Raw genomic sequence first — 60,948 nt, 5'->3', positions numbered from 1 at the left:
ATATACTGTATGATCAGAGGGGTATACACAAACATGCAGGGATGAAGCTTTTCCTCTTTTTCAGATAAGGGTGTAGATGTGTAATATGTGTCAAAGATGGACTAATGTATGTCAAGTACTTCTGTGTGTAGTTGTTATAGCCTAATATGAATTGGCCTACTGTATTCATACTATAACAACAAAGAAGTCATTGACATGCAGAATACACAATTGAATAAGAGGTCATTGTTGTCACTTGCCAGTAAAATGTTAGGCAGACCTACATGCTTTCAATGACTTTCGCTGAAAGTGGGTCAGTGGGCCTAGTGCCATATTTAAATCAAGTAGACTGGTAGGCCTAGGCTTCCCTTTTTTCTGACCACACAGATATCAGATCGACAAGAAAAATGTAAACACTTTATATGTAAACAAAGTCAATCTCAGATGTTGTTTTCTTTCTCACGGCCCGAGGGCGGGTACCCTTTGCGCGTCATCATCAAGCATGCGCGCATGCTGACAGTACAGACAACATGGCATAACGAAGGAAGCAAGCGTACGACGAAAAAAAGAAGCGGAGGAAGACACAAAAGAAAAAGTTTACTTAAGAGTCTGAAAAGTGTGTAGCAACGTTTATAATGGACCCTCGTTTAAAGTTAGTTTCGCGGTTTCGATAGGGGACTTTTCACCCTGGAGCGCGTCTCTATAAACGTATTGGTGCAGAGAGGAGTGAATGTTGATACAGGTAAGACCATTTACCTAAGCTAAATGTTAGCTCGCTATTTTAGTTCATTAGTTGGCGAACAAGCTGCTAACATTACTCATTAGCTAGGAGGTAGCCTGTTGTTTTGACTGGAACAAAACTGTACATTAATCTGGCAACGCAACAAGTACCTCCGGTACGCCTTTTCAAGTAGGACTCGAACTCGTTTAAACTATTTTGAGCATGGCTATGAAAAGGAGCTGGCATAAAAGTTCTCAGTTTCGTCTGTGTGCTAGCTTCTGATGTACAGTAGCCTACATTTAGCCCAGGCTACTGCTAGTTGTCAGGAACGCAGCAAAGAAGACTGCACTTTTGTTTTGGCAAGCTGCCCACACTTTGAAGCGCATTAAATGGATTGTTTAAATAACCGAGCAGCGTTCAGTGCAGTACATTATTTGAACGTTTCCAATTGAGTGTCACGAGTCTGTTACAAAGTTTGCCTTTGTTCGAAGAACTTGCTACAATGTTATGTTGCAATTTGCCACGCTTACTTTACGTTCCACAAACCTTGTCTGGCTTTCTACTTTGTATCCAGTAGGCAGGGAAACCAGTTTAGGTGATCAGCTGGGAGTGTTTGCCATTCAGGCTGAGGCTCGGCCGTATTGTGCAAGTGTTTGTCACATGTGAATTGCATCAATATTGAATTTAAAGCTGGGTAAACACTACCTATGGATATTTGTGCATGTTTGTGCAGCAGAAGGAAAACCGCACAGATAACCGTTATGAAATTACCACTATTTAAAAACCACATGGAAATTGGAGAGATTTTTACATCACTAGTTAGAGGACAATCTGCAGAAAAATCCAATACATTTTGGAATGGTGCATTTTCATACAGTGGTCACAAAAAAACGGTTGCACGTCCTGTTTTAATGAACACCGCTCAGAAACCACACGGAATCTAGGAATAATGTGTATGTCACTGGTTAGAGGACAAATTGTAGAAGACCGCTAGCTACATTCTGAAGTGTTGCATTTTGATTCAAGTGTGTCCAAGGTTCAACACTAACTTTTGACACGTTTCAGTTGGTGGCACCAGCACACATGGTCGCACCAATTTTTGTATATACTTACAAATAATAATTGATGTTAACCTGGCCTGTGTCCCATAATGTACCTGCATTTCATACTAAACCAGGCTAAAAATGACTAGCATTCTTTTAAATTGGCATGCCATTGTGTTCTTACAGTGATTAGGGTTGGGCAGTATTCAGATTTTCACATTGTCATACAGTAAATCCTGGGGTGCCAGGACTGGTTTAGTACACAAGCCCCCCCCCCCCCCCAGAAATTAGCATAAGTCAGAGCAAATGTCCATGGTGAAATTGAATGAATTGCAGAGACAGGCAATCCAGCTCATAAAGTTATACATGTATACACTGAATTAAAATATAAACATGTATTAGTCACATGTTTCATGAGTTGAAATAAAATATTCTAGAAATGTTCCATATGCACAAAAAGCTTATTTCGCTCAAATTTTGAGCAGAAATTTGTTTGCAACCCTGTTAGTTTTGATCCTTTGCCAAGATCAAGAAACTGATTAAACAGCTTGATCATTTTACAGGCAACTCTAAAATGTGCAATGCCACAGATGTCTCAAGTTTTGAGGGAGCGTGCAATTGGTATGCTCACTGCAGGAATGTCCACCAGAGTTGTTGTAAAAAAATACAATGTTAATTTCTCTACCATGAGCCACCTCCAACGTAATTTAGAGAATTTGGCAGTATGTCCAACCGGCCCACACATTTTCTTTTTAACGTAGGTTGTGAAATCAATAGATTAGGGCTATATTTAAATTAACTTATTTCCTTATCAACTGCATCTTTAAAGTTGTTGCATGTTGAGTTTATATTTTTGTTCAGTGTAGGTAGGAGCTACCGAATGTCGTCATTTTTGTTGAGTTTGGACATTTCAAAAGTGGATATGAACGAGAGGCATTGTGCAAATTAAGCTTTGACATGCTTTTCTGAAGGAAGAGCATTACTGGCTCTCCAGCAGCATGTCTACACACCGTGTCTGTGTGGAGTCTGAAGTCACTAGGGCAACGGGCCTGCCTGCTTTTCTCAGAGAAGATGGGGGAGGATCATATGAGCCAGAGGCGAACCCCCCCCCCCCCCCCCCCCCACACACACACACACAAAACCCCACAAGGAAATCAAGTCAGTGGCAGCTGTACAAATAACTCCGCCAAAGGGCTTTGACTTCACAAACATGTTAGAAATTGAACACAATATGATGCCCTGTCACCTTATTCGGTTAGCCGCTTACTTAGTGTTTTTTAAATGCAGATTTTTTTGTTGTAATTTCTGCTTGCCATCAAACAAATTTTGTGCTTCAGATGTGCTTCTAAACTCAGATGAGAATTCACAAATGGGCGTTCTATCAGCAGACAGCGCTCTGACTGTTGTGTAGCTACTTTTCAATGTACTTTTCTCAGTGTAGCCAGCCTATTTTTCTCCAGTAAAATGCTAGAAACTTTAAGCAAAACATTAGCAAATGTAGCTGGCTACGTTCTTTCTATGATAGGCCTAAACATTAGAAATATGATGGACATGCATCACTTTTGAAAAAAATACTTTTTTCATTGTAAGTTCATTTACTCTGGCTGCTAGCCAAATAGCGTTGAGCTTCTGTTATCTGATATAACTGAAGCTATTTTTGGCCAAATGTGATACTCAAATGTATTTTCTGTGAAGGATAACTATAGTTGCATGTTGCTGGTCACTCTATTGAAGCAAAAAAAACACTGACTTTCAATATAAACCGAGACCCCAGTCAATACACAGCTGGACCTGCTTTCTCTCGTTGTGCTATTTACAAACACACGACACGCTCAACTGTTCATGGGAACTACTTAAGCTTCATAATGTAACATAATGTGACAGTTGAAATAAAGCAGATTGCATTCTTCATCTCCCTAACACATTGCACAAGTTGACTGCAGGTATTTACTTAAATAGCTACAAAATTTCAGAAATACTGTAGTTTCAATGGTAATGGAAAAACTATCCTGTGACTACTTCTAAATCCTTGGTATACTGCCCCAACCTAATTCGGATAGATTTACTGTAACAGCAAAGAAAATAAACTGTTTAATTCAGATGCACATCAGCCAGCCAGTTTGGCGAGCAGTGTTTCTGGATTTTTCTAAACAAATGGCCACTGGATTGATGCAAATAATCATTATTCTGCAAGGTGGCATAAGCTACTTTGTCGTTTCCTTTTAATTTCCTTTCCGTCTACTTGAAGACAGCCTAACTATCATTAACATCGCTAATAGCTACACAAAATGGTAGATATACAAGCCCACAGGGCTTGACGTTCAGGTAAATTCACCAGTGGCACACCGGGCCAGTGCCAACTGAAAGCTACTGCCCCGAATGGAGGGGAGAAAAACAAAATACTGGCCTGACAGGAAAGCAAATGATGCGTGCATAACTTCAATAACAGGAGTTTTTCTTTCATTTGCAGGATGAACAAGTAGCCTATACATCGTTAATACAGACATTGTTGATTCAAATTCAAGGACTTTCAAATAGTTTTTCAAGCACTCAATTGTAATTTAAGGACCAATGTTTTATATTGTATTGTTGTAATAGCCTATAGAGAAGAGAACTCCCCCAAAATGTATGCAAAAAAAATCTGCATCAACACTTTAAGAATAATGCTCTTAATAGGCCTACCCAATGGCATTCACATTTTTACATTTGAAAATGTCAATGTGTGCATTGCCTGACTAAATAGACAGCATGCTCCATACACAAACACACTCATGAGGTCCTGTCTGTGGTAGCAAGTCAGTCTCATCAATTTAAGATGTTATTGTAACATTAAAGAAAGCAAGAAAGCGACCAAAGGACGGGCGTCCTTTGTTATGCAACGCTTTGTATTGAAAACCAAGTTGAAGACAACATTTCAATATTGTTTTGCTCATAATATAACCTCACATGGGTCTTACCGCAACAAAATTTCAACTGCGAGAAACAAACTAAAGCACCCACATCTCTCAAGCAGATCAGAAATGAAATTGCAGAATATTTATATTGTAGCAGTAGAACTTATAAATCGGCTACCATGACTTCAATGATTTTTCTAGAACCATAACTGAATTGCGCATTCCAAATATTCAAACAAAACTTGGAACTTTTTAGATACCTGGTTTGCATACCTATTCTTGCCTTAGCATTTACTGGTAGACGTCATAATTTGGAACATCTTTCCTACTCCTACCGGTGATTTGGTCTCCGGTAAGCTGCTCCACACAACATCGAGCTGTTTGAGAGCTGCACGCTTTCTCTGCCTGACAGATTATCTGTTGCCCCCCCTACTCAACTGGCAGACCGCGGACCAGATCCGGACCCTGAATGGGGTCAATAGGAAAAATGAAATGCAAAACTTTTTATGCGGGGGGAACTTGGTTGGAATAACCAGTACATGGTTGGTGAACTTTTTGAAGGCCTTTTGAATGGGGGATGTTGATTTTGGGAGGCATCTGAAATAGACCGCCTCGAATTATCTGTGCCATTTGAGAAAGAAAATGATTGCTGCATTCTAAGTCCTGTGACCCCCCTCCCCCAGAGTGTGCATGATAAGATCAACAGAACAAAACCATGATATTGATCTTGATGGCTATACACCGAAATTCAATGTGGTTGGAAAACGTCAACTTGTGCATTTTTTTGTTTTATTTAACTAGGCAAGTCAGTTTTAATTAAATTAAGAACAAATTCTTATTTACAATGATTGCTTACAAGGGAACAGTGGGTTAACTGCCTTGTTCAGGGGCAGAATGGCAGAATTTTACCTTGTCAGCACGGGGATTCGATCCAGCAACCTTTGGTTACTGGCCCAACGCTCCAACCACTAGGCTACCTGCTACCCCAATTTGTGTAACATATGTTAATTAGATATGGCAAAAATAATTCATCTTAATTTAAGATGATAGTAAATGAAGCGAACTCACAATTTTTTCATTATTTGAACCATTTAGAGATGTAAAAGATGTTCCTAAGCACAATTTAACCAGGTGCTCTAGACTAAAGTGTCCATAGGATCTATGCAGCAGACTGAACATTTGGCATCCCTACCAGTAGCGCGCTTCCCATTCGCCATTCAAGTGCATACACCACTTTGTAATGAGCCGGAGGCAGTATGCATTTAAAAAACATATGCTTAGTTGTTTGAAACCTGAACGTTTTATTGCATATTGAAGCATGTCTTAACTTGCTTCAAAGTAACCTAGCCAAAATCTAACCAAACCTGCAGGCAATTATTTTAAAAAGACTTCCACATGCCATTGAAACCAGAAGCCTTTTTCTCTCATGTATTGTTGGTTTTCAAATCAACTTTCCTTCATTGTCTGGTAGCCAAAGGCACAATTCTAGTCATATTAGCAACCAACGCTTGTTGCATATTTAGATCTCCCCTCTTTATACATTTCTGACTATTTTACTCTCACATGAAATGGCTCACAATGGTGTTTTCCCGCTAATTGCATTATGGAACCAAAATCGGTGCGCAATGCCAGAGGTTGTTTTTTCCACGTAAAAAATTGTATTGAAAGGCATTAAAAAATCTTAGTGTTTTATAATGCAGATCTAAAATGCTTATTGTAATTTCTACTCCACATCAAGACTCATTTTGGGCTTCTGTTGCACTTCTCCACACAGATGAGAATTCAGCTGACCGTGTAGCTAATTTTCTCTGGTAAAATACAAGATTAAGTTCAAGCAAAACATTCGATTAGGAAATGTAGCTGGCTACGTTCTTTTGATGATAAACATTAGAATTGGCCACTCATAGTTTTTGCAAGAAATACCTTGCTTTTTTATTCTAATTTAATTTACTTGTGTGGCTGCTAGCCAAATAGCGTTGCACTTCTGATGAAAATTAAGCTATTTTCTGCCGAATAAATATATATACAGTTATGTTGGACGTTTACATACACCTTAGCCAATTACATTTACATTGTTTTTCACAATTCCTGACATTTAATCCTAGTAAAAATTCCCTGTCTTAGGTCAGTTACGATCACCACTTTATTTTAAGAATGTTAAATGTCAGAATAATAGATTGATTTATTTCAGCTTTTATTTCTTTCATCACATTCCCAGTGGGTCAGAAGTTTACATACACTCATTTAGTATTTGGTAGCATTGCCTTTAGTTTGTTTACCTTCGGTCTAACGTTTTGGGTATCCTTACACAAGCTTCCCACAATAATTTGGGTGAATTTTGGCCCATTTCTCCTGACAGACCTGGTGTAGGTTTGTAGGCCTCCTTGCTTGCACACGATTTTCAGTTCTGCCCACACATTTTCTATAGGATTGAGGTCAGGGATTTGTGATGGCCACTCCAGTACCTTGACTTTGTTGTCCTTAAGCCATTTTGCCACAACTTTGTAAGAATGCTTTGGGTCATTGTCCATTTGAAAGACCAATTTTTGACCAAGCTTTAACATCCTGACTGATGTCTTGAGATGTTGCTTCAATATATTCACAGAATGTTCCCCCTCATGATGCCATCTATTTTGTGAAGTGCACCAGTCCCTCCTGCAGCAAAGCACCCCCACAACATGATGATGCCACCCCCGTGCTTCACGGTTGGGATGGTGTTCTTCGGCTTGCAAGCCTCTACTTTTTCCTTCCAAACATAACTATGGCCATTATGGCCAAACTGTTCTATTTTTTTCCCCCATCATACCAGAGGACATTTCTCCCAAAATTATGATCTCTGTCCCCATGTGCAGTTACAAACCGTAGTCTGGCTTTTTTATGGCAGTGTTGGAGCAGTGGCTTCTTCCTTGCTGAGCAGCCTTTCAGGTTATGTCAATATAGGACTCGTTTTACTGTGGATATAGATACTTTTGTACTGGTTTCCTCCAGCATCTTGACAAGGTCCTTTGCTGTTGTTCTGGGATTGATTTTGTACTTTTCACACCAATGTACCTTCATCTCTAGGAGAAAGAACGCGTCTCCTTTCTGAGCAGGAATGACGGCTGCGTGGTCCCATGGTGTTTATACTTGCGTACTATTGTTTGAACAGATGAACGTGGTACCTTCAGGTGTTTGGAAATTGCCCCCAAGGATGAACCAAACTTGTGGAGGTATACGATTATTTTTCTGAGGTTTTGGCTGATTTCTTTTGATTTTCCCATGATGTCAAGCAGAGGCACTACGTTTGAAGGTAGGCCTTGAAATCCATTCACACGTACACCTCCAATGGACTCAAATGATGTCAATTAGCCTATCAGAAGCTTCTAAAGCCATGACATAATTTTCTGAAATTTACCAAGCTGTTTAAAGGCACAGTCAACTTAATGTATGTAAACTTTTGACAAACTGGAATTGTGATAGTGAAATAATCTGTCTGTAAACAATTGTTGGAAAAATTACTTGTCATGCACAAAATAACTGACTTGCCAAAACTATAGTTTGTTAACAAGAAATTTGTGGATTGTTTGAAAAAAGAGTTTTAATGACTACAACCTAAGTGTATATAACCTTCAGACTTCAACTGTGTATAGTTGCATGCCCTTGATCACAGTATTGTTGCTTGAGGTAAGTAAATATGGGCAGTTATTCTAACATGTGGCGCTTGGGTTTCAAGTTTGGGGAAGGTAATTTTCACCATAAAAATGCACTGTTATAATAAAGCATTCCATGTATCCTTGCATTTGCAGACTTATTTACGATGGCCTACCAATCAGAATGTTATGATTAGATAGTTGTAATTAACACTAATAATATAACTCAATCACTGTTTGCAAAAAATACTTCAGTGCAGTGCATAGTGGCTTAGAGTAGGCTATATCAGCCTGCATTACTTCTATTTGCAGAGTATTTTTTTATTTTTGCACTTCATGCAATTCTACTACACTTCATGTGACTGGAGACATTTGCAGAGTCTTTTTTAAATCAACAGAGATTACTCTGCTTACGCTGACAAATAGATCAATAAAAAAACACACCAGATCTGTATATTAGACCTACGAAAAGGGGGGGGGAGACAAATACAAGATGACGTCCATCTAACCTGGAGGAGGAAATTATTGTCCAAAAACAAATGTGACAGTGACCCAATGATAAAGATGGTGAATATGCACACTCAGTGGGGATATGGCAGATTTTTCTCTGCTGGTACACTTTGCTGAATTCAGTTGAAAATGTTGTTAACTTAAAGACAAATTGGAGTCTTGTCTTCTCTTTACAGCAATATCCATTTGTTTTCCGAAACTGTTTTTCCGAGATTTGTATTTTTCAATATTGTGATATTCCTTGCTGGGTCTATATAAATTTTGCTGACAGTCGCAACTCAATGATCATCTATTTAGTATTTGCCACGGGCCCTTCTGACTCAGTTACGCAATTAAAAACAATCCACCGCAAACATATTTATTTTTTATTAATTATCCTCTGTGGCAAAGCATGCTTTCTGTTGTAGTAGCCTATTTTGAATTATTTTTATTTCTTTATAGATAGGAGTAAGCTATCATTTTGGCAATTTAATTTACTTAGCTTCCCCTAGACTTATTGACGCCCCGCATTTGTATTCTAACATCTTCAAATTACTCATTGGAATTCGGTAAGAATGACTCATGCCGTTGCATGTTCTCTTAAGTTAAATTACCATAAACTAAATGTGATTTCTGTCATTCTGAAAACAGTGGGTGTACTCTCTAATCCGGTTCCACAACCAAAGCCTATGGGTCTGGTAAATTTCTTAACTGTCCGGTATATAAAATTGCTGCCGGTCAAATGTCCAGTGCCACATTTTTCTAACGGAAACCATGCTACAGTGGCATAGTAGGAAAATCGAATAGATTATGTAAACAAAGGAAGGAATGATGGAGGCAGATTTTAATACAGTATTTGATTGCTCAAATTTGGCAGCTGACCCTTGTGGTTGAAAATACCTTGTTGTACATTGAGGGCATTGCACTTCTAGGGTCAATATATTTTAAGTGTTGTTTTTCTGCTCCGTTGCCTCGCTCGCTGTTCGACATCAAGCACTTCTTGCTTTGTGTAGCCCACTGTTTCCCAACAGAGTTCTTCGAAAACTCCCAGCGGGCCTTTTCCACATATTTGTTCAATTCGACCACAGGCACACCTGATTCATATTGACTAGTTAAATCAGGTGTGTTGATAGTGGGAAAATAACAAATGTAGAATGTTTGGAGGGCCCAATGAGTTGCACTTCTCTGTGCATCTGGTAACCTTGGTGGTCACCTCAACAGCCACACCACCTTCTGTTTGGCTTATTTTGGTGAACACAGACACAAGCTATTCAGAAGATAATGTTTATTGCATTAAGTTCTTTCCATTTTTATAGATGACTACTTTATATTATCAAGACGTGTTTGAAACCCCCACCAGTGATGAGAAATGAAAGTGTTAGCATTGTTAAGCCATGGGCTTGTCTTGACGAATAGACTCATTTATAGAAATGACTTATGCACGTTGGTACCCCCGCAATTGATTTTTTTTATTATTTTTTTTTTTTTTCACCTTTATTTAACCAGGTAGGCTAGTTGAGAACAAGTTCTCATTTGCAACTGCTACCTGGCCAAGATAAAGCATAGCAGTGTGAACAGACAACAGAGTTACACAGTTGACTGGGTGTGAGGACTTTCAGGGTTTTGTCTCTGAGATATCTTTAGCTTGATGTCTGGAATTGAACATTGTCAATGAAACATTTTTCCCACACACTTGGGAGAATGGATGTGTGAACATTTTTAGTAAAGGCAACAACACCACCAGTGAGGGGAGGGGGGGGGGGGACCAGGCCAGCCAACAAGGGTTCTCTGGCTGCCAACGTCTGGCTTTCCCTGGCTCTTTCACAAACATTCATTTGCATGAAAAAACCTGCATTCAGAAACACTTTCCTTTTCCCATCTCTCTTTTCTCTTTCAGGTGATACAGGGCATCTATTCAGATTGATAGAGGAGTGAGAGGGAGGTAGAAAGAACAGCAGAGTGCGCATTGAGGAGTAGCTATGATTTAACACTAACAAGAAACTCATTCCGATGTTTTCATTTCCTGGCTGTTTTTAATTGAGGTTGTTAAGAAATCTCTTCTAGAATGGTACTGTGAATCTAAGATGGAGGAGACAGGGAAGAATCTCAGCTGACTTTCAGGAAGGAAGCATTTAATATACCACACTAAAATAGCTCATGTCCTTTGGTGTAGTAGACTACTAGTACTATTCTGCTTGGTTGTAATATGAGCCCCTCCTGAAAAACGGACTCCAGAAACCAGTTCCTGCTGTGAAGGCTGGGACGTCCAGTGTTCTCTCTGTGCTCCTCCACTCACATGATGGGGATCTATTAAGTGGACCATCGGGCTACTATTGTTATGTAAGTTAGATCTCATAGTGAAATGGGTTTTGAATTCAGGCTAGCGACTACCTTCCTAACAGTCAGTCAAGACATTCACTCTCACTCACCCTACATCTTTGGGTATGGGACTATGTGAAGTATTTATTGAAAATGTATATCTACTCAGTTGTTATTTGTTCACATTTAAAAACAAGTGTTATGGTATAAATTCTGGTATTTTTAATAAAGGCCTACGGAATCTTGTTCAGATAGTGCTGGCGGAATCGTCACAATGTCGGTTGAAGGATGAGCGTCGCATGGGAGTGACGCCACCTGTCGGAAGACAATGACTGAATCCGTTTCAGTGCTTACAGAGGACTCCCTAGAGAAGAATTGACCCTTAAAATGAAAATGGTTTTATCTATAATTTACTCTTCCCTAAGCCCCGCCCCCTTGGTTACTGTTGCAACCTCAGACATTTTCCCGGGGAGCCCCATTCCCCATTCTAACTAGTGAAGACCACCACAATCTCAAACTGTTTTTAATACACAATACAATTAAACAGACTATCCCTTGCTAATCAGGTGACTCTCAGCTATGTTGTGGTGGACTGTCAACAATTGCTTCACAGGATAATTACCCTTTTAGTGTGGCTAGCCACTGGATGGCTCTGAATGCACTGACAGCATGCAGTCAAAGCTACTAACAGTCTTGTTCACATTGGCATTTTGAAGTGATTCAAATCAACAACAAAACTACATATCCAATTAGAATCTGATCTTTTTCCTACAGTCTGAACATCCAAAAAGCACATCTCATCTGATATTTCAAGCCAATTTTAAAAATTTAAATCGGATACAAATCAAATTCCTGACATTGACTGGTTTTAACTGTCAAATCTGATTTATTTGCCCTCAAGTTGTTTTTAGACTTGTTTGGCATTGCTTTCTAGCTTCTCTGGCAGTTTGACAAATGCAAGTGGTAGCAAACTAGCTTAAGTTACAAACACATTAGTGAATGTGCTAGCAAGTTAAGCAGCTACCTATCTAGCTAGTTGACTGCTGTGGATAGCCAAAAAGGAGTCATTTTTAAAGTTGGATCATCTTATACTTCGAGGCTTTATTGAAAGTGTTCTTACACTATGATTTCAAACATTCAAAGCAGCTGGGAGACTTCCATCGTGAGCATTGTCAGTCATCTTAGCTTACTAGACAACTTTTGAGTGCAAGGAAGCATGAATGGCACTTGAACCAGACAGATCTTTTGGGTTCAATATCATTACATTGTATATTTTTGAATGTATGCATTAATGAATCAATTGTACAATCAATTTGACTTTGGTAAAAATGATCTAACTACATTAGCATAATGACTATAATTTTAATGCTAAATCTCTGATTAAACTGGGTAAATCAAGATGTAGCCTAGGCCTATTCACAATACAGGTAATGCATATTCAATAAGAGTGTGTGCATGCATTGGGTTATTGAGCTTGATTTGGCTGATTCCACGAGGCTACAGATGAATAAGTCCCTTCCATTTGGGAATTATTCCGTTCAACATCATTTGCATAGACGAAGCAATCTCTTATTTTCTAAAATTGCACACTGTCTCTTTAAAGACCCATGACGTCATTCATAGTCAGTTTGAGGCTTGAGCAAAGATGATCTTGACTGGGAGAGATGTGAGGTGGGGGAGATGAAGTGAATGAATAATGTTTTTGGTGACCTTCAGCTTTGTAATCAGAAATATTTTATGTTATGGTTTGCATATTATCACAAACAAGAGGGGTAGTGAATTTATGTTGGCTTCCACTGTCAGCTAGTAAGGAAAGTTAGCCTACAAAGCTGGAAAGCTGTTGTAAAGTTTTCTAGCCTGTACTGGACATTGTTTTGGGAACAGTAATTAAGTTTCAAATGTTATTCAACTGTGTTAACTAACGTGCAGCGTAAGTGGTGATGCCACCCAGACTTAAGTGTGTACAGTGGTTCCTCAGGACAAGCTGGAGCTAGCACTGAGTAAGTGGCGCAGGCACGGTGCTCTCGCGCTATAAGAACACATTGGCTGCACTGACACAGATTTGATCCTCGCTCAATCAGTAGAAGACGTGAGACACGTTTGACAGAAGTATAGAAAGTGAAACAAATATCGAAAAAGTGTTTCAGTGTACCGTGCAACACTACTCCAAACACATTTTTGCTAAGAGCAGCTGATTAAACAAAGGTTAGCAATGTGTTGGCACAAATTAATGTCCAAGTAAAGTGAACTTGCCACGCAGCGCAAGAAGCCTGTTTGCAGGTGCTTATGGTTTCTAAGATATTCCAGTGAGAGTAATTGGTTCCTACGAATGTAAGTTGCATAATATTAGGAGTACATTTTTATTCTTAAATAAAAATATTTACCCTGGTTTAATAACCGTGGCCTACACCACTGTGCACAGAAGACCCATCATTACCATGACAAATAGCGTAGCCATGTCAGCAGTCTGAATGCACATTCGATTTGGTCACTTAAAACGGCAGTGTGAACAAAGCTCGAGTGCTCTCAAATTGTATCCTGATGTCGACAGTAGATTAGTTAAGTTCATATAAACACTGCTCAAAAAAATATAGGGAACACTTAAACAACACTGTAACTCCAACACTGTAACTACCACTCTAGTGGTAGCATGAGACGGAGTCTACAACCCAGAGGAGCACTGCCAGAGCCCTGCAAAATGACCTCCAGCAAGTCACATGTGCATGTGTCTGCTCAAACGGTCAGAAACAGACTCCATGAGGGTGATATGAGGGCCCGATGTCCACAGGTGGCGGTTGTGATTACAGCCCAACACCGTGCAGGACGTTTTTCATTTGCCAGAGAACACCAAGATTGGTGCCTTGTGCTCTTCACAGATGAAAGCAGGTTCACACTGAGCACATGCTACAGAGTCTGGAGACGCTGTGGAGAACGTTCTGCTGCCTGCAACATCCTCCAGCATGACCGGTTTGGCGGTGGGTCAGTCATGGTGTGGGGTGGCATTTCTTTGAGGGGCCGCACAGCCCTCCATGTGCTTGCCAGAGGTAGCTTGACTGCTATTAGGTACCGAGATGAGATCCTCAGACCCCTTGTGAGACCATATGCTGGTGCGGTTGGCCCTGGGTTCCTCCTAATGCAAGACAATGCTAGGCCTCATGTGGCTGGAGTGTCAGCAGTTCCTGCAAGAGGAAGGCATTGATGCTATGGACTGGCCCACCCGTTCCCCAGACCTGAATCCAATTGAGCACATCTGGGACATCATGTCTCGCTCCATCCACCAACGACTGCACCACAGACTGTCCAAGAGTTGGCGGATGCTTTAGTCCAGGTCTGGGAGGAGGTCCCTCAGGAGACCATCCGCCACCTCATCAGGAGCATGCCCAGGCATTGTAGGGAGGGCATACAAGCACGTGGAGGCCACACACACTACTGAGTCTCATTTTGACTTGTTTTAATGACATTACATCAAAGTTGGATCAGCCTGTAGTGTGGTTTTCCACTTTAATTTTGAGTGTGACTCCAAATCCAGACCTCCATGGGTTGATAAATTTGATTTCCATTGATAATTTGTGTGATTTTGTTGTCGGCACATTCAACTTTGAAAAGAAAAAAGTATTTAATAAGGATTCATTCATTCAGATCTAGGATGTTATTTTAGTGTTCCCTTTATTTTTTTGAGCAGTGTGTGTGTGTGTGTGTGTATATATATACACATACACACACACACAGTTGAAGTTTACATACACTTAAGTTGGAGTCATTAACTCATTTTTCAACCACTCCACAAATTTCTTGTTAACAAACTATAGTTTTGGCAAGTCGTTTAGGACCTCTATGTGCATGACACAAGTAATTTTTCCAACAATTGTTTAGACAGATTATTTCACTTATAATTCACTGTACCACAATTCCAGTGGTTCATACATTTACATACACTAAGTTGAATGTGCCTTTAAACAGCTTGGGAAGTTCCAGAAAATGATGTCATGGCTTTAAAAGCTTCTGATGGGCTAATTGACTCAAATGATGTCTATACCTGTGGATGTATTTCAAGGCCTACCTTCAAACTCAGTGCATTTGTGCTTGACATCATGGGAAAATCAAAAGAAATCAGCCAAGACATCAGAAAATAATTGTAGACCACAAGTCTGGTTCATCCTGGAGCAATTTCCAAATGCCTGAAGGTACCACGTTCATCTGCACAAACAATAGTATAAACACCATGGGACCACATAGCCGTCATATCGCTCAGGAGATGCATTCTGCAAATCAATCCTAGAACAATAGCAATGGACCATGTCAAGATGCTGGAGGAAACCGGTACAAAAGTGTCTATATCTGCAGTAAAACAAGTCCTATATCGACATAACCTGAAAGGCCGCTCAGCAAGGAAGAAGCCACTGCTACAAAACCACCATAAAAAAGCCAGACTACGATTTGCAACTGCACATGGGGACAAAGATCGTACTTTTTGGAGAAATGTCCTCTGGTCTGATGGGGGGGGGGGGAATAGAACCGTTTGGCCATAATGACCATCGTTATGTTTGGGAGGCTTACAAGCCGAAGAACACTATCCCAACTGTGAAGCACGGGGGTGGCAGCATCATGTTGTGGGGGTGCTTTGCTGCAGGAGGGACTGGTGCACATCACAAAATAGATGGCATCATGAGGGGGGGACATTATGTGGAGATATTGAAGCAACATCCCAAGACGTCAGTCAGGAAGTTAAAGCTTGGTCGCAAATGGGTCTTCCAAATGGACAGTGACTCCACGCATATTTTCAAAGTTGTGGCAAAATGGCTTAAGGACAACAAAGTCAAGGCATTGGAGTGGCTATAACAAATCCCTGACCTCAATCCTATAGAACATTTGTTTGCATACCTGGAAAAGTGTGTGTGATCAAGGCCTACAAACCTGACTGTTGCACCAGCTCTGTCAGGAGGAATGGGCCAAAAAAGCTTGTGGAAGGCTACCCAAAAGGATTGACCCAAGTTAAAAAAATTTAAAGGCAATGCTACCAAATACTAATTGAGTGTATGTAAACTTCTGACCCACTGGGAATGTGATGAAATAAATAAAAGCTGAAATAAATCATTCTCTCAACTATTATTCTGACATTTCACATTCTTAAAATAAAGTGGTGATCCTTAGTGACCTTAGACAGGGAATTATTACTAGGATTAAATGTCAGGAATTGTGAAATTTAGTTTAAATGTATTTGGCTAAAGTGTATGTAACCTGACTTGAACTGTGTATAAATAATTGATCTTGGCTTCCAATCACACATTTGGAGAAAACTAGTTATATTAGCGAGGTAACATTAGCATCGATTTCAATTTTGGCCAGTCGAGCTAGCTCACCCAGCTAGTAAACAATGGAGCCAAAGAATAATTTCAGATTAGAAAAATACTCCAACAGGCTTTGCATTTCAGGAATTAGTTCCATGTACCCCTGGTGTACTGATCAATTATTTAACCATGTAAACCATTTTTTGATATGTCTGTTTTTGCCACTTGCCTAATTAGCTTCCTTGCATTTGGAACGTGAGCGTGTCTGAGGCTGGTCAGACCCGAGCCTGCTTAGTAACAGTTGTGATCGGTTGCCCAAAATTAAAGGATTGGGTTTAACAAAGTGTCAAGTTATTTTCATTCTATTTAGTGTCTTTGGCTATTCTATACATTCCTCCTTTTTTGATGTATCTTTTTTTTTTTTTTTTTTTGGTGGGAGGGGACATTAGGCAATAAAAAAAATCTGGGGAACACTAGGCTAATTTGTTTAAATAGAAAGGATCTAATGAACATGAAAACAATCCTGTCTGTCTTTAAAGTTAACAGGATAATGTATAAACTAATAGTCCATCTCCTATTAGCTTACAGAGGGTTAACCCAATTGTGCAGGTTGTTAAATCATTGTTTGATTTTGGCGTGTGTGTTTGTCCCATATTCGTGTTTGTCATTATTGATTCTCTGGGGGTTGGTTTTGTGCTGCTGTCATTGTGCATTGGTTCCCCCTGCTCCCCTCCTAACCTCCGCCCCGGTCGGTGGTGTGACCTTCAGGGCTCTCTGACCTGCAATTCCAACCCCCCCCATCACACCCCGTCACCCCGCTCCCTCCCTGGTCTGCTGTCCTGTGCCTGGGGCTCCCACCAGCACCCTTCACAAAAAGAGCCCTAATTGAGTCGGCCAGGAGAAGCAGCTGTGCTACAGAGCTGGAAGCCAGCCAGCCAGCATCGGTCACTGCAGAACCAACCAAGGAAACAGCAAAACAAGGCTGTCCCTGGTCTCGCTGCCAGGTGATTGGCTGTACCGGGTGATCATGTGACCGGGTGCTGGCTGGATGAGCTTTCAACGTCTGACACAGTTGAGGGAGATGGGATGGAGAATGTCACTGCTACCGAAATGGGGTAAGGTTTTCCTTTCTGTGTTTTTAAAGACCCCCTCTTCCTTTCAATGATGGACAAAAAATGGAGAGAAACGTTTTTTTAATTCTGTCTGTTAATGGGGATTAGGGGCAGGCAGGGAGCAGCTAGTGTGAATAGTGAGGCATAGCCACTAAGCCTTTTGTTTTGATGGTTGGTTGGTGGGAGAGGGAGGAAGAGGACGGAGGGTGTGGGGGATGTGCATTCATTGCATGCATCCTCTCTACTCTCACTTTATCATCACTGCAAGGGCTGTGTGAAAAGAAAAAAAAACCTGCATTGTGCTTGAGGAGGAAAGGAAAACAAGTAAAGGATTGGAAAAATGAGGTGAAGGAGAACCTGCTCATGGCCAAATGCCCAAAATATCAGTGCTGCTGGTGTGTGTGGTGTACTAAGATGGTGAAGGAGAAGAGTGGGCTGGTCCTTAGGATTCTGCTGGTTAGCCTAGCGACCGGTTTTGCTCAAACAAAGCAGACATGTCATTGTGGCTGTGTGATGCTGTCTTTCTCTGGTTGCTATTGGGTTGGTCTGTCGGTGGTTGTTTTAGTCTGTGTTGACTTCGTCATTGGTTAATCCCTGGTTGTATTGTGCTGTGTAGCGCCGGGTTAGTTGGGCCAAGTGTAGGCTAACGCCACTAAGTGGCTGCCTACTGTTTTTTTGTGGTGTCAAGGGAAGGGCATTTGACGCTCTGCAGCTGACTGCAGGGTTTTTCTGGTCTAGCTATCTGCTTAGGGGGTATCCACCATATAGTGTCACACACACACAGAAAACCTTATCCATCCAGTGTAGTGCTACATTCCCTGCCGGTGTCAGGCAAAAGGGAAATGTGAGCGCCTGCCTGGTTGTTTTATCGTGTCAAGATGGAATCCTCATTTGGAGAGAGGAAGGCGTTTACACGGTGGGTAGGACGCAGAGAGCTCTGAATTGGAAACCATTACTGATGGACCTACACAAGGTGGATCCTTTTCATTATTCATTTTAATGCACCAGCAAGCATCAACCGGTAAAATGTAGAATTTGATCAATTTAAGCAGGAGATGCATTTTGAGAAGATTGATGCAATATTCATGAGGTAGTAAGAGGCAGTCCTCTTCTTCCTCAGCCCCCTCTGTTCTTTCATTCGCTCTTTCCCCCTTTGCTTCTCATTGCTCGCACCCCCTTTAAACCCTTTGTAGGCTAAATTTGACAGGTTTATATGGTAGTGCTATTAGCGGTTTGCTTTGTTCGATGTTGCTTTGTTTTCTCTAGTGATATTACTGACTGGTTTTTAGTGGGTTGAATTCTGTGGGGGCATAGCTAAGTATGCAGAGGGAGTGGACATGGTAAGATTCTAGATTATTATTATTTTGTTACATACAAGCTTTGTGCGTATTGTGCCGATGGGCATTAGTCATTGTATTGGTCGGTTGGATTATTCATAAAAGAAATAGCAGTGTGTTTAACCTACTAAATGCACACTTGTTTTTCACCTAGAAGGGAATCAATGTAGCCTACTAGCCTAATTAAAATCTCAGAACATTAGCCTAATATCTGCAGGAAATAAATGACTAAACCTTGAGAGGCTATAACTGTACATTATGGGGCTGTGCGAAGAAGTAGGCGAATATGGAAATAGTGCGATGATGCAGATGGCCCTAAATGATCATTCGATTTAGAAACTGAATTGGATGTTGACGTAATTGCTAATGCAATTATGGAACTGGAAAAGGAAAGGCAGTAACTAGTTGTCATTTGCATGCATTCAGTTGTGCAACTGACGAGCCATCTTCCCCATAGAGGCTTGTGTAATTTTTTATTACAATTTGTATAACTAACACAAACAGCTGTATTCACTATAATATAATCATTTTAATGTTAATATGACACTGGGGCATAGTGAAACGATCATCCCAGCATTGCAACCTCATGATCCCAGCCCCCTTCAGTCAGCACTATACTGGCTGTTAAATTATGGTGATGATAAGCTCTCTTTTTCTTTTTTATGGCAGAGGCTGGAATTGAATCTCCAAAATGGCCGCAAATTGAACTACCTCGGTCTGCATCTGCAAACAGGGGAATGTATTGTCTCACCTGCAATTCTCCCCTGTATTGTAAATGCATGAAGTGGCAGTGTATCAATAAAAGAAGAATGTCCCTCCCCTGATCCAATTTTGGTGATGGTGGTGTTTTAGAAATGTGTTTTGGTTACCCCTGCACATCAGCCAGTGCATTGACAGAATTCACTGGGTTGTTCTGGAATGTTGAATTTTAGGCTTAAGTGGTTCTGGAATGCTCCTGAGTGTTCTTCTCTGCCCATCCTGTGTATCAGCTCCATCCTAGTGAGGGCAATATTGACATTTACAGACTCACTGCCCAATCAACCCAGTCTAATTGACTCGCTGAATTCAGTTGGATCAGCATTGGAATTGCTCGTCTTGTCTAGAACTTTGTCAAACAAATCATTTTAGCCTTGGAAACCAGAACAATGTTGCAACCAACGTCATGGTTCATAATTACTAATGGGGCACTGAAGTTGCTTTGATTTGTCATTGTCGACCTGTGGGTAATATAGGCAACTGTGTAGGCTAGTCAGTTCGCTCTACGCTGTATGCTTGCAGCTGAAGCCTTCTGCCACGCACAACTGGCAAAGGAAGAGATCCCAAAGGCTTACATGTAGGTCTGCATGCCAAGGCCATTGCTGATATCTAACATGTCACTGATTTAATTTAGAAACAATAGAGTGATACATTTTTCCACCTCAGTGATCTAGTTACTACCCGCCCGCTTGCTGCTTCCCTCCACCCTCTCTATAATGGATGATCTAAAAATACAAACTTTTCCTTAGCGAGACGAGCGAGTGCCCCTCTGTCGTGTTGAGTTGTCTTCACATGGCAGTATGGGGCTGTGTGGCGCGCGAGTAATGGTGTTCCCTTAGCTGCCGAGCCCATCTTCTGTCTTCTAGATCTCGTCTTCTCAGCTGATTTCCGCAAGAGCGAGGTGAACACATTAATAAGCCTGCCTTTTAAACGTGGCCTAGTTGGAATGCACTGTGTGGTATGTGGTCTTTAGTCTCATACATCAAGTGTACAGCCTACATATTGGCCCTAAATTGCACAGAGATTTTGACGTCAGTGGACATGGCCTATGTTGTGTGGAATATCAATATTGTGTTGTAGAATGTGCGTAATCTGCTTATCGTTATGATATACGTTTCTATTTAATTAGGTAGTACCGCTTATGGCCGTGTCTATTGAGAATGGAGTGGATGTCATGTCTGTGGTAGTTGGCAATTAACCACTTGACAGGTGGGATGGCACCGTTCTGCTCTGTCTGCTGCTGCCCATCTCATCAGTGTCTGCCTGTGGATTGGGCTTCCTCTGCATTGAAGATTATCAGTTGAAATAATTTGACCATCCATTTTGTCTTTTGTTGTATGCTCTTTTTATTCTTGTCTATGCAATATTGTTTCAGAAGACATTTAGCTAAAAGGTAGACTAATAACAAACCTACTATAGTACAATTATGGTGAAAGCCAGAATTGTCATAATTAGGCCATCACTTTCAAGTTTCATTTGTTCAAAATCCTAGAAGGGGGAACGCAGTAAAGCAAAATCTATCCGGGTGTGAATTATTCACAAGTCTAGTGTTTTCCAATCTGTGTGTATGTTAGAATTGTTCTTATCCCAAAGCCGTAGCAGGCATTTACAATTCTGATTTTCTAGATCTGACCCTACTTTCTCAAATGTTTAATTGAATCTTGAGTGATGCCTTTTATTTTAATACAATCCACTGCTATCTTATTCTGAGCTACGTGCTTGGGCCCTCGAGCGACTGGCCCTGTCAAGGCTTGCCTAAGTCCTGCCCGTGTAGCAGAAAATAGCTTTAAATGATCGTCTAGGCTAACCATTGCTGAACATGTATTTACCATGGAGCTATCAATGTAATTAATGGTGATGGGTTATTAAATCCTTGATAAATTCACTATTTTCTCTTATGAGATGGATATTAATTGACATTGTCATGATCACTCCCTCACCTCTGACTGTAATGTCATTTTACACATCAATGAAAATGTAGCCCTATGGATTAATGGCGATTAGGCAACGTCCGTTTTATGGGCAGTTTGTAATGTGTCCTCGTCCTCTTAGGTCAAGAGGTAGTCCAAGATGGCTGCAGCATCTTATGATCAGCTGCTGAAGCAAGTGGAGATACTGAAGATGGAGAACTCCAACCTTCGACAAGAGCTTGAGGACAACTCCAACCACTTGACCAAACTGGAGACCGAAGCCTCCAATATGAAGGTAAAAGGCAGGAAACAGATTTTTTAAAATGATTTACTAAGAACCCATGTTCGTTATGTGACACTATTGGATAAGTACAGATGATAGGCTCTCCCCGCTCCTTTTTCTAAGCTTTCCCTTCCATTTCATGCCCACTGAACACAACCCAGCCTTTCCTCTAACCCAGGACCCTATAAAATTAAATGTTAACTACAAAGTAGCCTATTGCCTAACTGGCAGAATTATTCCTTTTTTCATCAATCCATTTCCCATTTTATTATTTTTTTGCAAACTCTGCAATTGCATGAGTGCAGCAGCAACACTGGCCTCTTCCTGATGCTCACTTGCATTAAAGGCTAACTGGACATAAAAACAAAAAAATCTCAGAGCTCAAACATGCTTTTTTTGCACAAACCACTGAACTGTCTATGACAATGCCCTTTTGTTTACAAATTTAGCCACAACCATGCATAATGCACATTCCTTAATAATGACTAACTTCTTATAGCAGGCATTATAGAAAATGAACACAGGTCTCATAAACAATCTCAAGCACAAGCCCATGTGCTAGTGAGTAGCCAGCTGATCTTTATATTTCAAGTCTAGCCAGCTTGGCTCTATTTGCTTGCAAACAAGGTAGAACAGTTTAATTGTAACGAACACAACCTTCTGTCCATCTCCAACTGTTTTGATCAGCATGCTAGCCTGTCCACTTTGTTCAGATGTTGAAATCAAGTGGCCTTCCTTATTTCTCAGAATGAGAACGAGTTGCCAATTCCTTTATATAAGAGTTTTTTTTAATGTTCATTGCCCTTTTATTAAAATGACTAGACAGCTAGTATAAGTCTGTGGCTAAAATGCTGCTTGTGGTAATGCAATGCCGCGCGCAACAAACTGAGCATTCATTTTCCAGAATCGATGTTCATTGATGCTCCCGTTTTTGGTAGAGTCTGCTCTTTGTGCAATTTGACGAGTTGAAACATAAAAAGGATATTGCTTGGAAAAGGTTAACCTCCTCCTCGATTACGGTAAAATGCCTCAATGTTTTTCTGTGTCCATATGATGGATTATGTTGGACCAAACCGCAAATACCGAGTTGAAACTGCTTGTTAGAGAGGAAGATGTGACCTTTCATCTGTGTTGTTGAGAGTGGCAGGGGCTTGGTGTCTGTGGGAGGGGGAAGGTGCACACAGCACGGAAGGAGCGAAGGAGACGAGGCCAAAAAGACATGAACAAGCGAACATAAAAGCTCAAAACGAATAAAAGAAAAACCTTTGGAATATTGTTCAAAAACATTCTAATTCATTGAATTAATTTCATGTAATGCCCAGCCCTATTTACTAGCTGTCAGATCCTTGTTTTCCCCGTCCTTGTTTAATCAATTCCTCTGAAAGCTCATTGGAGGTCCAATGAATCTCCGTTGATCCTCTCCTCCAATGCACTTTGAGGTGTTTTGACACAACATTTGGTTACTGACACTTTCTCACACAACCTAAGTATGTTCATGAGAGGAGCTGCCATCCTGAGCTAGGCTGCTGAATGTCTCTCTCTCGCTCACGCACACATGCACACACACACACAGAGTGGTTGGATGTGCCAGCCTGCTTGGTTGCGTAACTGGATGATGTGACCTGGCAAGCTGAGGATACAAGAGGTGATCTAAGTCCCAGGGCTTTTCTCTTCTCACAGGAAGATTTTGGTTCTCAACAGTCTTTGCCAATGTCTTCTACCCCACAATGCGCCCCTGGGTATTCACTGGTGCCACCTCACATTAGGGAGCACGACGCTCTTCCATGTAGCAGTGAATGTAGTCAGGAAACACACTCAAATATACTCATCTCCTGATAATGCATTTGTAAGAAAGAGGGACAGTCAAATGAAAACAAGAGAAGGAAAGTGGATGTGATAATGGTTTAGTTGCCCAAGTTGAACCAAGGGCATTTTTGTTTCTCAGGTAAAAACTCAAAGCTTACTGGCCCTGTTTTTCCACACAACAATATTGAGCCTATTATAGGGCAGCTGCATGATAAGAATGGGGGATATACTCCCCATGGTCGTGTGTGTGTGTGTGTGGCCTGAAACACTTATCTTAATGTACTATATGAAGATACAATACTGTTCTGTGTATAGACCTACTAGTTTACAGACATTGTCTGGGCATTATGGAAATGTTGTCTAATGTAACAGTAACCCAATATGACCGCCCATTCACTACTGCCATATTTTCTTGGATGCAAACAGCCGGCAGTAGAAGATTACTCCATGCATTATTCATCCTAGCCAATTTACACGCTAGTAGCCTATATAATGAATCTAGCCACCCCAGTCCCTTTAGCAGGGAGGAGAGGGAGATTATCAGGACCTTCTTTATCTTCCAGCTCCCCCCACCCATTTTATTTTCTTAGATTGCGTCCCAAATGGCACCCTATATGGTGCACTACTATGGGCCCTGGTCAAATGTACTGCACTACGGTGCCTTCTGGAAAGTATTTTCAGATTTCCACATTTTGTTGTTACATCCGGAATTTAAAATGGATTCAATTGAGATTTTGTGTCACTGGCCTGCATACAATACCCCATAATGTCAAAGTGAAATGATCTATGTTTTTAGACATTTTTACAATTATCAAATCAAAATCAAATCAAATTTATTTGTCACATACGCATGGTTAGCAGATGTTAATGCGAGTGTAGCGAAATGCTTGTGCTTCTAGTTCCGACAATGCAGTAATAACCAACTGGTAATCTAACCTAACAATTCCAAAAATTACTACCTTATACACACAAGTGTAAAGGGATAAAGAATATGTACATAAAGATATATGAATGAGTGATGGTACAGAACGGCATAGGCAAGATGGAGTAGATGGTATAGAGTAGTTGACGTTGCTCTTATATTCAGTAGTTCCTCCTGACTGTATGTAATGAAACTTAAGATTACCTGGGGTACCAATGTAAGAAATAACACGTAAAAAAACAAAATACTGCATAGTTTCCGAGGAACGCAAAGCGAGGCGGCCAGCTCTGTCGGCGCCGGAAGTACTATGTACAATTACTAAAACATTTAATGCTGAAATATCTTGAGTCTAAGTATTCAACCCCTTTTGTTATGGCAAGACTAAATGAGTTCAGTCCCATAAGTTGCATGGACTTTGAATATGCCTTTGAGCATTCTAAAGTTATTGATCCACCATCCAAAGTGTAATTAATTTCACCCAGTCATTACAAAGATACAGGCGTCCTTCCTAACTCTGTTACCAGAGAGGAAGGAAACTGCTCAAGGATTTCACCATGAGGCTAATGGTGACTTTTTAAAACGGAGTTAAATGGCTGTGATGGGAGAAGACAGATCAACAACATTGTAGTTACTCCACAATATTAACCTAATTGACAGTGAAAAGGAAGCCTGTACAGAATAAACCTTTTCCAAAACACGCATCACATTTGCAATAAGGCACTAAAGTAAAACTGCAAAAGATGTAAAGAAATGTCTGAATACAAAGTGTTATGTTTGGGGCGAACGCATCACCGAGCGCCGCTCATATTTTCAAGCATATTGTTGGCTGAATCATGTTATTTTGGTATTTTATTAGGATCCCCATTAGCTGTTGCAAAAGCAGCAGCTACTCTTCCTGGGATCCACATGAAACATGACATAATGCAGAATATTTATAGACCACAGCTCAAGGACAGAACTACATAAAAAAAGTAGCCTACATATCAATACATACACAAACAATATAGGTTGAATAGGGGAGAGGTGTTGTGAGGTTTTGCTTGATCTGTTTTTTGAAACCAGGTTTGCGGTTCACTTGAGCAATATGAGATGGGACAATAATGTCTCTAATACTGTACGCTTTCTTGAATTTGTTCCTGATCTGGGGACTGTGAAAAGACCCCTGGTGGCATGTTATGGGTATGCTTGTCATCGGCAAGGACTGGGGAGTTTGTTTTTTTTTATCTAAAAAAAGCGGAATAGAGCTAGGCACAGGATAAATCCTAAAGGAAAACCTGATTGTCTGCTTTCCAATACACTGGGATACTAATTCACCTTTCAGCAGGACAATACCCTAAAACATCAACATGTATGGCAATACTTAAATGGCTGTCTAGCAATGATCAACAACCAATTTGACAGTTTCAAGAATTTGTAAAAAAAATATATAAAAAAGTGCAAATATTTTACAAGCCAAAGCTTGTAGACTTGCTCAGAAAGACTCCCAGCTGTAATCTCTGCCAAAGGTGATTCTAACACTCCATGGATGGAAGGCCTATCAAGTTTGTCTTCATGGCCAACATGTCCCTAGTGTCCTACGTGCCAAAGAAAGGGGTGTGAATACTTCTGTAAATTAGATTTCTGTATTTCTAAAAACATGCTTAGACTTTGTCGTTATGGGGCTTTGTGTGTAAATCCATCCCCAAAAAGTATTAATTCGTTTTTATTTCATGCTTTAATAAAATGTGGAAGTCAACTGGTATGAATACTTTCTGAAGGCACTGTACATGGGGAATAGGGTGCCATTTGGGACTCAACCTCAATGTGAATGAAAGAGATTTTGGCTGTGCAGCGATACCAACTAACCCTCCATCTCTTTCTGACCCCAGAGGCAGGCAGCGCTCCCTGGGTTGGCTTCAGTATGCCAGTGCCTCCCTGGAGGATGGATGGTGCTATACCATGCATGCTAATGAGGAGATGACTGGCTATGGGGGCTCCCTACTCCCTTGCCCATAAAGTAGACTATCGTAAATAAGACATCTGTTTTATCCCCCCCTCTTTTTTTTCTTTTTTTTTTAAACCTTGCATTTGTCTTTTCCTGCTAGTACTGACTTTGCCGATTACTTACTGTGATTGTCTCACTTAGCTATTAAGATGAATGCACTAACTGTAAGTCGCTCTGGATAAGAGCATCTGCTCAATGACTCAAATGTAAGTAAGGACAAGATTGTGTATCCTTTCCTGAATCCCAAATCAACCCCTAGACTCTATCCTTTTGTGTTGATCTGACAGGATGGGAGTAGGCTGGTACTGCCTATCTTGCCTTCTGATAGACTGTGGAATTGTTGCCATATTGCTTACACCAATCTAATCCTCTCTGATCTAATCAAATGCCTAGAGCATGCGGGCTAAGGGTTGATTTGTTATTCAGTCTGAGAGCTTACTGCTTTTGTAGAGCGTTTTTGCGATATTGCCTTTCCATTTCCTTGTAATAAATGTGTGTACGGCTCAGCATGTTGGGACTTGCTTTGGTATATTTTTGGTACAAGCTTAGTCAGTCATTAGCTATTAGTCATTGCTAGTGAGAGTCTTGCAGTATGTGTCATCAGTCTTACTCTCAGTATCTGAGACTGTCTACACACTTTCCAGTAGCTTTGGAGCTGGTTGGGATTTGCCTCTCTATTTTGGGCATTTGAGTGAGGGTCTATGTGCTTCCCTTAGCTGGGGAGAGTCTTCCTCTGTTACTTGTCCAACACTGATGAAACATCCTTTTATCTCAGTAGGTTTGGAGCTGAGTTTGGGGTTTGCCTCAGTCTCACTTTTGGGTGTGTGAGGCAGGGGTTCTGCTGGCTCTACCCTTTGTGGCACATTCAGCACTTAGCTATCTATTAACAATTCACTCGATCAGGTCTGCGTAGTCGGTCTGCTCTTGCGCAAATGGAAAATACTGCTAACTCAGTGAATTTAGTAAGCCTAGGGTTATGCTACCTGCTACTCTACAACCAGATATTTCACACTGGGGGGGAAAGTGGCTGGCGCACCCTTTTTGGGTAGCTGCAGATACAGTATCATCCTGGTTTTGGCTTAGGGATTTTGAGGAGATATCAAATAAGAAAACGTGTTAAACAAAAAGGGTAATGTTCAAGTTTAAATAATTTTTACGGTTGAGCTCGGCTCTCCGTTCCTTGATCTAACCAGACATTGATGCTGTAAACAGTTAATGAGTCACAATTATTCATTGTGTAATGTAGATAGCAATGCCATCACCTGTAAAAGAGAATTTTTATGGTCGCACGCCGACGGTTGGTTTAAGTGTGCAAAACCATTTTTATTTTGTTAGAACTCTTGTGATTCAGTTCAGTTTGTTCCTGTTGCAACTTCCAGTTTTTATTGTCCTCCACGATGAAATCAGGGAGGGGGCTGTGCAGCTGTCTCCATCCGCTAGTATGTTTGTTTGTTTGTCACATACAATATCTCAGACAACACTGGCCCGATTTGGACTCGGGTGAACGATGCTTCTTACCGTAGAGATCCGTCATTTACAAAATTAGGGTGGTGGTATCTGCATAATTCGTGGGAGATATGTTTACTGTTGCCTTGTTTTCTTTTGGAAATACTTGTACAGTTTTTGCCGGCTTATTCTTCACTTGATCATATATATCTTCACTCTGGCAAGAAGAAAACACACCATCGTATTGAAGTCACTGTAAAATCGAACCAATGAGCCAATGTCACAGTAATTCTTGCACTTGGGGCCACAGCGGCATTCATTGTTGACCTGTATTGTCCTTATTTCCTTCCTGGACTATATAGCGCCGTAGAGAGAGCAGGCTATTGCATCCTCCTTACTAAATAGGGTTTAACCTAATACTTAGCCTAGGTTGTAGTAAATTAAGTGTTTGTTGGTTAACGGTAGCCTAAGTAGTAAAATCACAATGACTGTAGTGCAAAGATTCTGCATATTCTAAATAGGGGGATGGGTTATAATTTGCAACCAAGTGAGAAGTATTAGGCCTATGTTGTCGTAATATCGCCTCCATAGTATTCCTTACCGGGGAGAACCCCTGTTGAGATCATAACTAATTAGGTAATTCAAGGGGTGGATAATGTTTATGACTAATGGATGAGATTACAAACAGTCTGCCTTTTCCCCTGTGGTAATCCAGTCTCATATTCATCAGAAGCAGTATCTTCCCCCCTGGCATGTTTAGAGCACGCTTTTACACACACAGACACTGCTGCTTCTGAGGCGCTCCCTTCCCTCTGCACCTCAAAGAAGGCAGGATGTCTTTTATTTTTTTTTGTCTCTCCCTTCCACACATTGTATCTAATGAATGTGCCTCTCATTTCCTGTCCTCCAGCCATTTCCTCTCTCCTCAGGGCCCAGGGGCTCCAAAACGCAAACTATCCCCTTCAGAGTGCACTCCTTTTGACCAGGGCCAATAGGGTTCTGGTCAAAAGTAGTACTCTATGTAGGGAATAAGGTGCCATTTGAAAAGTAGTACCTATACAGTGCACTAAGGTGCCATTTGGGATGCAACCAGGCTCTCACAGCTGCAGGGAGACGAGAGCACAAACACCACACTCTTCATCAAGGAGCACAGAGCAGGCTTCCTTTCTTTCCTACCCACCAAGCCAATTACACACAGCACAACGAGCTCCATTTTAGTTAGATAACTATGGTTACAAACACTCACACAATTTGAACGTTTATCTTATGCAGCCTACTTAACATAAACCCTAAAGCTTTAGATAAGTACTACACTAAAAATCTTCATTCATGTTATCCCGTATGTGGAAAGGAGTTATGTCAAGTGAAATGTTGTTTTTGCTATATTTTAAGTTCCTGGCAGAAAGTTTCTGAAGAGGTTGGCTGACTTAAAAATCCTTGTGACAACTCGTGGATCATTCCCAGTGACAACTGTCAGGCCAGGACTTGCATCCCAAATAGCACCCTATTCCCTACGTAGTGTGCTACTTTTTTTGTTTTGTTTTACCAGAACCATATGGACCCTGGTCAAAAGTAGTGCACAATATAGGGAATAGGGTGCTCTGTGGGACACTACCCATGTTCAGGCAGCTCTGGGATCCAGATGGGGGAAGGAATAATTTAAGTTAGTGACAGTGTCCTGTCATGGCGTATCAAAGCGTGTGGCTTTGATTCTCTTCATGTCATGTTCTATCAAAGGAACAGTCATAATATGACACAGCAATATGACATCATCAAAGGTGTTTATCTGTGTGTCTTCTAGGGCTGACCCCAATTAGTCGACTTGTCGATTGTTTGTTCGTTAGGCTGTTGGTTCGACCGAGATTGTTTTAGTCAAGCAGTAACACACACACACACACAGTGAACTAATCCATTGCGGAGGCCTAGACTAAAAGCCAATTTATGCTTGATTTGAAATAGAGGATGTGACGCAATTGCAGAGGTCAACTCGAGCTCTGTACTGCATCGCTATGCACCTTCCAAATCTTTTAACAACGCAGAGGGCTCTGTATCGCTCGGCATTGAAATGATTTGTTGACGGTAGGTGGGGGCAGTACATCCTTTATAAACACAAACTCACTTCCTTGATAACAGCTCTGCACTGCTCTGCGACGCACAAGAAGTATGTATGCCCTGACTTCTGCTGAGGCCGTGTTACCATTAATGCTGCATGGCCAATGCAGACTTCGGATGAATGAAAAGCTTTTGAACAAAACAGATCTCTCCATTTTTCTTTATTTAGCCAAGACATTTTGTCTATTAAGAAGTGATTTTTATTTGTTTAAAAAAACAACTAATTTCTCAAGTCTCATTTCTGGTCTACCATATTCCTAAAATGACTAAACAAATCTATGGTGATGTGGGTCTCTTAAGTATAGCAGTTAGGATACTTCACTCATTAGTCTCGTAGTCTAAACCCACCATTCTCCACGTCCGCCTTCCCATGACAACATCGATGCTTGTTTTTTCCATATTGTGCATCACGTGTGTCGTGATGTAAAAAAAATATATATATATATTTTTTTTACATCTCATTCTCAAGGACATTTACAGTCAGTATAGTACAAAAGCAGGACATGGCCTAGCCTCTCTCTCCCACCAGCACACATGCACTCTCCCTCCTCCACCTAGGCTCGCATGCCAACCAACAACCAAACCCCAGGGCCTTGTGGGAGCCCAGCTCAGATGAAACGAGAGCCTGATGAGATTGAGACACCCCGGTGTGCTGTGTTCGGACTCCGCAGAGGGGTACTTTTACAGCATCGATTTCCGCTATTTGGAGTCCATAGAATTACCTTTTTGAAAGCCTGTGTGTGTTTTAGAGGGAATAAAGCAGCACTGATTACTCTGCAGGGATGCCCTCGTCATATTCTAGCCGGTCTCTCTGTTGAAGGGTTGGGTGGTATCCAGATTTTCTGTACCATACCGGGGTATACGGTATTACCAGTAGTGCACAGAAGGGGCACCATTTCATTCCAAGCGTAAAGAAATAAACATTGACGTAAAAAATAAATTTAGGCAGCAGGGATCTTGATCTAGGAGGGGATTGATGGTCTCTGCTGTAACCAAGAAACTTAATCTTGTAAGCTAGCCACTTAGTTAGCAAGTTAGCAAGCCCTGAGCTGGAGTTAATTTATTTGGCACTTTTCTTAGATAGGCCTAGAGCTTTAGCCTTGTGCCTGCCTTGCATTAATGACTAGCCCATCGTCAACTTAATTTACTATCAATGACTTGATTGTTAGTTAAGCAATAAGGCGATGTGGTATATGGCCAATATACCACGGCTAAGGGCTGTTCTTATGCACAACATAATGCAGAGTACCTGGACAAAGCCCTTAGCCGTGCTATATTGGCCATATACCACAAATCCCAAAGTGCTTTATTGCTATCATAAACTGGTTAACAACGTAATTGGAGCAGTAAAAATAAATGTTTTGTTGTACCCGTGGAATACGGTCTGATATACCACAATTGTCAGCCAATCATCACTCAGTTTATAATTGTTTTTATAGATAGGTATTTTTAGAGTAGAGACCAATCTGGATTTTCTTCTTGGCCTTTCATGTACAGTCAGCTTGTAGTCAGTTGTATTCTATTCACGTTAGCAACAAAATGTTTGTCACCCCCGATGGTCTGGATAGTGGTTCTGCTAGGAACTGAAGGGCTCTTTATCATATCCCAGCCTGATAATGCATTCGTTGTTTGATGCGTCTGGACTCTGGATCTCACACTCTCTAGAGAGAGAGCGAATGCATCACACAGCCCGGTGTGTTTTGTTTTCTGCCATCGTTGAGCTACAAAAAAGCCCAGCCCTCCTGTCAGACCCTCTTTCGACTCGCTCCTCGACGCATGAGCTTGGGTCAGAGGTCAAGGGGTAGAGGTCAACGGACACTGACCCTCCGGGTCATCTGTTGGGAGTAAACTCTTCAATGTAATGCAGCTGGATGGATGTGGCCTCTAACTGCTCTCTGGCTAGAGACAACCAAGGTGGACGGAAAGCCCTGTTTCCTGAGGGGGAACCGCATTGTCACCCGACATGTTGTCAGACATCGCTCCTCTGCTCTGACCCTTTGCTCTCCCCTCACCGCAGGTTTCTACAGTTTGAACCCCTGCTTTCTCTGGCTCCACACCCACCCCGCCGGGCACATCTAGATTAGAGGTCGACCGATTTTAAGATTTTTCAACACCGATACCAGTTATTGGAGGGCCAGAAAAAAGCCGATACCGATTAATCGGACGCTTTTTAAAAAATGTATTTATTTGTAATAATGACAATTACAACAATACTGAATTAACTTATTTTAACTTAATATAATACATCAATAAAATCAATTTAGCCTCAAGTAAATAATGAAACCTGTTCAATTTGGTTTAAATAATGCAAAAACAAAGTATTGCGGAAGAAAGTAAAAGTGCAATATGTAAAAAAGCTAACGTTTAAGTTCCATGCTCAGAACATATGAAACCTGGTGGTTCCTTAACATGAGTCTTCAATATTCCCAGGTAAAAAGTTTCAGGTTGTAGTTATTATAGGAATTATAGGACTATTTCTCTCTATACCATTTGTATTTCATATACCTTTGACTTTTGGATGTTCTTATAGGCACTTTAGTATTGCCAGTGTAATAGTATAGCTTCCGTCCCTCTCCTCGCCCCTACCTGGGCTTGAACCAGGAACACATCGACAACAGTATTCCTCGAAGCGTTGTTACCCATCGCTCCACAAAATCCGCGGCCCTTGCAGAGCAAGGGGAACAACTACAAGTCTCAGAGCGAGTGCCGTCACCGATTGAAACGCTATTACCGCGCACCCCGCTAACTAGCTAGCCATTTCACATCGGTTACACCTGCCTACTCTCGGGAGTTGATAGGCTTGAAGTCATAAACGGCTCAATGCTTGAAGTATTGTGAAGAGCTGCTGGCAAAAGCAGTAAAGTGCTGTTTGAATGCGTACGAGGCTGCTGCTGCTTACCATCGCCCAGTCAGACTGCTCTATCAAATATCAAATCATAGACTTAAATACTTAAATATAACTACATAATAACACACATTAATATGGTCGAATCCAGAAACTATCATTTCGAAAACTAAACGTTTATTCTTTCAGTGAAATATGGAACCGTTCCGTATTTTATCTAACAGGTGGCAACCCTAAGTCTAAATATTGCTGTTACATTGTACAACCTTCAATATTATGTCATAATTATGTACAATTCTGGCAAATTAATTAGTCTTTGTTAGAAATAAATGGACTTCACACAGTTCGCAATGAGCCAGGTGGCCCAAACTGCTGCATATACCCGGACTGCTTGCACGGAACGCAAGAGAAGTGACACAATTTCCCTAATTATAAGAAACTCGTGTTAGCAGGCAATATTAACTAAATATTTAAAAGGTTTAAAAAGACATACTTGTGTATTGATTTTAAAGAAAGGCATTGATATTTTAAATAAAGGTGTAAAAAAAAATATATATATATATATATATATATCGGCCTAATCTGTGTCCAAAACACAGATTTCCTATTGTTATGAAAACTTGAAATCGGCCCTAATTAATCGTCCATTCCGATTAATCGGTCGACCTCTAATCTAGATGTATGAAAGTTGGCGTATACGCTAATGATCCATCATGTATGACATTCCTGGGATTGGCGGATTGAAATGCGTTATTTTTACATTCACATTTCACATTTCCATAAACGTTAGTGTTTCCTTTCAAATGGTATCAAGAATATGCATATACTTGCTTCAGGTTCTGAGCTACAAAGGCACAAATTGAAAAGGGTCCGATCCTTAAGAGGTTTAATGGTGCTTTAAGTACTAAGTATGCTGTTTTAGGCTAGGGTTTAGGCTACGTTCTTTAGAAAAAGCTTTTTATATGTGGATATAGGCCTACAGCAAACAATATATTTCTTGTCGGCTACTGTATGTTTGTTGGCCTGTAATCTAATAAGACTAGAGACGCACAACCATGCAGGGACCGTATCTGAAATGAATGGAGATGTCCATAGGGGGGAAGAAAAGTGCTCAAAGTGACCTACAGGATGGCAGAAAATGTTGACGACAGAGTACACTGAGACCTATCAGTCAAAAGAGAAGCATCCTCCCTTCAGGTCAATGCCACTTTGGCATCAATGGCTTATTTCTTATAAATCCATTAGTGGCATGCCTTCTAGGAGTGGCGACGGAGGGTCCGATCTACAATGTGGTTCTACTGTCTGTGATCCATTAAACATGCTATCTAAGAAATGCACCTGACCAATTCATTAAATCTTATCCAAGAAGAGTCCTTTTTGTTTCTGAATAGCGTCCACTTTGCTATGAAGTACCCCGCTCGTTGATGCTACTGTTGCACTTTTCTTCCTCCAAAGAGGAAAGCTCTCCCTCAAAGCCCTGACGTTATTAGATGCGTCGCTCTGTGAACCTGATCGGGATGTTGGCTACCAAAGGTCCATTCGCGTTCAGCTGGGCAACATCTAATTGACACACTGGCTGGAGAAGAGTGACTTCTAACAATGCGATCAATGGCTGTTCACCTCACTCCACAGCTTGGGTGAGATGAAAAAGGCTTAGTTTTTTAAAATCTAACTGGAGCCAGTCTGTAGAACTTCAGGGCTGTTGTAGAGGACGAGAGGGATAAGGGGGGGGGGGGGACTTGATGGCACTTCAAAGCTAGCAAATGGACCTTTTTCTCCTCTCTTCCACCCTGTCCTTCAGGCAGGATCACAAACCATCGACTCTTTATCTCTGGAATGAGATGGCAAATGTGTGTTCCTGAACTTAAAGAACACTGCTGTTCTTTCCTGCTTTGGAAAGATGTGTGTACAGATCACCGAGAGGGGTCATATAAGCCTACAAGATGTTTTTCTTTGCTCTTCGTGATTGTGTGTTTTCGAACAATACATTAAAACCCATTTTTGTTTTTTCTTTGTTTCAGGAGGTGCTGAAACACCTACAGGGAAGCATTGAAGAAGAGACTACCGATTCATCTGAACAAATCCATCTCCTAGAAAGACTGAAGAGTAAGCTTCACAGCCAGAGCCAGACCAATTGTAGGCTTATGTAGGACGATTGTTGCACACACGAAGTGGCAGAATTAGCTCACTGAAACACAAAGCTTCCATTAAATAACCTACATTTTATGTTCCTTCCTCCTGTAGAAATTAGCCTGGATCCTAACAGTTACCCAGGGGTGAAGCTAAGACCTAAGCTGCCCTCCATGCAGGGCTCCGGCTCTGGGCGGTCAGGGGACAGCAGCCCCAGTCCTAGCCATATGGGCTCCTTCCCCAGGAGAGGGGTGTCCAATTGGGTCCGAGACAGTGCTGGCTACCTGGAAGAGCTAGAGAAGGAGAGGTGAGCTTCTATGCTTGTATTATAACAAATTGCAATATTTGTTCATATACTGATTTTACTGGAACAGTGATATATTCACAGAATGTCTCGATCAGGTTCTAACTGATACCTTCCACATGCATATGATGTATTTTTTTCATTTGTATATACGTGTTAAGTAATGAATTCTTGGCTATACACTGTGATTTACTGCAACAATATTCATTGTTGAGTGGTTTGCCCCTCTCCCAGCCAAATCACATTACAGCCTGAGGGCTGCACCATTGTTAGGTTGCATAGTGTATTCCCGGCATTAGTCACAGACAGGATGCATTTTTACTTTACTCTTATTCAGGACACCCTCCCTGTTTTATTCTAGTATTTTAATGCTGTATATGTATCTTTGAATTAGGTCTTTAATTTGGTGTTTAAATTCACTCTGATTTCTGTCAGTGTTTTGTATCTTGGATGTCAATAGGTGTGCTTGTTTCTGTCATGTCAGGTCTTTACTGATGGCGGAGCTGGAAAAAGAGGAGAAGGAGAAAGACTGGTATTACGCACAGCTGCAGAACCTCACCAAGAGGATCGACAGCCTGCCACTGACAGAGAATGTAAGTGTTTATTTGTCATCCAGCATTATTAGTGTGTTGGTGTTCTCTTGTCAAAAGCGATACAGAAATTGTATGTATAATCTGATGAAGATGAGGCGATGGTCAATTGGTCTCCTCTCTGCATTAGATATTAGAAATCACTCCATTTCATCACATGACTGATGGTTGTTTTGTTGTTCCTGTTTTATTTCGCAGCAATTCTCCCTGCAGACTGATATGACCCGTAGGCAACTGGAGTATGAGGCGAGGCAAATCAGAGCCGCCATGGAGGAACAGCTGGGAACCTGCCAGGATATGGAGAAGAGGGCACAGGTGAGGAGAGATGGATGAGATGAATGGATACAGGTACAGAAAGGGCAGAATATGGGTTGAGTCAGTGAGGATACAAACGCGCGCACACAGGAAAAAAAAGAATGGTCAGACAGGATACTGTAAGTGGGATAAGATGATGTAGATGGGTGGGGGCTGGACATTAGTAAATGGACTTAATGCAAGAACTTGTTTCTGCCTCTACATATGCTTTTATTCAGTCAGTTTTACATCATTGAAATATTTCATCCTCTCTGAGTGATCACGTCCTATAAATGTCCTGCTGTACTTCAGGTGAGGGTGGCTCGCATTCAGCAGATTGAGAAGGACATGCTGAAGCTCCGACAGCACTTACAGTCCCAGTCTGCAGAACCAGAGGTATGTCCTATACCAGCCTCAGACCTAATATACTAGAATGACAAGAACATGCATGGACGACATGTTCTACAACCAGAGAAGGTGTCACCAGAAACGAGAGGGACATAATATCTCGGTAATTACATTTAGGGCCAGATTCTTGGAACAAGATTAGGTTTAGTCCGGGGGGGGGGGGGGAATCATTGAAAGGATGTTTTAGTCAATGACATGCATAATCTGGGTTTGGTAAACCCAGCCCTAAATCTATTTACCATGAGATATTCTGTCCCCTGTTGTTTCTGGCAGCACTTTCTCTGTATTCTGGCTACTGCCTGGCCTGTGTGGACATCTCCATCTCTACATGCATGCTGTGGTTACAGTTTGTTCAGCTTTTAGTCATGTAAAGAACCAAAAGCTGCTTACATCTGAGTGTCATACCATATCGGAGTCAGCCATCCCATTTACAGATATCTATTTAATCCTCCATGTTGTACTGGTGATAGCGACCCGCTTCCCTATGCATTGAGTTCTGTAGTGTTTAGCCTATGGCCTACATCCCTGCATTACAGAGAAACAACTCATAGACATGGACTAGTGTACAATAATGCTTCGTTACTGATCCGATATGGCTGTTAATCTATATTGAACACGCTGTCCTTTCATCCAATCATTTTGCTGTTTTCTGCTCATCTCCTAAACAAGAGCAGCATTTATTTACTGTGGCTCCTAAGAACACTACAATGCTGGAAGCCACTCTAGAATGTAGAGTTCCATCCAGTATTCCATTTTTATCTCACTTCGGACTCTGATTCTGGGGGGTGAAATCAACCATAGGCTTTCTCTTGTTCTCTCTCCCTGTGTTAAATATGAAAAAGAGCTATTTTCAATTTAAATTGAAGTCTGCAGCACTGGACACATTAGCTGACCTAGTGACTGAGCATGTGTGCAGTCAGTCAGTCAACCAGTGACCTACCTTCTGCTCACGTTGGATGCACAGCCAAGGAGGCAAGCCATAGTCTTGGTCTATGTCTGTGCATGAATGAATGCAAGCCGATGCACTCATGCCTTCATGTGTTTATTTGGTGGCCCATGCAGTGTGTGCATTTATGTCTGTTGGTAATTGTTTGTGTAGTTGGTGTGTGTGTATACTAGTCCCTCAGTCTGCATGTTGGGCTGGCTCTCATGTGTCCCCTCTCTTCATGAGTAGATTAATCTCATTGGACACATTTAATTTCACTCCCCCTCTTTGACTAATCCTGCAGACTGAGCGACAGTTTGTAGGTCAGGGATGAGGAAGCCTGATGCTCCTGCAGCTGCTCTAGTGACTGAACGCTCTCCCCCACTCAATTTTTCTTGCTCTCTCAATCTCCTTCTCTCACTCCCTCTCCTACTGTCTTGCACGCTCTCTCACTCCCGTTCCTTCCTTTCCCTCTCCGCCTGCCCTATGGTGACTGATTTCTATTTCCACTTTGAACTGATTCTGCCTCTTCTTCTGTCCTTCCAGGTGACGGATTCTATATCCTCTCTCTGTTGACTAGTTCCCCTCATCCCTCATTTAGCCTGCTACATTAATGGTTTGCTCCTCTCCTCTTGAGGTCTGACCCTTCTATCTGTCTTTCTTTCCCACCGACAGAGCAAGCACGACCAGGCTGGCCAGAGTGAAGGACCCCAGGCTTCAGGGGACAGTGGGGGGCCAAGTGCTGGGTGTTCTCAGGTAAGACAATCTTTTACCTTCCATTCATACCTGATCGAAAATAATCAGCATTGTTTTATGGGATACAAGGAGATTTGAAGACTGATCCTGTACAGTCCAACTGCAATGTAGTCAATCTCAAACACAGATTGCTTGCAGGATTTGTGGTTAACATTTGATGGATTAATTTGATTCTTTTACTCCTATTATGCTCCTGAAAATCTCTTCTGCCATTTGCCTGACTGGCAATGTTGGTTAGGGAAGTTCAGCTGAGCAATCGTGAGCTGCCTTTTTGGCTGTGCTTGGAGCCTCAACTTTCCTGTTATTTCTAATGATTTCTGTCTTACTTCAGTGTAGGTTGTATCGCTGAGGCTTGAGGTTAAAGCCTTACTGCAGGGGGTCCCAAACCTTTTTGGCCCACGAGCCCATTTGGATATATGAAAATTCTTGTGACTCCCAAGCATTTTTTAGATGTAATTAACAGCCAATGTTTACGTATTTCTTTCGGACAATGGCAGTCAGTTGCGAAACATTCTAACACTATTTCTGATTGTATTCTCAGCTAACTAGGGTTGACCCCAATTAGTCAACTGGTCGATTGTTTGGTCTAGAGGCTGTAGGTCGACCAAGACTTTTTTTTTTTTTGCGCAATTAGCAAAACATGCCCATCTCAGTGAACTAATCCATTGCGGATGCCTAGACTAAAAGGCAATTTATGCTTGATCCAGTTATGTAGTGGGGATCCATATTTTAAAAATGTATTTAACCTTTATTTAACAAGGCAAGTCAGATCAAATTCTTATTTACAATGATGGCCTACCAAAAGGCCAAAGGCCTCCTGCTGGGATTAAAAATACAAATAAACAAAAATATAGGACAAAACACACATCACGACAAGAGGGAACACAACACTACATAGAGACCTAAGACGACATCATAGCATGGCAGCAACACATGACAACACATCGTGGTAGCAACACATGACAACAACATGGCGGCAGCACAACATGGTAGCAGCACAAAACAGGGTACAAACATTGTTGGGCATAGACAACAGCACAAAGGGCAAGAAGGTAGAGACAACAATATATCACGCAAAGCAGCCACAACTGTCAATAAGTGTCCATGATTGAGGGGGTGACACAATTGCAGAGCCTCAGGAGGCATGCAGAGGCAAAATCACTTCTCAATGCACTTCTCTCTCCAGGAATGTGCTCTCCTCAATTTGTGCATTGTTTCATAACGCCATTGTGTGAATTGTTTGATTTGGATTGTTAGTGTAGGCTATATCACTTCCACATATACTGTATCACCAGCAGTACATTAACCGTTAGTTTGTTTGGTTATGCTAATTTCTGTTAATGCATTCAATGTATTATAATTCCAGTCTTACCGTTCTTGTCTGAATTTTGATTAACCACATGACAATGATTTTGCGATATGAAGACGTTATTATAAATTAAATGAAACTGTTCCACAAATGTGCATATGACAACCATAACTGGCACACAGATTGGTATAAATGGTGAGATAAATTGGCATTCCACAAGGTTGCCGACTCCTCGTGTAACCTATTACTGGCAACTTCTGGAGAGTAACGGCAGAATCTGTGAAAGCCAGCGGGAGGAGAATGGTTAGGTCAAGGTTTTTCTTTTCTTCCTCTAGATCTCTGGCTCACTCTTGAGTCATTTGTTTTATTTCATCAAACAGTAAGCTGAAAGCATCATACAAGCTCAATGCATATAGTTGATTTTATTAAAACACTAAGGGTGTGTCTATATATGGAAAAATTACTTTAAACATGCATTCGCTCATTATATTACTGTAGCATAGGCTATGCTTCTGCAAATGTAGGTCTAACTGTCACAATAAAATAAAAAAAGTTACCATGATGGGTCTACATACTGAAATGGGCTGTCGGTCACCACCCTGAGCGTCGATGATTCATCGTACAGTGACCAGAGTGAAGGCCATAGAGAATCCATATTTAGACATTGCATATCATTTAACAGTTCACTTCATGCTGTGTGTATAAATAATGTATTATAATTTACTGGTTTCTCACATTTAATTTATCCCTGGAAAAGGGAGTGGTTTTGGGCAATAAATCTCAGTAACCGGGTTCCCGCCAATAAACCCATAGTGAACCATGAATGTGTTGTCTGCAGCATTCAGCCACATGACAGCTCGATCAGCTGTTGGATTTCACTTACTGGCATGTCAACTGAGCAAGGATCACAGTCGACTGGATTTCGCTGATTTGGTCACTCATCTGTTGAATTGTTTTGAATTTTCCCTGCATGCTTGCTTTTAGTTTGTTCAGTTTCCCAAATATGTCTGTTACATAGGTAAGGAGACCTCTTTTTTTTTTTAAATTTTCATTACACAGAAATTCAACAAAGGCCATTGTGAATGACAACAGTTCCTCTCACAATTAAAAAAAATCTTTATCACTCCCCTCAATAACCACTTTGCCTCGGTGTGAAATAGAACATTGACATGCTCTGATCTCGTATCTCCACGTAGTTTTGCGAACAGGCGTGTGTGATGTAGTTTACAATCAATGTTACCTGCTGCGTTTCTGAGTTCTGCGCTCAGCTCTTTTGCAGCCAGTTGCTCTCTGTGTATTCATTATAGCCCAGTGGGTGTATCATACAGTGCAGAGGGAGATGCATTCATAACTAGTGCAGAGCCCCATCTGTGCAAAAGTCCGTCATTCGTTCCCATGGAGTCTGTTTTTTGTCAATCTAGCCACGCAACACACTGAGCCGTTTCATGCTTGGGAATCGTGAGACAGAAAAATGTCATCGTGAATAGCATTCACAGACTAGTAGGGAACAGAAGTCAATGCATGGGCATTAGCCCTCACGGCTAACGTCCATTTGGAGAGCATGGGGGGGGGGGGGGTTGAGTTCAGTCAGTTTACTCTTGATTGCTATCAATTCTTAGCATCAAGATGTACTTAGGTATCAAAAGTAAAAGTATAAACAATTTCAAATTCCCTATGTTAAAAGCAAACCAGATGGCACAATGTTTTTGACGGATAGCCAGGGGCACACTCCAACACTCATAATTTACAGTTGGGTTCGGTAATATGGTGTCGTAGCTCAGTTGAGTATTTAATACTGTTGCTTTGAGAATGTATGAGGCACGTTGTGCATGAACGGAGGTGTGAGGATTGGACGAGTGAGTTTTGTACGAGTTAACATATTTATCTGAAGTAAAGAAGTTCAGTTTAATTGCTCAACAAGCCTCCTTGCATTTGTAACATTTACAAAAAAAACATTTGTGTTTAGTGAGTCCTCCAGATCAGAGGTAGTAGGGATGACCAGGGATGTTCTCTTGATAAAATGTTCTTCTTAATTTCTTTTAGGGTTCAAGCAGTCGCCTGGATCAGGATTCTGCCAGTGAAATAAATTTGGGTGTGGGTAGTTACTCTGTGCCCCGCCGACTGACCAGTCACCTGGGCACCAAGGTAACCAGAGATTCTAATACACCTCAGGTTGATATAGTTCTACTGTTACTATGAAACAGCGCCCGTTAGCAATTAACCACATGAGATCTGCCTGCATGTCCAAACCGGAATTGTGAAATGTTATCTGTACTGAACAAAAATATATATGCAACAATTTCATATGAGTAAATTGTTCAATTGAAGTAAGTTCATTAGGCCCTATTCTATGGGTATCACATGACTTGGAATACAAATATGCGTCTGTTGGTCCCAGTTACCTTAAAAAAATGGGTCTCACAATGGGCCTCAAGATCTCATGGTATATTTGTGCATTGAAATTGCTATCTGTAAATTGCAATAGTGTTCGTTGTCTGTAGCTTATGCCTGCCCATACCATAACCCTACTGCCACCATGGGGCACTCTGTTCACATTCACAATTCGCATAATTTCTCACCCACACAACGTGTGTTCTGCGGTTGTGAGGCTAGTTGGAAGTACTCCCAAATTCTCAAACGATTATGGTAGAGAAATTAACATTTAAATTATTTGGCAACAGCTCTGGTGGACATTCCGTAAGGTAGCATGCCAATTGTACGCTCCCTCAACTTGAGACATCTGTGGCATTGTGTTGTGACACAACTTCAAATTTTAGTGGCCTTTTATTCCCAGCTCAAGGTGCATCTGTGTAATGACCATGCTGTTTAATCAGCTTCTTGATAAGCCACACCTGTCAGCTGGATGGATCATCTTGGCAAAGGATAAATGATCTCCAGCAGGGATGTAAACAAATGTGTGCCCAGAATTTGAGCGAAATGTGCTTTTTGTGCACATGGGATATTTCTGGGGTCTTTTGTTTCAGCTCATAAAACATGGGACCAACACTTTACATGTTGCATTTATATTTTTTTCAGTGTAGTTTAGCAATTTCATAAAACCATCTCCTGCTGCGCTGCATAAAAGTTTTACATTTATTTTAACAGAAGTAGCCCACATAAATCAGATTGCATCCCAAGGGGTATAATGTTATCAATTTCGATATGAATAACTTAATTTATAGGTCAAAACATCTGTGTGTCTTCTACAATATAGTTGTTCTCATGGTCGGCCTTCTTGCCCTACAGGTGGAGATGGTATATTCCCTTCTTTCAATGCTGGGGACCCACGATAAAGATGACATGTCTCGCACCCTGCTTGCCATGTCCAGCTCTCAGGACAGCTGCATCGCCATGCGTCAGTCTGGCTGCCTTCCCTTACTCATCCAGCTCCTCCACGGCAACGACAAGGTTTGAAAAGTTTTTTTTTTTATAGATAACTTTGATTTTTATCAAGTTATTTGTTTTACCATGAAGGATCACTTTGGAAATATGTGTAAATTCATGCTTTCATTTGAAATCCTCTGGGATCAAATATCTTGTCGATGTATGTATATTTTTTTTTTTACCCCAAATAACATTTGATTCTATTCAATTTAAGGACTCTGTGCTGCTGGGAAACTCACGGGGAAGCAAGGAGGCCCGGGCAAGAGCCAGCGCCGCCCTTCATAACATTATCCACTCCCAGCCTGATGATAAGAGGGGTCGCAGGGAGATCAGAGTGCTGCACCTCCTGGAGCAGATCAGGGTCTACTGTGAGACCTGCTGGGAGTGGCAGGAAAGCCATGAGAGAGGAGTGGACCAGGACAAGAACCCCAGTGAGGCTTACTCTGTTTTTACTGTGTTGTATTGATTTTGTGTATCTAGTCTTGATGTGTTGGTGTATGTATTGCTGACCTCACAAGAATAATTACAATTAAATATAATATGAAATAAAATAAAATATTGTGTCGTATAGATGAACTGTGTTGATTTGGTTAGTGAATGGACATTTGGATAGGTAATGGATTTTTCTTACCAAATGGTGTGTTTGTGTGAACCCCAGTGCCCTCTCCCGTGGAGCATCAGATCTGCCCAGCGGTGTGTGTTCTTATGAAGCTGTCCTTTGACGAAGAGCACAGGCATGCTATGAATGAGCTCGGTAAGCATTCATCAAATGCACATTATTTTTTACTTAGAATAATTAACCAAGGTAATCACCTCTACTGCTTTCTAGGCAGTGATCTTTAAAGATAACACATTTGATGGATTTTATATTTCATACCATTATCATCACCAAACAACCATAACAGAACAGAGCTACTTATTATGTTAGAGAAATAATTGATGTATTCATCACTGTAAATATGTAGGATCTTCTGCAATGTCGTTAATTATGTGTGTTGCATAGGACATTATATAGTAGAACATTCATGGGGCAGATTAATTCAATGTATTGATTGGCATTTCTCCTGCTGCGCTGTGTGTTCCCAGGGGGCCTGCAGGCTATAGGGGAGCTGCTCCAAGTGGACTGTGAAATCTATGGCCTCACCAGCGACCACTACAGCGTCACTCTGAGGAGATACGCTGGCATGGCCCTCACCAACCTCACCTTCGGGGATGTTGCCAATAAGGTAAGCTTATTCAGACTATGTAGCCTAATGTCAGATATAGATTGATTGTGTGTGAAATTGTTACAGAACATTTTGGGATGTCGACCTTGTGGCTGGTTCCTCAGGTCCAGATTAAGCCTATTCCTAGAGTAAAAAAAAAAAAAGTTAATCTCCATTGAGCATGCTTTTTAGTTTAGGAGTAGGCTCAATCGGAGTCTGGGAAACCTTCCCACATGTGTGCTTACACCTGAGAGTAAGTGTATTCATTGATAATCTTGTTCTAAAAAGTATGACTTCAACTTAATAATAAGCATCTTTCTGTATCTTCAATCCTCAGGCAACACTGTGTTCCATGAAGGGATGCATGAGGGCCATGGTGGCTCAGCTGAAGTCTGAGAGTGAGGATCTACAGCAGGTGATTGCCAGTGTGTTGAGGAACCTGTCCTGGCGTGCAGATGTGAACAGTAAGAAGACCCTCCGCGAGGTGGGCAGCGTCAGGGCTCTGATGGAGTGTGCCTTGGAGGTACAGAAGGTGAGGCGCATCATGAATACACTTTCAATTACAGGTCACCTTGGTTACTTTGGTACGAATATATAATTAGGAGCACATAATGTATAAATATTTGAATGAAATGTCCAATAGTAATTTGATCAAGATATTTGCCTAAAGATGTATTCACGGGCTAATAGTTTGTCCTCTTTCCCTTTTTATAGGAGTCTACTCTAAAGAGTGTCCTCAGTGCCCTGTGGAACCTGTCAGCTCACTGCACTGAGAACAAAGCTGACATCTGTGCTGTTGAGGGGGCTTTGGCCTTCCTGGTTAGCACTCTGACGTACCGAAGCCAAACCAACACCCTTGCCATCATTGAAAGTGGAGGAGGCATCTTACGCAACGTGTCTAGTCTCATTGCTACAAATGAAGATCACAGGTGTGTTTTCTAAAATCAAAAGTGATTAACTGTAGTATTATGCTGTTAAATATTCAAATAAATTGATATTTTACTGTATCCCCTGTAGTAATTTTTACACTTGAAAGCTTACAAGACCATATGTTTCTGTCTGTAGGCAAATCCTGAGAGAGAACAACTGTCTTCAGACACTCCTGCAGCACCTGAAGTCTCACAGCCTGACTATTGTGAGCAACGCGTGCGGCACGCTGTGGAACCTCTCTGCCCGCAATGCAAAGGACCAGGAGGCCTTGTGGGACATGGGTGCTGTGAGCATGCTGAAGAACCTCATCCACTCCAAGCACAAGATGATCGCCATGGGCAGCGCTGCAGCACTGAGGAACCTCATGGCCAACAGGCCCGCCAAATACAAGGACGCCAACATCATGTCACCTGGATCCAGCCTGCCCTCTCTTCACGTCAGGAAACAGAAAGCCTTGATTGAGGAACTGGACTCTCAGCACCTCTCTGAGACATTTGACAACATTGACAATTTAAGCCCCAAGGCGTCCCACAGGGGTAAACCAAGCAGGCACAAGCAGAATGTCTACAGTGATTACGATGGTGTTTCTAGATCAGACGGGTTTAGCCCCAACAGTGTGCCTGTGCGCCCCCCTTACGTGAACACACCAGTTCTGTCAAGCCCGTCACCCAGAGAGAACCCAAGGGGAAACATAGACAGTGTTAGGGCTGAGAGGGATCGAAGCCAGGACAGAGACAGACTGAGGGGTGCACCTGGGGGTTTCCCCCCAGATCATGACTCTAAGAGAATGCAGATGCCTGCCACAACAGCTGCTCAGATCGCCATGGTGATGGAGGAGGTGAAAAGCATTCACTTGCTGACTGGTCTGGATGATCGGTCACCAGAGAGCCCTAATCAAGACCCTCACCGTAACACTGCAGCACATGGTCATTCCAATGTATACCCCTACACTAAGCCCGATCAGTCGGGCAGACCTTGTCCAATGCCCAAGTTAGAATACAGGGCGTCAAACGACAGTCTCAACAGTGTCAACAGCACTGACGGCTATGGCAAAAGAGGCCAGATGAAGCCATCTGTGGACTCTTACTCTGAGGATGACGAGGGGAAGTGTTGCGTCTATAGAAAATATCCTGCAGACCTCGCTCACAAGATCCACAATGCAAACCACATGGAAGATGATGATGGAGAAGTTGACACACCCATCAATTACAGCCTGAAGTATTCTGATGAGCAGCTGAACTCTGGTCGGCAAAGTCCAAGCCAAAATGAAAGGTGGGCGAGGCCTAAGCACATGGAGGAGGAGATGAAACAGACAGATCAGAGGTCTGTGCGATCTCAAAGCCCAGGCTACCCCATGTACACAGAGGGCAACAGTGAAGGCGAGGAAAAACTCAAGTACAAGCCCAGGTTCGTGCAAACCGAAATGCCACAGGGATTCAGATCAAGGAACGCCAATCAACAAGATCAAAGCAATGCTGGCCCCACTCAAGGAATTAACAAAAAGATGAATAACCAGACTATGTGCCAGTCTGTGGATGATTACAGTGATGACAAACCAACCAATTATAGTGAGCGATACTCAGAGGAAGAACAGCAAGATGACCAGCCGACCAATTACAGCATGAAGTACAACGAGGAACATCACGGAGAACCCATTGATTACAGTCTGAAATACTCAGACTCCTCCTCCCAAAAATCCATGTTTAGTCATTCAAAGTCATCCTCCACTCAGAGCTCAGTGAAAGACAATCTGAGCCAAGATGGTTCCACATCATCCGTGTCATCCATAAAGAATGCAGGAAGACAAATGCAGCTACATCCCTCCTCGGCTCAAATGAGATCAGGGCCAACTCGGCCAGGCCAGAAGAACACAATATCCAAACCCCCTACTGTCAATCAAGAGACACTACAGACGTACTGTGTTGAGGACACACCCATCTGTTTCTCAAGGGGTAGCTCTCTGTCATCCTTGTCCTCAGAGGAGGACGAAATGGAGGGCTGCAAGAGGAACGTAAATGCTACTAGTAACTACCCAACTCTTCCTATCTCTGAGAAAGAGTCCACTGGTGGTCACACACAAGAACAACGCAGAACTGAGAGCCAGTCTGTGCAGTATGTCCGAATGAAGCCTCCAAGAAATAGTCAAGTTCATGGAGATGGATCCAGACATCACAAAGCTGTTGAGTTTTCATCTGGAGCCAAATCCCCATCCAAAAGTGGCGCCCAGACCCCCAAAAGCCCCCCAGAACAATATGTGCAGGAGACACCCCTCATGTTCAGCAGATGCACATCTGTAAGCTCTCTTGACAGCTTTGAGAGCCATTCCATCGCTAGCTCTATACAGAGTGAATTGTGTAGCGGTATGCCCAGTGGAATCATTAGTCCAAGCGATCTGCCCGACAGCCCTGGTCAGACCATGCCTCCGAGTCGAAGCAAAACACCACCACCACCCCCACAAAATCAACATCCACCCCCAATGAAACACAAAAAGGTGCCACCTCCACCGCCTCCGAGGGCGGATATGGCTCCAAGACATGCTGCGGTACACGCTGCTGTCCAGAAAGTCCAGGTGCTTCCGGATAATGACACCCTCCTACACTTTGCGACAGAGAGTACCCCAGAAGGATTCTCTTGTGCATCCAGCCTCAGTGCTTTAAGCTTAGATGAACCTTACATTCAGAAAGATGAGCTCAAGATCATGCCTCCTGTTCATGAAGACGACCAGGGAATTGAGGCTGAGCATGAGAATGATGACACTACAGAACCCCCAAGCCAAGGGAAGCGTGAGACGGAAAAAGACATTCTGGACGATTCAGATGATGACGATATAGAAATACTGGAGGCTTGCATAAACTCAGCCATGCCAACAAAGTCATCAAGAAAACTCAAAAAGCAATCCCCTTCCAACACTACTTCTAGAATACCACCACCTACTGCCCGTAAACCAAGCCAACTTCCTGTGTACAAATTACACCCTTCACAAACCAGAGGACAACAGAAGACTGTGAACTTTGCCCATGGAGAGGACATGCCTAGGATTTACTGTGTAGAGGGAACCCCTATCAATTTCTCAACAGCCACATCTCTCAGCGACCTAACCATTGATTCACCCCCTAATGAGCTGGCCAATGCTGAAAGCCGTGCTCCTCCTTGTGCAGAAATATCATCCAGTCAAAGAAGGGACACTATTCCAGAAGGTAAATGTACAGAGGAAAAAGATGCAGGTGTTACTTCTTCCTCCACACAAGCTGCCGGGACAGAAAATGAAGGGGATGATATTTTAGCAGAGTGTATCAGTTCAGCCATGCCAAAAGGTAAAATCCACAAATCCTTTAGAGTACAGAAAATGTTCGATCAACCACTGCACCCGTCAGCTTCTCCTGTTAGCCTAGTCCAGCAGGAAGTTGAAAAGAAGCCCACTTCCCCTGTTAAACCAATGCCACAGAGTAGTGAGTACAGAGCTAGGATGATTAAGAAACCCCAGCCTCCATTCAACTTTTCTTCATACCCTGATAAAAACAAAGAAACCAAAATGCAACAGACAAAAATGGCATCCAGAGATTTCACAGATAAGCCACCAAATGCGGAGAGGCCACGGCCAGGGTTTGCTTTTGACTCACCACAGCATTACACACCAATAGAGGGTACACCCTATTGCTTCTCGCGCAATGATTCACTGAGTTCATTGGACTTTGAGGATGAGGAACCTAATCTCGCCAAGGAAAAGGCAGAACTCAGAAAAGACAAAGACCAGAGAAAAGCTTCAACAAAAGACTGTGGAAAGCCATCGTTAAGAGCAAACAGGGCAAATCTACCACAGACTGCTCCAACAAAACCTCAGCAACATAAGCAGGCAATATTTCCACAAGCATCCAAAGAAAACATGGGGCCAGTGCCAGATGAGAAGCAGAAGTTTTCCATTGAAGACACACCAATGTGTTTCTCTAGAAACTCATCTCTCAGCTCTTTAAGTGACATTGACCAAGAGAACAACAACAAAGACCTCCAGCCAAAAGAAGAAGAAGAAGATGAAGAAGAGGAGGATGTAACTCAGGTGGAAGCTCCTACAAGACCCCAAGCCTCTGGTTACGCACCAAAAGCCTTTCATGTTGAAGATACCCCTGTGTGTTTTTCAAGAAACAGTTCACTCAGCTCACTAAGCATTGACTCAGAAGATGACCTTCTACAAGAGTGCATCAGTTCAGCCATGCCAAAAAAGAAGAAACAGACAGCGAGAAATAAAGAGGGGAATGACCAAGGAGATGCCATTGAGGAGAGAGGTATGGATGGCATTTTAGCTGAGGAGCCAGAACTCACATTAGATCTCACTGATACACATAGTCCAGTTTCTGAACAAGCCTTATCGCCAGACTCTGAGTCCTTTGATTGGAAGGCCATCCAAGAGGGTGCCAATTCCATCGTCAGTAGTTTGCACCAGGCAGCTGCTAGCCTCTCTAGACAAGGCTCATCTGACTCTGACTCAATCCTCTCCCTCAAATCGGGAATATCCCTTGGTTCTCCCTTTCATTTACCCTTAAATTCAGAGGATAATAAATCTGCATCTGACAAAGGACGCCCACGGATATTAAAACCTGGTGAAAAGAGCACTTTAGAAGCAAAAAAGAAAGAAAAGGAAGAGGAGGCAGCAAAAGCTCTTAAAGGGGGCAAGAAAGTCTACAAAAGTCTCATAACAGGAAAACCACGTGCAATCACTGAGACCCCAGCCTCATTACAGCAGAGGCAGACGGCCCCTACTGTTCCAATCTCTCGTGGAAGGACAATGATCCATGTCCCTGGTGTTAGAAGCAGTTCTCCAAGCACTAGCCCAGTCCAAAAGAAGCCTCCAGCCCGCGGTCCAGCCTCAGTCTCAAAAATTCCCCCTGCCCAAGGGCAGAGCTCCAGTAATTCAAACAGAAGCATTAAACCACCTGCTAAATCTGACCCTAGTCCCGCCAGGGATCAGCCTGGATCTCAATCGGGATCAAGTAAAGCTTCATCACGATCTGGATCCAGAGACTCCACACCATCCAGGCCAGCTCAGCAGTCCTTGACCACCAGACCCATGCAGTCACCTGGTCGCTCCTCTGTGTCACCTGGAAGAAATGGTCTGGGCTCCTCAAACAAATTATCCCAACTGCCTCGCACTGCTTCTCCAAGCACATCGTCAACCAAGTCTTCTGGTTCTGGCAGGATGTCCTACACCTCCCCTGGAAGACAGATGGGTCAGCAAACGCCACCCAAGCAGACTGGCTTGACCAGAAGCACTAGCGGAATCCCTAGGAGTGAATCTGCCTCAAAGAGCCTGAATCAGTGTGGAGTTACTGGCACATCTAAGAAGCAAGATTTGTCCAGGATGCCATCCACAAAGTCAAGTGGAAGTGAGTCAGACCGGTCGGAGAAACCTGCCCTAGTTCGCCAGTCAACGTTCATCAAAGAGGCCCCCAGTCCAACACTGAAGAGGAAATTGGAAGAGTCTGCCTCGTTTGAGTCTCTGTCCCCCTCCTCTACCAGCCAGTCTCAAACGCCTGTGTCAAGCCCGTCTTTGCCAGATATGTCGTTGACTCTGCCCTATCAAGAAAGTCAGGGAAGCAACTTGAAAAAGTCCCCTCAGAGTCAAAACTCTTCAGAAAATGAGGATGGGAAACCTGAAAGGGGAGGGAAACACGACATCTCCAGATCCCATTCAGAAAGCCCCTCCAGACTCCCTAATCTTAACAGGACAGGGACATGGAAGAGGGAGAAAAGCAAACACTCCTCTTCTCTTCCAAGGGTTGGCACCTGGAAGAGAACTGGCAGCTCCTCGTCCATCCTCTCTGCCTCCTCTGAGTCAAGTGAAAAGGGCAAAAGTGAGGATGAACGACAGCCACTGAGTCCAGCCCAAAGGTCCCCACACGGTAAAGATGGAAACCCTTTAAAAGGAACATGGAGGAAGATGAAGGACAGTGAAATATCTCAGTCAGAAGGCCACGATTCTTCCTCCATAGACTCTAACACCATGGCCATGGGGCACCAAATGAGCCCTGCAGTGTCCAAGACTGAGGATGTGTGGGTGAGGATTGAGGACTGTCCCATCAACAGTCCGAGGTCTGTAAAATCTCCAACAGCAAACACACCTCCAGTAATCGACAGTGTTCTAGTCAAAATGCCATCTGTTGATCTCTTGTCAAGTGAAACCCATCCCAAACAGTCCAAAAATGAAAGTGTAAATGCTCGTAGGCAAGGTCCAGAGACTAATTTAAACTTGTTTAGGAGCAGTGAGAGTCTTGATAAGAAAGGGCCAGACCTCAAGCCTGCTCAGAGCATCATCCCAGAGGCCCATGAACTGCCTGTTGCTGAACGTACCCCTTTTAGCTCCTCCAACTCTAGCAAACACAGCTCACCTAGTGGTGCTGTGGCTGCCAGGGTCAGCCCTTTCAATTACACTCCTAGCCCCAGGAAGAGCAGTGCTGACAGTGCCACACCACCACGACCCTCACAGATACCCACGCCTGTCAGCGTCACCAACAGTGCAAAAAAGAGAGAATCTAAAGGAGAAAGTGCTGGAGAAAGTGGGTCCTACATTGTAACCTCAGTTTAAGTCCCTTGAGGCTAGACTACACAGACACACAACCACGATCTAGGGGAAATGTCTTGAGCATACCTAGTGACCTCTGTTGTAAAGAATTATTCAAACACCAAGCAAAGATCATGGATTCATCAACTTTTGGTGTAAAAAAACTAACATGTAAATAATAGTGATTTACTAGAGGGTTATTGTAGTTGATGCCTAGCCTAATTGCTGGGCTCGTGTTTCTTTGCTGGTAGGAATGTGGCTGGGACACTTGGTTATCAGAGAACGAGAGAGAGGGAGACCTCTGAAGGATAATGTATGTGAATTTGTACTGTACAGATTTTAATTATGTATGTATTTAATTTAAACCCCTGTAAAGATCCTGAATCTTGTCTGACTTGACAAAGATAATCACTTAAAGTTGCCTATTTGGGTTGTTAAATCACTTATAGGACTTTAATGCTACTCCATTTATTTTTTATTAAACCTAAGTTTCAGTCAAAGAAAATGAATTCTCACTTTTACTACTGCAAATGTATTATAAACTTCCCTTCCTTGCATGACCTGATGGTTTGGTTCCTGAAGTAAAGATTAACATGTATGTGGTCACATGTGTTGGTAGCTGTAGTGTAACATTTTACACTATCTTTATGTGTGCTCTGAAAGTAAAGGGATTATCTGCAAGTTACCCTTGACACCTTTTCGATTGAGAAAATATTTACATTGGAAAATAGATTATATAAGAGTAGATACATTGCTCTGCTGTTTAACTGTTATCAGGTGAGTTGGATGCTTTTTAACTATCTCAGAAGGACTGAATGAACACTTTGAACAAAATAAATTATTACTGTAGGTTTTTGGTGTTGGTATATAATTTTTTAAAGCTCATTTTACTTCCCCTGTAATCACTGTAATGCTAAAGCACATAAAATGACACTGTGTGGATGACTGTTCGTGTTTTATTTTCTCATGCAATAAAGTAGTGGTTGTATAAATTACACTTACAAATTGTAAATCAAAATAATAAACGTTAACATTTTTGGTGCAAAACTAGTGTCCAGTGTTACTGAACAGTGGAAGGGTTGTGTGTATCAAGCTTTGATAATTTAGTATCAATCTTGAAGATATTCTGGTAGTGAATGGAATTTAAGCTCTGCTTCCAGTCAAATCAAATTTATTTATAAAGCCCTTACATCAAGTATCTCAAAGCTGTACAGAAACCCAGCCTAAAACCCCAAACGGCACGCAATGCAGGTGTAGAAGCACGGTGGTGAGGAAACACTCCCCAGAAAGGCCAGAACCTAGGAAGAAACCTAGAGCGGAACCAGGCTATGAGGGTGGAGATTATAACAGAACATGGCCGAGATGTTCAAATGTTCGGCAGGGTCAAAAAATAATCAGTGGTTGTCGAGGGTACAACAGGTCAGCAGCACCTCAGGATTAAATTTCAGTTGGATTTTCATAGCCGTCCGGTGAACAAGTCCGTTGAAACTGGAGCAGCAGCACGGCCAGGTGGACTGGGGACAGCAAGGAGTCATCAGGCCAGGTTGTCCTGAGGCATGGTCCTAGGGCTCAGGTCCTCCGAGAGAATTAGAGCATACTTAAATTCACATAGGACACCGGATAAGACAGGAAGAAATACTCCAGATATAACAGACTGACCTAGCCCCCTGACACAAACTACTGCAGCATAAATACTGGAGGCTGAGACAGGAGGGGTTGGGAGACACTATGGCCCCATCCGATAATAACCCCGGACAGGGCCAAACAGGCAGGATATAACACCACCCACTCTTGCCAAAGCACAGACCCCACACCACTAAAGGGATATCTTCAACCACCAACTTACCATTCTGAGACTAGGCCGAGTATAGCCCACAAAGATCTCCGCCACGGCACAACCCAAGGAGCCCCTGTAATAGGGTTAGAGGCAGAGAATCCCAGTGGAGAGAGGGGAACCGGCCAGGCAGAGACAGCAAGGGCGGTTCGTTGCTCCAGTGCCTTTCCGTTCACCTTCACACTCCTGGGCCAGACTACACTCAATCATAGGACCTACTAAAGAGGTAACTTAAAGGTTGAGATCGAGTATGCGTCTCACATGGGTAGGCAGACCATTCCATAAAAATGGAGCTCTATAGGAGAAAGCCCTGCCTCCAGCTGTTTGCTTAGAAATTCTAGGGACAGTTAGGAGGCCTGCGTCTTGTGACTGTAGCATACATGTAGGTATGTACGGCAGGACCAAATCGGAAAGATGGGTAGAAGCAAGCCCATGTACTGCTTAGTAGGTTAGCGGTAAAACCTTGAAATCCGCCCTTGCCTTAACAGGAAGCCAGTGTAGAGAGGCTAGCACTGGAGTAATATGATCATTTTTGGGGGGTTCTAGTCAAGGTTCTAGCAGTCGTGTTTAGCACTAATTGAAGTTTATTTAGTGCTTTATCCAGGTAGTCGGAAAGCAGAGCATTGCAGTAGTCTAACCCAGAAGTGACAAAAGCATGGATTCATTTTTATGCATAATTTTTGGACAAAAAGTTTCAGATTTTTGCAATGTTATGTAGATGGAAAAAAGTTGTCCTTGAAACATTCTTGATATGTTCCTCAAAAGAGATCAGGGTCCTTCAGTTTTATTTGAGCCGACAGTACAACCAAGATTAATTGTCAGATTTAACAGAAGATCTCTTTGTTCCAGTGAATGATTATGAACACAAGTGTTCGTATTGCAGCTATGGTTTGATATACAAGCAAAGGGAATATAACTATAGGCATTTATTCACAACACCAATACATAAACATTTCGTGATAGTTGTATGTGTGTTACAATAACCTTCATCCGATCATAAGTGTCAAAAATTTTTATACCCGATATCACACACTAACAAACTGAAAACGTGTACAATTAATTGGTGGGAGAAGTCTCATCACTTTCATGTGTAACCCTTGTAGCTGTTTCTATTCAGTCGCGTTCGTGTGGGTCAACCAAAAACACCCGTACCATTGGTTGACAAATAGTGCCTTCCACAATACAGGTGATTGCTGTTGGTAAGAAGTACTGCAGCGATTTAAAGCAGAGAGGAAGAGGATTTCCAAATCCGAGGAAAATCTGTGTCCCTCCAGCAGGTGGCATTTTTCGTTTCTCCCACCAAGCAATGAGTTTTTGTGTGGTCAGTGTCGAATTTGGTCAACAAAAAAATTAATGTCTTATTTGATCGAATAGACGTTTCGTAATGCTTAAGTTGAGTATACTGATATAAGTAGGGCAAGTGACATCCAGGTAACTTTGCAAAAAAACACTTTATACAGTAGTCGTCTGCATAATCATGTTGAGTCTAGTAACGTAGCATCCCATTGAATACCAGTGGTTGACGTCACCTCATAATGAGATGTATACACCAATCCAAAGAAAGGACAGGCTGGAGCTAGACAGCCAGTCATGCCGCGTTGTTGACAGCGATTGGTTAGGGTGGAGCGACGTGTTTTTGTCGGTATATCCATAATCTTTCCCTAAAGGTAACTCCCATCAAAAACGGCATACCCTTTGATCACGTTTTTTTTTTTATTAAAGCGAAATTGTCAAAAGTCTGAGTTTCCACTATTTACCACAGCCACAAAGTCCAAATATCGTAAAGATAAAATAAAACAATTAGCTTTTTGGTCTTAAATTAAGGTTAGGCATAATATTAGCCGTGTGGTTAAGGATAGGGTTGCGGTTCAGGTTTAACATCAGATTTTAAGAAGATAAATGGAAGAAATGCGGGGTTTATGAATGTGAGGCTGTGTTGACCCTGGTAACTTTGATACAGCTATCACATACTATACCTTCTTTGCAGTTATCTTCAACCGAGCTTAATTTCCCGCTGAAAACCGGATGTGGGGACTCATCGTTTAGCAACGATAGTGGATTTTGCGCATCACCTTCAAAATAAACGTCCCCCAAACGGATTGAAATGTTTTATTTATTTTACTAGGCAAGTCAGATAAGAACCAATTATTATTTTCAATGATGGCCCAGGAACAGTGGGTTAACTGCCTTGTTCAGCGGCAGAATGACAGATTTGTACCTTGTCAGTTCCTCAGGGATTCAATCTTGCAACCTTTCGGTTACTAGTCCAACGCTTTAACCACTAGGCTACCTGCCGCCACAAATTGTGGAATCATGCCCTTTTTGGACTAGATAATCATAAACAAGGTCAGAATGTTGTTATATAAATTAAACAAAAGACAATAATTGGTTAATTTGAAACAACAACAAATAAATATCTGAAATCACACTGTGGATGTATTACACTTTAGAATTGCATGGAGGGCAGCATGACCTATGGATGTTGCACCAATGAAATTAAGCATCAGCTTACTTACTCAGTGACACTCACAGAACACAACTGTGTAGAGTACACACACATTATAGTGTCTTAGCTCTTATTGCAGGACTTTGACTGTGGGAATTCACCTTTCCAGTCAATCTATTGTGTGTATTGCACTGTGCAGCCTAACCTATGGATGTTGTACCCATGAAATGGGCCACGCATGCCTCCAACTCCAGCATCAAGTTTGCAGTAGTAGGCCTGATTACCAACAATGATGAGACAGCCTACAGGGAGGAGATGAGGGCCCTGGCAGTGTTGCCAGGAAATTAACCTCCCTCAATGTCAACAAAATGAAGGAGCTGATCGTGGACTTCAGGAAACAGCAGAGGGAGCACCCCCCTATCCAAATCGACGGGACCACAGTGGAGAAGGTGGAAAGCGTCAAGTTCCTCAGTGTACACATCTGAAATGGTCCACCCACATAGACAGTGTTGTGAAGTCGCAACACTGAACTCTTCAACCTCAGAAGGCTGAGTAAATTTGGCTGAGTAAATTCGGCTTGGCCCCTAAGACCCTCACAAACCTTTACAGATGCACAATTGAGAGCACCCTGTCGGGCTGTATAACCACCTGGTACAGCAACTGCACCGCCCTCAACCGCAGGACTCTCCAGAGGGTGGTGCGGTCTGCCCAAGTCATCACCGGGGGCACACTGCCTGCCTTCCAGGACACCTACAGCACCCAATGTTATAGGAAGGCCAAAAAGATCATCAAGGACAACAACCATTGGAGCCACAGCCTGTTCACCACACTATCATCCAGAAGGTGAGGCCAGTACAGGTGCATCAAAGCTGGGACCGAGAGACTGAGAAACAGCTTCTATCGCAAGGCCATCAGACTGTTAAATAGCCATCACTAGCCGGCTACCAACCGGTTATTCACCCCTGCACCTTAGAGGCTGCTGCCCTATATACATAGACATGGAATCACTGGCCACTTTAGTAATGTTTATAAACTGCTTTACTCATCTCATATGTTTATTCTGTATTCTATTCTACTGTATTTTATTCAATGTCACTCTGACGTTGCTCATCCTAATATTTATATATTTCTTAATTCCATTCTTTTACTTTTAGATTTGTGTGTACTGTTGTGAATTGTTAGATACTACTCCAGTTGGAGTTTGCTATACGTTGTTATTTAAATTCAACAAAAGACAATACTTTGTTAATTCGACACAAAAAAAGTAGAAATATGTTGAAATCACACTGTGGATGTATTACACTAGAATTGCATTGCGGCATAGTCCACAGGAGGATGGTGGCACCTTAATTGGGGAGAATGGTCTCATGGTAATGGCTGGAGTGGAATAAGTTGAATGGTATCAACCACATGATTGCCATTTGTTTGATGCCATTCCATTAACTCAGTTCTGGCTATTATTATGAGCCATTCTCCCCAATTAAGGTGCCACCATCCTCCTGTGGACTTTGCCCCAATGCAATTCTGAAGTGTAATACATCCAGAGCGTTTTCAACTTTTTTTTGTTGTCAAATTAACAAAGTATTGTCTTTTGTTGAATTTATATAACAACATTCCGATTTTATTTATCATTATCTAGTCCAAATATGGCATGATTCCACTATTTGTATCCGTTTGAATCGCTTTCAATAAGGACCTTTTATTTTGAAGGCGAACCGCACTATTGTGGCTAGCTTTATACAGGTCCCAGCTAGGAAGCTAACGCGAACTCTGTGCTAGTGTGTTCTGAGAAAATGTCTCCACTAAGTGATAATCCAGCTGAAAAGGAAAGGTGGGTGATATTAGATTCATTGCTCTTGTTTTCCCATGAAAAGTTATTGAGTTGAAGTCCTACCTGTGAACAGAAAAACAAGCGTAGACAGCCATATGTGTTAGCTAAAACTAGCCAGCGTGTCTACGAAAATCGGTAACTTAGGCAACTTTGAAGTCAGTTGGCTAGCTATTTTCTTCGTTTCAAATGAAAATACGTTTTAACTTGTACTAGTATCATTGTATTGTCGGTTGCAGTTGAGACGGCAGCAGTGTTTGCTAGCTAACATGTTCGAGACATCAAGTTATGAATAGCTTGTTAGCTAACATGTTCTTTCTGATTTCTTTTGCAGGTTTATCTGCATATACCCTTCCTATGTAAATAGTAAGAAGACCCTAGCAGAGGGGAGACGGATACCTGCTGAAAAGGTAAACCAAATCTGCAGCATTCTTCTAATTTATTTGATTCAATAAATGGTGGACGACTTATTGCCGATCTATGTTGGTAAATGGACACGCATACAAACCGCTATGGTCTACCTTTACCACACGTATACTGATTCATTATAGCCTATGTCCTCAAGAGTGTGTCGAGGGATATGGCTGACATCTTGGTTTTCCTCTACTCAACCAGGCAGTGGAGAATCCTACATGTGCTGAAATCCGTGATGTGTTGACAGCAGCAGGGGCAAATGTTCTTGTGGAGGTAATGAGACAATACATCAATAATGAGTTGCATAGCTACATATGGTGCTTCACAGGCACTCAAAATGCTTTACATCGGAGGGGAATGCCCCATTCATTACCATTGTGTAGCTCCCACCTAAGTAATTCCACGACAGCCATTTTCCATCGTCAAACACGTCACCATAGGTTAGGGGTATTGCCTGATTATAAGTCTCTAATTGTTGTTCAATTGACCAACCACAGAACAAGATGTACTCTAGAGAGTGGAACAGAGACGTGACGTTCAGAGGAAGAGTACGTGTTCAGTTGAAGCAGGAGGATGGAACTCTCTGCTCAGACAAGTTTGCATCACGTGAGTGTTTTGTAAAGGAGAGGAGCAACACCCTATGGCTCAAATTAGCCAAACTGGAAGAAATGCAGTCTGTTTTCACCATCAACTGGTCTCACAACGCACATTTGTGTGTGTGTGTGTGACCATTCAAACAAATATGAATGCTTTGCTTTCCTTCTGATTGTCCCTAAAGGTAAAGATGTGATGATCTACTGTGCTGAGATGATCCCCAAACTGAAGACCAGGACCCAGAAGGGTGCAGGGGCAGACTCCGGCTCCCAGCAAGGGGAGGGCAGCAAGAAAAGCAAGAAGAAGAGGAAGTAGAGACCCTGCCCAGTCGCACAAAGGTCCCCATATTACTGTTCAGTTTACTGTAAGAAACTAACCAACCAACCAAGGAAGGAAGTCTGTCCCAAGGAACTGGCAAGTGTCAAACAGAAAGAGTGAGAAAATGCTAATTTATGTGATGTAATTATTTGGCATTGGCCCATATGTATGACGCTATGGGATATGCCGTATGTGATTATGCCAACAGTCAAATGTAAACGTTTATATTTTGTGAATTATGTATACATCAAAGTATTCTGTTTCAATTGCTTGAAGGGAAATAAAATTCAAATAGACAATGATTGCTTCCACTTTGTTCTGACAGTAAGAATCAATTGTATTACCTTTGTCAAGTTATTATGGAACTTTCTTAACTTTTACCCATCCCTTATTTGCATATATATATTTTTTTACAGATATTTCTTTCCTCATGCGTCTAAATAAAATAAATGACTTGAGGTCACATATACAAAGCAAGTCAAATGTTTTCATTTGTTTCAATTTATTTAGGCAGGGTTAAAAAAATATATAAACACAACTTGCAAAATGTCATTGCATTTAAAGAGTTCAAGTTCATATGAGGAAATCGGTCAATTGAAATAAATTAGGTGCTAATCTATGGATTTCACATGACTGGGAATACAGCTATGCATCTGTTGGTCATTAAACAAATAGGCCTCACAATGGGCCTTTCTCCTCACTGTATTTTTGTGCGTTCAAATTACCATCAATAAAATGCATTTGTGTTCGTTGTCCGTAGCTTATGCCTGTCCATACCATAACCCCACTGCCATCTTGAGGCACTCTATTCACAACACTCGCACACATGACGCCATACTGTGGACTGCAGATTTGAGGCTGGTTGGATGTACTGCCAAATTCTCTAAGGCGACTGGAGAGGCGGCTTATGGTAAAGAGAAATTAACATTACATTCTCTGGAAACAGCTCTGGTGGACATTCCTGCAGTCAGCATGCCAATTGCACGCTCCCTCAACTTGAGACGTCTGTGACATTATGTTGTGTGACAAAACTGCACATTTTATAGTGGCCTTTTATTGTCCCCAACACAAGGTGTACCTGTGTAATGATCTTGCTGTTTGGTCAGCTTCTTGATATGCCACGCCTGTCGGGTGGATGGATTATCTTGGCAAAGGAGAAATGCTCACAAACAGGGATGTGAAGAAAATTGAAGAGAAATAAGGTTTTTGTTTGTGTGGAACATTTCTGTGATCTTTTATTTCAGCTCATGAAATATGGGACCAACCTTTTTACATGTTGCATTTATATTTTTGTTTAGTGTATAAAGTAAATGATATGAGATGCAATGTTTTGTTCAGTCAAAACCATAGACCTACACCTATGCAGTGTTTCTGCTTTTATTTGATTGCTTTCTCTAAGTTTGTGCAGAGTTGTCTCTATATGTGATTAGATTTAGGGGGGATTTAAATGTTTTTCTTTAAACGTGTTAACGTTTAGAAGGTGAGCTCAACGATAATGTAAGTTTGCAAGTTTTCAGTATCATTTTTGGTGAATTCTTGCGTTGCACCTGTTAAATTTTTGACTTGAGTGGAAAATACTGCGATATTGTGGTAATATTTTAAGACAGTTGTTTTGCATATAAAATGTAAAGGCCTTATAAGACACAGGTTCTGCTAAATTCTATTGTATTGTGAAAAGGAATGTGCGCTCCCTTTTCTAATTATACAAACTAACAAACAACATTCTGAATGTATTGTAGATTGAACTGTTTTAATTATAATTCAGTTAATTTAGTCTCACATGGTGTATAGACAGTATGACTGTGGACATCAATCTTCTTCTTTTTTAACATATATTTAACAAAGTAGGCA

At 41.9% G+C, this 60,948-nt stretch overlaps 2 protein-coding genes across 3 annotated transcripts; both read left to right on the top strand.

Moving 5' to 3' along the window:
* Window positions 1-503: 503 nt before the first annotated feature.
* On the top strand, window positions 504-52,608 carry LOC135517652 (adenomatous polyposis coli protein-like). 2 transcript variants are annotated; one of them, XM_064942153.1, is made up of 16 exons: window positions 504-721; window positions 21,620-21,772; window positions 34,897-34,981; window positions 35,120-35,312; window positions 35,794-35,902; window positions 36,098-36,214; window positions 36,506-36,589; window positions 38,202-38,282; window positions 41,635-41,736; window positions 42,838-42,999; window positions 43,190-43,406; window positions 43,634-43,729; window positions 44,062-44,201; window positions 44,518-44,712; window positions 44,895-45,109; window positions 45,246-52,608. In XM_064942153.1, the coding sequence occupies exons 2-16, from the start codon at window positions 21,638-21,640 to the stop codon at window positions 51,685-51,687; spliced, it is 8,373 nt and encodes a 2,790-aa protein (XP_064798225.1). In that variant the 5' UTR covers window positions 504-721; window positions 21,620-21,637; the 3' UTR covers window positions 51,688-52,608. The 2 variants fall into 2 exon arrangements, with proteins under 2 accessions (XP_064798225.1, XP_064798226.1); XM_064942154.1 differs by lacking the exon at window positions 504-721 and adding an exon at window positions 17,430-17,477.
* A 5,057-nt stretch (window positions 52,609-57,665) lies between these two features.
* srp19 (signal recognition particle 19) lies at window positions 57,666-59,399 on the top strand. The gene is made up of 5 exons (XM_064942152.1): window positions 57,666-57,774; window positions 58,106-58,181; window positions 58,387-58,458; window positions 58,683-58,791; window positions 58,964-59,399. The coding sequence occupies exons 1-5, from the start codon at window positions 57,737-57,739 to the stop codon at window positions 59,092-59,094; spliced, it is 426 nt and encodes a 141-aa protein (XP_064798224.1). The 5' UTR covers window positions 57,666-57,736; the 3' UTR covers window positions 59,095-59,399.
* The last annotated feature ends 1,549 nt before the right edge of the window (window positions 59,400-60,948 follow it).

Source organism: Oncorhynchus masou, chromosome 28, assembly GCF_036934945.1.
Source record: "Oncorhynchus masou masou isolate Uvic2021 chromosome 28, UVic_Omas_1.1, whole genome shotgun sequence".
Lineage (NCBI taxonomy): Eukaryota > Metazoa > Chordata > Actinopteri > Salmoniformes > Salmonidae > Oncorhynchus > Oncorhynchus masou.
This window is presented reverse-complemented; position numbering and strand designations above follow the sequence as displayed.

Excerpts from the sequence above, each read along its gene's own strand:
- srp19 (XM_064942152.1), top strand. The coding sequence starts at position 57,737 with ATGTCTCCACTAAGTGATAATCCAGCTGAAAAGGAAAG. Across the intron at positions 57,775-58,105 it reads AATCCAGCTGAAAAGGAAAG|GTTTATCTGCATATACCCTT; the intron begins GTGGGTGATATT and ends TTTCTTTTGCAG. Across the intron at positions 58,182-58,386 it reads GACGGATACCTGCTGAAAAG|GCAGTGGAGAATCCTACATG; the intron begins GTAAACCAAATC and ends CTACTCAACCAG.
- LOC135517652 (XM_064942153.1), top strand. The coding sequence starts at position 21,638 with ATGGCTGCAGCATCTTATGATCAGCTGCTGAAGCAAGTGGAGATACTG. Across the intron at positions 34,982-35,119 it reads TCTCCTAGAAAGACTGAAGA|AAATTAGCCTGGATCCTAAC; the intron begins GTAAGCTTCACA and ends TTCCTCCTGTAG. Across the intron at positions 38,283-41,634 it reads CAAGTGCTGGGTGTTCTCAG|GGTTCAAGCAGTCGCCTGGA; the intron begins GTAAGACAATCT and ends AATTTCTTTTAG.